This window comes from Pezoporus occidentalis, unplaced genomic scaffold (assembly GCF_034315485.1).
Source record: "Pezoporus occidentalis ecotype Australia unplaced genomic scaffold, CSIRO_AGI_Poc_V1 ctg164, whole genome shotgun sequence".
In the NCBI taxonomy this organism is placed as follows: domain Eukaryota; kingdom Metazoa; phylum Chordata; class Aves; order Psittaciformes; family Psittacidae; genus Pezoporus; species Pezoporus occidentalis.
In genome coordinates, this window is record NW_026913466.1 from 316,385 (window position 1) to 388,473 (window position 72,089).

Consider the following 72,089-nt stretch of genomic DNA (forward strand, 5'->3'; position numbering starts at 1 on the left):
CATGAACCAGCACTGTCGATGGACAGCTGTGACAGACACCATTAAGACACCTGTATGCTGATATCTCCACAGCCCATCAAAAGGAGATCTTACTAATTTCATATTAGCTGGGTTTGGGGGTGTCATATAAAAACCAGGTAAACCCAAACTCACAAAGACCCTGGTCTCAGTTGGCCTGAGAGCCTGTGTCCTGCTCTACCACTGCCACTTCAGGCTCAGGGGTGCATGGAAGTGGCAGCAACGGTCACCCTCTGCAACCCTGGGCCTGGGAGTTCAGGACTTCAGCGGTCCTGGCAGGAAGGTGTAAAAGGTAAAGAAAAACAGTCCCTTTTCCAAGCAGTCTGAGATCATCAAGATATTTCCAGAGTCCACCTGAGGTGGAGTTTTTTTGTGAAAGCCAGTAATAATAGGAATAAAGTAGCTGGATGAACCATAATTTACCACCATGCAGATTTCTGAAAGGAAGAACCATAGATGCTGAGATGGCTGCACTTCATACAAAACAAACACTGTAACAGCAATAACAGGATGCAGCTGTAACAAACCTGACAAAGTTCATCAATAAACACTCATCCACTAATTATTAATCCAATTCTGATCTTCAGTTTCTCAAAGTGAGCTGGTTTTCTTTTCTTTAAAAGAAGATTTTTTTTAGTCTAAAGCAGTGTTAAAACATTATCCAAAAGCAATACACTGGTTTACTGTGGAACGGCCCATCTGTTATTACAAGAAAATTAGGACAGGAAAAAGAAACCTTACCCCATGAAATCATCCCTATAAGAACCTTTTAGAATCCCCCCCAATCCCAACCTGAGTGCCAAAGGAAGTGGACAAGCGTTAATGAGCAGGAGTGCAGCCTTTGCCATATTCCTGCTGTAAAGCAGCAGAATTACACAATGGATGGGCATGAAAGAAATTACAGATTTGCCACAGAGATCTGCTGCTTAGTGCCTAAAAATTTAGTTGAAGGGGCCTCTGAGTCTGTGTATGGAAATGAGTTAATAGCAGAAGCACTTCTGACCTGCGCAAAGACTTTTAGCATCATCTCAGCTCTTGGGGAAATTAGAACCTTTCCAAGGTAATAATTTTAGATTCTTGCATTTTAGTTATATTTTTTTAATCAAAACTTTATGTATTTCTGCTTTGTCAAATGACTGGACAAAGCAGTGTTAAAAATTCAACTGCACTAATTACTAGCTGAACAGCATAAAAACCTCTGAATAAATGTCAGTTGAGGAGATAAGCTCTTATCTTAATCTAATGACTCCACAGACTTAATTTGTCAGGCCAGCCTAGTTGATGAAAAACAGGTTTCTATTCTCCAGCGTTAGCAGCCGCATCTTTCCAAATCTTTGAAGTTGGACAGCAATACCACCACTGTCATCCTGCAAAAATCTTGTGGCCAAGCCAATTTCATTCCTATTGTCCTCTTACACTAATTAAAGTTGTTTCACCCCCATTGGTCTGCAATAGGTAAAAATGAAGCCAATTTATTTTTAGATTTGTTACATTCTGGGATAATCACTTCTTTTTTCCTCCACTCTCTACAATGTGTTAATACTTGCAGTGCTCTCTGGGTATCAGAAGGCCAGGCTTTTTAGCAAGTCTCCACAGACACCACAGTGCTACACCAGGACAATTCCTGCAGTGCAAAGCACACAGTTGTGTGTATTTATTTGTGTAGAGAAGAATTATTTTGAGCTCAGGCAACGAATTTGATCTTAAAGAGATGATTTTAGGTTTTGGAAGTTCTTTCCTAAAGGTGTAGTTGACATATTTAGAGCTAAATGCATCAAATGTTCATATTGTTTGAAGAAAGTGGATTAGCACATAGAAATAAAGAAACTGGCTGCAGTGTTTCCAGTCCCCCAGTGTGCTCCTAGCCCTTCTGATGGGAACCTGGAAGGCCTATTATGCACAGTGCCTGCTTTCAAAGGATGCCATTTAGGCATGGTATTCTTTATCTCAATTCCACTACTTAAACAGGGCTATGCTTGGGTTTGAGGAGTTGCCTGGGAGGTAAACACTATTCTGATGATACAAGCTAAAAATTCTGAAGATTACAAGGTAAAAAAACTTGAGGAAAATAACAGGGTTAAGGTGTGAACTACTGAGGCAAATCAGAGAGGCCAGGGTCAATCCTGCACTCTGTTGACATTATTAACTTTATCGACATTAAATGTATCGAGCATCTTCTAGCATCCCGGCTATCACATCACTGCTTATGGCACTTTTGCTCTCAGTTGAGGGCTGTAATATGTTTTTTTTCCTTTTTATTCCACAGCTACCCAAAGAAGCAGAGTTTGCAGAGTAGTGCCGTGTAAAGTGCTTGTGGTTCCAAAAGCAATCCAGAAGGACAGGGCTGCTGGATAAATTAGAGACAGATTTACACAGATATTTGAGCACCTCCGGATGCAGTTCTGTGCCTTCTTCAGATTTTTAAAGCTTCCTTGCTGCCACTGGGAGTTGGGAACACATGGGCTTTTGAAAATCCCAGATCCTGAAACATACTTAAGCACTGCAAACTTGAGGCCTCATCCTACCAAAGCTTAAATTGTATCCATTGATCTCATCACGGAAGTGATGGTCTACTTCTGAACATGCCAAATTCATTTATGTTAGGGCTATGGCTTGAAATGGCTTTTTTTTTTTTCATAAGAATTAATGGATCCTCATTTCTCCTGCTCTGAGTCAGAGTTTAAATCTCCAGGCCATTCCCAACACAGCTGAAACAGAAAAGGAACACACTGGAGTGAAATTTTCAAAGTGACATTTGAATCCCCCCTCTCTGATGAAATCCCACCTATTGATCCAGTCAAATGACTACAGTCTCCACGGGTCCATTCCTGCAAAGCTTCCTTGACTGGCTTATTACTGCAATTCTTCAGGTGCGCTGTGACCGTCTTTCACTAGAGGATGGGTGCCAGGTAATCAAGTGGAAAAATGAAAACACCCAGAGATTAAATCCTAGTCCTGGTGAAAGCTATGGCAAAATTCCCATGGAAATCAGTGGCTACACATATTTTAGGACATTATCTCAAGTCTGAATTACCACTTGAATACTGACTTCCTTGGAGGAAGACAAAGAATTTGCCTGAGCAGCCAAGGATCAGGGCAGGAAAGCTAAAGCGTTGATAGAATTACATCATGGATGTCAAGGACAACAAGTAAAGCTTCTAGAGTTGTATCAGTGATAAAGGGAAGAGCAGAGAAAAGGTGGGCCCTCTCCAGAAGGAAACAGCAGATGTGGCTACCTGGAACATGGAGAAGACTGGGGTACTCAATGATTTTTTTTTGCCTCAGCCTTCACCAGCCTGTGCTCCAGCTACACTGCCCAAGTCACAGAAGGCAAAGAAGGGGCTGGGAGAATGAAGAACCACCTGCTGTAGGAGCAGATCAGGTTTGAGATCATCTAAGGAATTGAAGGTACACAAGTCCATGGGACCTGATGAGGTGCATCTGCAGGAACTGAGGGAACTGGTGGAGAACATGGATAGGTCGCTGTCCATCATATCTGAGAAGCTGTGGCATTCTGGTCAAGTTCCCACTGACTGGAAAAAGGGAAACATAGCCCCCATTTTTAAAAAGGGAATAAAGGAAGACGTTAGGAAGGGGTTCTTTACCTTTGGTATGGTGAAGTGCTGGCACAGGTTGCCCAGAGAAGTTGTGGCTGCCCTATTCCTGGAAGTGTTCAAGGACAGGGCTTGGAGCAACCTGGTCTGGTGGAAGATGCCCCTGCCCATGGCAGGGGATTGGAACTGGATGAGCTTTAGGGTCCCTTCCAATGCAAACCATTCTAGGATTCTATGGTTCTATGATTTATGCATTGGGATTGACTTGGAGTAAACTAATTTATTGCCCTTTCCTCAGTAGCTTCAATACTGAAGGGACTAGCTCACATGGGAGCCATTCCCGTAAGAGTGGTGTAATAGGATCAAGCTTTGTCTTTTGCTCCTTCCCTATCCTCCACCACTTACTCCTATCATCCCACTACAAAAAATTTACTTGCTCTGGTTTGAAAGGAGCCCTGCTATTTCTGATCTGCTGTCTACAACAACTTGGGGTGCTGAGGAAAACTGGATCCTTGTGGAAGAACAAAACTGTGTCCTTTATGGAAAAATGCTGTGACTCTTGATTGAAGGGCTGTGGATTCAGATGAATTTTCCTAGCAAAGGGGAATAACTCTAATCTAAATATAAAAAGGAGTCTGTCACGGTGTAGGGTTAGCTGTCAGGCTCGAGACTGGTCTTGATGAAGTATAGTGCCAACAAGCCAATAATGAGCTAAAGCCCATGGTGAGGTTGCAACAAGCTGGCTTGGCTAAGTCAAGTCCAAATGCTGGCACTGCTGCTGGAGGCAGGACAAGCATAGTTGAAAGGAGCAGGATGTCTGTCTTGATTTGCAAATAAGAGTATCACAGTTCATATGCCTTGTGTGTGGGTGTGTGGCAGTGTGTGCTAACGCACATGCCTTGCCTTAGCTTTAAATGGTCTCTGACTATAAAAGTTAATAGCTTTGATGCAGAATTCCTAAAAGGAAGTGTTTGTCAATTTTGCTATAAGTGTTTGAGCGCAACAGTCTTAATTCAGTGTGTCAGATAAGAGAAAATCATGTTGGCTTATATTTATGATTTATTGCTTCTATCTTAGCACTAGAGATATTTGGAGAGCAAACTAACTCTTCTGTTTGCATTTTGCTTTGCTTTGTTTTTTATCCATCTAAGCCTTGCCACGCAAATCTATAACACTTATATACCACTGTCAGATCTGCTGGGGAACAGGTGGGGAGATGCACCTGGAATGCACTGGGTATCTGTGGTAAAACTGGGTAGTTTTGATAAGTCACAGCTTATGTGACATACTGGGAGGGCAGAGATTTGAAGATTGGCAAGATGTGTACACAGGTTCATGATGGACAGCTGAGTTCCATGCTAATGCACAGGTCAAGGAGAGACACACTACCACACCCAGGGGAGCAATGATACCTGCTATTTCATGTGGTCCTTGGGCATATTTGGGATTCTTGACCTGATTTGGAAAAAGGATGTGCCTGAACCCTCAAGTGACTAACAGAACCACAGAAAAGCAAAGAAACTTGTGTTCAATAAGAAAAGACCAGGATGCAATCTGTTCCAAGGTAAAATGGACCAGATCATCTCAGGAATTTGGGTGCTTGGTGCCTTTGCTCAGGATCCTGCTCAAGATGCCTTTGGTGATGATACAAGTGAGGAGGTGTCTCTTAAACCTACACGTTGGCTACCAACTCTCCAGCGGTACCAAAACAAACAGAAGAATTGGATGTACTGTCTTGGTACTTGGCTGGTATACCATATGGTCATGACCACTTCTCAAGATTGTTACATGCATGGGGCCAAAGTGGGTAGAACACATGGTGATTTAGAAATGTTTCTGTTAGGCTCTTGCTTTTATAGTAGTGCTGTGCAATAGAGAGAAGGAACAGTGGAGATAACATTGGCTTCCTCCATGTGGGATGCTCTCTCCTCTTTCCTTTCAGTCTTGGTAAGTGCACAGCAAAGATTTTCCACTTCTGTTTCAAAGGGAACCTCCACCCACCCCCAAGTACCAGTAACTATTTCCTCTTGTCTTCGCAAACTGTTACGGGCTCAAACACCCTCCTTGGTCTCTTTGGGGGAAGAGGCACTTAATAGAGGGAGCAGTAAAGCTACACTGATTCTTGGGACTAACAGTAAAGGTACCCAGTTAAAGGACTTCGCAGGGGACCTCAGAATCCTGCGTGTCTTTTCTCGCGATCAAAGCGATTGTGAGAAACTGGTTTTCAATTCATTTCTTTTTTGCATATGGGAAAGAGGATGGCTTTGTACAATGGCTGTTTAAAAATACTTCAAAAGGACTTGAATCAGTCCATGGCTGCACTATATACAAATTAAAATAATTGATTTTTGGCAGCCTTTTAGGAGATCTATAAATTAAAGGGATAGCATTTCTGATACATTTTGGGGGACTTTATTTTATGTTGACTTTCAGAGTGCCCTCCCTCCCAGAGCTGGAAGTCAGCCACCACACCAGAGAGACCCTCTCGCTTTCATTTGGTCTGCCCTCCTGTCACAGGAGTCACTGAGGCTCCTTCAGGAGCGCCCGTGGTCACAGTGGGTCCTGCACCCATGCTAGCTCTGCACCCTTCCCTTTGCTTTCTGTTTTGAGGACTTTACATCGAAAAATAGAAACTACCCCAAACCCAACCAGAATCACCAATCTGGGGAGTTACTTTCTCTCCTTTTTCCTCCATCAGTAGAAACCGATACCCTCACCAGTCTGTGTTGCACCTGGGCTGTCCCCATTCTGTGCACTGATGGCAATAGGTTCAGCTCTGTCTGTGATGACCTAAAAATAGCACTCAATTAACATTGCATTTCAAGAATTGGAAAATTTCCCAGAAGTCCATTCTTTTTTCCTTCTCTGTTTCATTACATTTTACAGTAATAATACACAAGCCTGTAGAAAACATGATGGGTAATGAAAAAATGTAATTAATATAAGCAGTGTAAAGCATTTTTTTTTTCCTCTGTTGTCCTTGCAGAAAATTACTGCTTTAAACTGAGCAGGATGTGAAAATGCATAAAGCAAACAGTAATATGCTGTGGTTTGTAAATATCTTATGCAAAATAGTTAAGTCAACTGCTGTTTATTTTTCTTACTTTGTGTCACAGGCTCTTACTTTCTTTTGTTCATTACTTTTTTCCAATTGTTTTCTTTTGGGGGATTGCTCTCTTTCATCTTAAGAAAGCCATTGGCTTAACTATATTTTTTCTGCTACAGCTAATTCGATCAAACATACAGGACAGGCTGTTCTGCCTCTTCTTACCATGTCCTCCTGTTTGCTGGCTCTGAAATGCAACATACACTGCAAAAGCGTAGTAAGCCAGGACCTCACTATACTGTGGATCTCCTCTAACTGTTTTGGGCTTAAAAAAAAGCAAAGCACCCTTTTATCCTACAAACAAACAAGTAATTATCCCAAATCCTGCAATAGCTTTATGACAAACTGTATCATTCCTATTACTGTAGGATTCTGCACTGTTTATAAGTCTGCCTAGTTGTAGTTCTGGAATGGGCTGTGAGCAATACACAGTCAACATTAACTAGCATGGCATGGTATATGCCAGCTCTCCTTGGGATATTTCTCTCTGGCTATCTGTAGAATTTGTAACACCCAGCGATATCTGAAGGTCACAGCAGAGTTTCTGAGCTGAAATACAAAACAGCATTCCAAACACATCTTCTGTGGCCAGACAAGAAACTGCTTATGGTTTATTTTCCCTCCCCCCTCTCCACAGCTGACATCCAGCATTAGTTATTGTTTATTTTTGTCTTGTTCCTGGTTCTAAAGGTTTCCCTTGTGGCCCTGGTTTATGTGAACTTTCAGATACCACTCGGGGCTTCTCTGCCTCATCCCCTCTGATGTAGCTGGTTCCCCTGTGAAGGTAGGCTTCCCCAGCTGAAGATCTGTGCCTCTCTCCTGTGGCATTCTGTGCAGCCATTTGGAGTCCCAGATGTAGGAAATGAAATAATCCACGCTCATACAGTCATGAAAGTGCCCATCTGGCACACAGGAACATCACGCATTGGAAGCACACAAGCGTGAGCTCACTTTTGTTATGGCATTTCATAAACAGAGATGCAGCGAGCCAGCAAGTAAGGTCCTTCGGATAATAACAATCATTTCCACCGCACATTGTGTTTAAAAAATAGGGAAAGAGAAAATCAAGGCAAACTGTGAAGATCTGCTCTGAGGCTTCTGAGCAGAAATTTCTACTTACAAACGTTTTCTTCCCAGTGGCCTTCTGTACTTACACCTCTCTGGCTCTCCTCCCATCTCTATGTAGATGTAAGACAATGGTGACAGTTGAAATGTAGCCAGTTAACTCTTAGGTAGCTCTGAAAGCTCTTCTCCCTCACTGTTCAGTTAAAGAAAGGAAATATTAGATCATACTTACAAAAGTGAGTTCTATAAAAACAAATTGCATGTTACTGCTTTCTTATCACTACATAAAACTCACAGAAACAGTCTAATAAATGACCTCACCACTCAATTTCGAAGTATACAAATTAAAGACAGCAACAGATAAGCCAAGAGAGATTTATGTACAGTGTGTGCGCCTCTATGTGTGTGTTTGCATGCCTCTATGAGGATATACCCATATGCTGTTGACATTCAACCTCTGGAATTATAATTAGGGGGAAAGGCAGATGTGTAAATTCATCTTGCTGGGCAGCACATATATGTTGCACTAGTCCCTGATTAATTCAGGACTTGAGCACTCTTTACTCCAAGACACAAGGTTTCTGCTGGGATATGCTGGCTAATAAAGGGCTGGAATACGAGGAAACAATGAACAGCCCAAAATGATGGACTAAGCTCAATACTAGTAAGTAAAAAGCAAGGTTATTTATATTATTTTAGCTTTGCAAAGTAATTGAAAAAAGATACCCTAGGCTTTTTGCTGGATGTTACTGCATGCTCTAAAGACATCTTGAGATGTATTAAACTTCACAAAACCCTCACCATTAGAGCTTCTGACAGTGCTGAATCTTCAGCTGGACTACTCCTCAAAGCGGTGAGATTTTTAAGGTCAGGAAAGAGCAGAGAGAGGTGTCAGGTCTCCTGAACCAATGATGACAAACCATGCCAGTTCCAAAACTGGGGCCTGGGCTGCCCATGGGCTGGGGCATGCCACTCCATGGTTTATGAACATTATAAATTATGGACAATAGTAAAAGAGAACAGTCTCTGCATTTTACATGAGACAATTTTTTATTGTATTTGGCAAACAGTATATTTTAAATACTAAGTGCTAAGTTAGGAAAACAATGAGATGTTTGTAAATATGACAGACCATTACAATATACTGCTTCTCATTTGAAAAGTCATTTGTGCAAGGAATGATTATTGACCCATGATATGTAAATGACTGAAATGCAGAAATTAATATTTGGGTCAACTCATGTATTTTTCAACCATGAAATGAAAAGCTCAGTATTCCCATTCCAATTCATACATGAAAGCATTACAGCACTATTACTTGGCTACTGTATTAATTTATTATTGTCTTAGTTAATGACATACAGAATTATATCTCTACTTTCAAATGAGGAAAAGGTGTTACAGTAATGTTTCAGCCTAGGAACACCCCTTATTCTGGACTCTCCTTGTACCTGTGACAATAAGCCAAATTCACGGCTGACAGAAGCAAATAAACAGCACTGCTTGCATTAAGGAGGTTTTGGCCCTAACATACCTTAAATGTTTCACAGGGAGGACTGGTTCCTGCATTGCAGCTCCTCTGTTCCCTCTGGGCTTGATTCTCATCTCCTTCATGCAAGTTTCACACTTGGAGTGTGATGCTTCTTAGTTACTGCAATTAATCCAGAAATATAAATCAGCACAGGATCAGCACATTTACTGCAGTGATGTAGTTTCTTTTAGTCTTTTATTCTAAGGGGTTTTGGTTCTAGACCTACAATACGGTTGCCTCTTGGATTATTATCCATTACATTCCAATTCCACTGGCTACCAGGCTTAGCTGGATTGAGTCTGATTTAAGGTCAAACATCCAAATAATTCATTAGTATCCTATAAAATGTGTGCTCCATCTTCATGGCTTTTTATGCAAAAGTAAACAATGCCTCAGTCTTTGTGCCACGGGGTACTCTATCACTTGATGGGTCTATCTCCTTAAGAGATGCATAATTTAAATACAAATAAATGTATGAGTGAAACCCATGTAGAATGATACTCATGATAGACAGAATAAATGGAGATGGGCAAAACAATTTAGATAATACCCAAAAGCAAAGCATCACAGCTAAATCAGGATTAACCCATGAAGCATGATGTGTTTCATGAAATGACTTTGGCATAGTCTAAAAACTACAGTGACTCAAATGACTTAAGCAGGGCAGTATTGCATCAAGGTTGCTCCAGTGCTCATACCTGTTAGGTACAAATGGGGTCATGTCTATGAAAATGGATGAGATTTATTTTTCTTTTTTCAGTTGAAATAATATATAATTATATTTGCATATATCTTATAGATAAAACAATAAAAACATTTTGTATGAAACAATTTTATATTTTAGATACAATTTAAATGGCTTTGAATGACAATAGGCCCAGCTATACATGGCTTGCCAGATACGGAAGTCCCAGCATAAGCACGTTTGGGTGCTGAAGTAAAAATGTGGTACCCCAGCACTCCATAAAATCATGATGGAGATAAAGCAGAGGCAGTGGTGGTATTCAGTGATACAGCCACTGCCCTCATAGTGTGATTTAGAAACTACCCACTCTGGCCAGCTGCATGGGAGGGGTGACATCCCCTTGGTCCTGCCCAACTAATCATCCTCTGCTTTTCTTAGCTGCTGGTCCAAAAGGCAGACCCAGATGACTAATTCTGGCAATGGAGGCCCTATGTGTCAACAAGACCTCCCCTTGATAGAGGCATGATTTGGTTTTAATTTTCTTATGGCCCATTCATTTATTTGAGGGCTAATGGCTGCCATGAATCATAGTGTTAGGAGGGAGAAGCACAACTCATACTAGCAGCTTACAGAAGATGGCATGTCCACCAGGGATGGCAGGAGCAGGGGGTGCAGTTTCTTGATGCTTTGACCACATGGGAAGAGAGAAGGGTTGGCAGAACCTCCCCTCAAGGCCCAGTGCCTTCCCCTTGCTCATTTGGAGGGTACCATCAGCTCAGAGCACAGCCAAGGTGTAAGCAGTGCTTGCAATGGGGTCACCTGAGAGTCTCAAACAAGGTAATGATTACTGTGACCCCAACCAAGCACAGCCTTTGTTTAACTTGACTGGTATGAGTAAGCTAATTGGCGTCATTGGGCCTGTATGTATGCTTAAAAGTTATGGCTGTGTTAAAATGCTTTGGTGGGTCAGGGAATAATGGGTGTTTAGCACCTTGTTGGACACAACCCTGGGAGCAAGCCTTGCAGTGACCTTCTGCAAAGGGTGTGCTCTGAGGGCCTGATTTTGCTCAGCATGTGGTTGCACTGCCCCATGCACTCCACAGCCACATAATGCTGGGGACTGTATAAATCATGAAACAACATGTTGTACCAGGGCAGCCAAAAACACCACCAAAATTAGCAGGAGCCAGGCCAGCTGACTCTATGAGAAGCTGAAGAATTTCAAAATGGTTCTTAAATTTACCTCTAACCCTGAAACCAAAACTAATTGCAGAATGTAAAGCTCCCTCAGCATGTCAGGGAACTTGATGGGAATACCTCAGAAAAAAAACCCCACAAACACTTTAGATAAAGCCCCCATTTTAATTGTATCAATTCTGCCAATTAATGATAATGGAAGAGCAGTCCAATTAGCTAAATAGCTAATAGTTTTATCAAGCAGAAGCTGGCAATTTAAAGCAAACAAATTCTTTCTAATTTTATCCCCTTGCACACCAAGATGTTTAAAGGATAATGGGGGATCCAATAAAGGATATTGCTCAAATAAAGCTACATTTAAATCGCCTAATGGCTTTAAGAGTTTTACCCCAATTAGCAAAGAAGAAACTTGAACATTCAGTGACTTTCTGCATAATACCTAAAAATCTTCATTAAAAATATAACATATTCTCCAACTAAGGGCAGAATGAAAAACATCACTGACTTTTCTCTTAAAAACACTGATTTCTCCCAAAACAAAGGTCTCTCTGTAACAGCAAAAGTATCAAGATAAAAAGGACTCTCCTGTCTAAGCTCAGTATATAAATCATCTTCAAACTATGGTCATTAGTTTTAATATAACTGTGGATTTGAATAAAGGAGATTGACCTATCTAACATATTTAAGACCAAATCCTACTGTTACCTAAATCTGAAATAAGTTAAGACTATTGAAGAGAATCAAAAGCCTTTTCAAAATCAATAGCCAGAACAAATTTCTCATGATCACAATTTTGAGGATAAAAAATCCATTAAAGTGATGTCTTTGATTGCTATTAATGAAGCAGTCTGGAATAAATCCAGAGTGATCCATATGGATAATCGAATCTCTCATTTTCTCACATTTTACAGGGCTCAGATTTGGGGCCTCAATGGTATGACAGTGCTGGGCAAAAGGCTCCTTCTTCCCTTTGACACTGGGCTGCCCAGCCTGGGCAGCTGATGACACAGTCTCTAAAGGGAGTTAGAGGAGGAATGCACTCGATGTTCAGAGAAGGAAGAGCTCAAACAAATCAGCCTCCAGCCTCCACCACAAATCCCCAAATACTTTTCCTTCAGTGCAGGTCTTGTGGAGGTTACTGTGGGCTGCAAAACCCACCAAAGTGCGGCTACTTAACTGGCACAAACCTCCCTCTCTGGGGTGCCCCTGCATTGCCCTGAGGTGCTTGGCATGCTCACTGCCCTGCCAGGCTCAAGCAGAGGCAGAGCTGTCACCTATGGGGCAGAACTGGCCTCCAGGAGAACCCCAGGTAAAACCCCTGACAGGAACTGAACTGATTTTTCAGAGGAGGTAGCTGTTAAGCTCCTGTTTTCCCACTTAAACAGTAAGAGATTGAGGCTTCTCTCTTACTGTTTTGAGATAATGTCATGAACCAGGAGGCAATATGCTTCCTCAGTCCTGGAGCTGCGGCCAGGTCAACTCATTCTGGGGTGGGATGTGTGGTGGCCCTATTCCTCCCTGTGCCCCACCAATGCCCCACCAGGAGCTTTACTGTTTTCCTTCTCTGCCATATTCTTTTTAGACAGGAGATTACAGCATCTCACCCCTCAGCACCAATTTTATGGCCTCCAGATACATCCTAAGCAGTCTCTTCCTTCACCAGCAGTCCCACTGCTCCCTGCATGCCTTGCTGCAGCCAGGCCACCTCCATAGAATCATAGAATAGATAGGGTTGGAAAGGACCTTAAAATCATCTAGTTCCCCCTGTCATGAGCCTGCTTTCCTCCCTCCTTTTGCCCAGGCATCTCCTCTTCTCCCACCTCGCTGTCACCTTCCTTGGAGCGTCAGTTTCTCCTTGCAAAGCTGACCACATCTATTCTGGTTCCCTTGGAATGCCTGAAAAATATGCCTCTCATCCTAACAACAGAACTTGAAAACTGCATCAGAAAACCATCAGTGCTAGAAACGAATCCACAGTTTCCATTTGTGACTTTGCTTTTTCGCTGCCTGTAACATCTCTCTAGGGTAGGTGCCCACCTCCTTCACCCTCCCCTAAAGATAGAGTTGCCTGTGGTCTGGAAACTGTCACATCCTGCAAAACACTCCTGGCCCCATGTCACAAGGCCAGGACATGGCTCCCAGTTTCTGAGCAATGCTGTTTCAGTCAGAATTCAATAAAGTACTTGTATTATATGAACCTGGTAGGAATCAATTTTTATTTGAAACCAAATTTTAGGATTCAAGCAAGAACAAAAAGTCAGAGAGCAGAAGTCAGACAGGAGGTCAATGCGCTTTGCACGGGCACCACACCAGGTTAGAATGACTCTGAACTTTCACCTTTATGATCACCCTAAATTATCTTTGAGCCAAATTTGATTTCACAGGTGCAGCAGCTCCTTTTCCTCCTAATCTGACTGCACACTGAAGGCAAAAGCTGAGGGGTTTGGTCGGTTTACATACATTTTTATCCAAAGCAGATTCAGGAAGGTGTTTAAAAGGCTGATCTATATGTAAAGAATATGCTACTAACAGAACCATATGCCTCTCCAACAGCTGAAATTATATGTAAAAGCTTTCACTCCAACTTCACAACCAACTTAACAGTATCCCAGTGCTCCCGCCCTGCAACACTTTCACACATATAGTTGCCAGTAAAACCTATGCAACTCCGAGCTGGCTTCTGCTACAAGCGCTGCTTCTATCATATCAGCCAACTCAATGGATCCATGTCTCAGAGGTGCCTCTTTCCAGAAGGGTATCCTTGGTGACCAGGGTCAATATAAACTGCTACTTTTCCATATGACAGTGCAATTAGGACAGAAGCTGTCTCTACCCTTACCAAAACCTATGTAAATATAAAAAACGAAGACCAAGCACACTAGGATGAACAAAAAAACAACTGTCCCAACACTATTAATTACCAGTAGTGAATGTTAAGAAGTGGAAGTATAAGAACAGGTCAAAGGCTGCAGTTTCACTGCTGTAATGTACCCTCCCAGCAATCTGTGTGTCTTAAGCAATCTTGTCCAGACCTGTTGGTAGCTGGTGGGGTTTCTAAAATCTTCAAGCTAGACTGGAGGCCAGTTGTTAACAATTCCCGAGAATGCATAGAGATTGCTGCTGTCATTATAGAGTACAAAGAAACTTCTTCCTACTTTTCAGAGGTCTGAAATGATCCTTGCACTCACCTAAATGGATCACGTTTGTTCTTTGCCCACAGCACTGAACAGCTTTCGTCAAATCCTTTAATGGGCTTGAATCTGAGAGGTAAAAGCAACTGCTTTACCATGAGCTTTCTGGAACTTGTGCAAACACAGTAGATCTGAAAACACCTGTGAAATGGTAAGAGGATTGTCAGGTAAATTGGGAGAATTCAAGGAACCTGAACCAGATTTAGCAACATTAACATTCTCTGCTGGTGATGAGAGAGTGTAAGTATTCACTATCAACATCTTCCCCTGCAGATGTGTGTTTCTAAGAGCAAAAGTGCTCAGCCTTGGCATTTGTAGGATGGTTTGGAGAATGTAGAGCAGGTTCCAGGAAGCTTGCCAGTTCCAGCACAGCCCATCCAGGTGACAATCTACAATGACCACACAGCAGCTCCAACATAAACTAGACATCTCAGCTAATGTTAAGGAGTATCCTTAGATAATTATTTGGCTGATTCAGTAAAGAAACTTGTCCTGGAAAGTGAAGTGTTTTCACATGTAGGCCAGTGCCTAAGATGGAAGGAGCAGGGAATAGGGGACAGGTATAGAAGCATTCGAAGTGGAGGCGATTCAGCCTGCTGAGCTTGCCTGTCATGGCCCTGATGTAGAAGAACTCTTCCACCATGAAGTAAACTTATCAAGAGAATTTCTTTGCAGCCAACCAGGGTAAAAGAAGGGATAGATGAAGTTTTCTTCCCAATGTTATTAAGAGTCTCTACTGATAACACTAATGGGCAACACAGCAGATCACAGTCACAGCATTTCCTTTAAGCACCTCTGTCACTAGTAAGCTCAGGGACACAGACTGAAAAATACAAATGCAGTTATGAATTCCATTAGGATTTCTGAAACCAAAGGAAAATTACCACCAGAGGAAAATGAATTCTGCTCCTAGTTACCATGATGCAATTCTAGGAAAGCTGACAAGAGTGCTACTAACTCAAGCTCTTCGCTTGTGCTTCTGGTGCGGCGGTGGAGCTCACTCGAGAGCTTTGAGGGCTCTGTGGGCTGGGGGGAGGACAATTTATTTTTCAAGTTCTTCAAGTATTCTGGCACAATGAGGAGAAAGAAGAAACATTTCAGTGAATGAGGAGTTTTTTGCTTCTACAGTGTTTTCCTTGAGAAGTGGGTCTTTGAATGAGGATGACAATGGAAGAGATGAAGAATGAAGCAGAGACCACTTCTATGGTTTCCATGCCTCTCTATGCTGTTATGTACCCTGTCTTTAATGAGCTAGAAGGAGTAAATCTATCTGCAGTTCAGACACTGAGAGCAGCTTTTATTAAGGCTGAAAAAGAAAATCCAGGTCTTACACAAGACATCATTATGAAAATGTTGGAGAAAAAAAGTGTGGATGTGAACTTCACAGAGTCTCTTCTGCGTATAGCAGCTGATGATGTAGAAGAGTATATGATTGAAAGACCAGAAACAGAATTCCAAGATCTTAATGAAAAGGCACAAGCACTTAAACAGATTCTTAGTCAGATTCCTGATGAGATCAATTTTTTTTTTTTAGATTGGATATAAGGAGGAAATTCTTTCCTGTTAGGGTGGTGAGGCACTGGAATGGGTTGCCCAGGGAGGTTGTGAATGCTCGTCCCTGGCAGTGTTCAAGAACAGGTTGGACGAGGCCTTGGGTGATATGATTTAGCGTAAGGTGTCCCTGCCCATGGCAGGGGGGTTGGAACTAGAGGATCTTAAGGTCCTTTCCAACCCTAACTATTCTATGATTCTAAGTATGGGAAGAACCTGTTCTCAGCTCCTGGAATGCATGCTAGGCTGTGCTGAACAGATGTAACTATCTCACTACACTGAATAAGAGCGAGAGAGAGAGAGAGTGAGAGCGAGCTTTTATGATGTTCTACCCATTAAAAAGAAACCCATATATACAGCTTATTGTTATAAATAAACATGTTACCTGAAAACAGTTGCATACATTCATTTGCATAGGATTTGGTATACATCTGTGCTCTTCAGTAGTTTATTCCAAACCCTAAGTATTTTATATAATTAATGTCAATATGCTTGGCTTACGTGTTATAAAAGAAAAGCATTTCTAATTAGCCTTTTTGGTGTGTAAAACTTCAGTATTTCTCCCTAGTGTTTTCTAAATCAGGTTACCTTTTTTCTACACTCCTGCACAGAGAGAGTGTGTGAGGCTTATGCACCACTTAAGTCTTAGTCTGAAGATAGCTGAAATTGCATTTGCACGATAACTGGGCCTTGAGCTCGCCCTCAACATGGGGTGAGGTTCCCCTACTATGAGCAATGTCAGAAGTCCATGTTATAAACTTGCCTTGTGACAAGTGAAACATTCCAATTTCCTGTTAAATTCAACCAACACTTTTCATATTGCCATTTATTACAGTGACACAATACAATCTACTTTTCAATCAAAGCAAAACCTACTTGCCTTCACTGAACCTCTGGATAGTCTTTGGGAGGAACAAAACCATCAAAGCAGTGACATTCAGAGGCTTATCACAACACACCAGGGGCACAAGTAAATCTCAAGCAGTAAAACAGCTCCAACCGTGGTGAGCTGCCTGGATGTAGCAATAAAGAAGGTCAAGGTGAGCACTTCTTTGTACCAATCGGCCCTGCAGAAAGGCCAGATAAATTGGCAAGTTTTTGCCAAGCCAAAGGATAGGTCCTATCAGCAGTAACAGTGGAAAGCCGAGCATTCAGACTTCCATTTCTTACCACTTACCCCTCTTTTCCTTGGAAGAAACTCAGCACTCAATTTACACTTAAGTAAAACCATGGTACAAGACTGACCAGATGCCTGTTGAAAGCAACAGCAATATTTTCCTTTTACTTTGGGTCTTGGATTAAGCTCTAAATGAGATCAGAGCTAGATCTGATTTGTGCAGGCATACAGGAAGAAGAAATTGTGCTTCTCTATTAAACTGGACAAGCGAAGTGCTTTATTGAGTGCTGAAATAAGATGTGAGATTTCATGACAAGCTCAGGTTGTTTTTGTTTCCCATGCAGCTCTCATTTAACACAAAGAAGCTTATTTTCCATGTCATGGGGCCCTTGATCCTGCGCAATAAATACAGTATCTTCCCTGGAAGCATGAAGGCCCTGCTTTATAGGCTTGGCAATAGAGTATACATCAGCCTTGCTGGTTAATTCAAACAAGAATAGCAAATTCCTAAAACTTTGGCCAAATTACCATCTTTCTGGCTGCTTCAATGAGCTAATATTGTTGTGGAAACCTGGAAGCAGTCGTCAAGTCTTTGATGATTTATTTAGTAGGAGTCATCTAGTAGCTAACTGTCCGCAGTTTCTAACCTCATTTCTGAGCACTGCTGATTCTTCTTTCAGCATTTGCAGTTTTCTCCTTAAGCTTTCTTACATCTCTGTATGTAACATTTCCAGACAGGAGTTCAACTTTATCACAAATATGTTTATTAACTTGCCAAACCACATCCAAGATCTTCAGACTCAAAAGTCAAAGATAAAATCATCCTCAGAGGGCACCTCACCCTTCTCCACCCAGGCACATGAAAAAAACCCAGCTTTAGGCTCTAACATTTTACATTTATAATGAGTCACAGCCTAGGTTTATTGGTTTTCGGTTTTTGTTTGGTGTTGGAATTTTTACCTTTCCATTCTTCTCCTGGATTTTTCACCTTGGATCCATACCAAAAGAGAGAAAATACTGGTGAGCCATGTAAAAGAACGATCCACCTTTTTCGTCTGTACTGCAAATCTTACCATGGCTGTAGGGCTGGCCCCAGTGAAGGTCTTCGCAGAGATTTAGAGTTAACTAAAATGCTCAAGACATTTGATAGCTGTAACCTAGATGCTCCTGGGTAAGTTCAAAGAAGAATCGGATTCACTCTTGCGGCTCTGTTTCCACCAGGTTTAAGGATGGTCCTGATGCCTGTTAAGTGGTAAAAATGTAACAGTTCTGGTTAATCTCATGTGATTCTTCACGAGACAGAAAGTTCTTCCTGTTAATTTTCTGCATTCAGTTTTTCTGATGCATGACTCTGCAATTGTCACATGTCTGTTTTGGGGTGGCTTCTTGCCACGAATGGATGAAGGGCTCTTTATGCCTGGTTTCTGACTCCTAGTTGTATGTTCATGAAGAAGCCTGGGTCCCTTGGGAGACAGATGACTCTCTATTTGGGCAACATTATCCCCACCAACTACTATGATCTGAGCCTGTGGGAAGATACTTTTTAAAGAAAAAGTTTGATTTTGCTAATGTAGCCATTGTTTAAATGTCAAATACAATTAGAGTACCCACCCAGAGTGCATGTTGTGTAATTTCATAATACTCCGTCTAGATGAGTGTTGGCTTTCTACCTGCCTGCTTCACCACACCCAAGAATGCTGGTATTACACAATTACACACATCCTGTTGACTAATTACATAATAATTAGTGGTTTTAATATTCAAAGATGCACTCACATCGGTGATGCAAGATTTTATGTCACTGCAAACTGAATCCAAAACATAACAAATATACGAACAATGCTGTTCATACAGCTTACTAAGCACGGACTTAACTTCCAGCAGACAGCACAGAGTGCTTCGTACATTTTACACACATTTGGCAGAGCCTCTCTCCCCCACAGTTACTCTGGGTTCCACCTGCTTTATAAAGCTGTTCAAGTAATTCTGTATTCAAGTTAGAATTTCTATAGTCTGCCTACTTCTGAGTTATGATCGCTTATCATGACTAGAGTTAATATTTGGCGGAAAAAGCACTGTGACATGCCTGAGGAAGGAAGATTGCTCCTCACAATGGCAATTCTGGAAGGAATCTGGAATATGCAATTTAAAGTGAGCAATTACCTAAAAAAGTATCCCAAATACTGGTGTTTCAAAGTGTACTGATGAGCCTAAGCCCCTTGGATTTGGAACAGATTTTCCACAAGTTCAGTTGGAGTGTCTTGATCATGATCTGGGCTCTTGGTTCTCACAATAGACATGAGAGGCCAGATGCAAAGTCTTGCTCACCATTTGGATGTGGAGTCTTTAAGATCACACGCTTCTTGTTGCAACCATGTCTTACTTCTAAACTTGTTCATTTGAATTTAGTCACAATCCACAGAAGGTGGCACAGAGGCCAAGCCCTGAATCTTGCCCAGGGCATAGTTTTATGCTGCTGTGTACCAAGTGGATCATACATGATGCTTCAATAGCGTTTCTGACCTGCTACTGTTAGTTCCTCTGGAATCCCCAGCTGTACATATAGCCCTTTACGATGGAAAAGATGGACTGTGTCCTCACCTCCAGCCATCTGTTTGCTGGGCAACAGTAAAGAGCAACAAACATTTTGCACATAACTTCATTGTTTTGTTTTCTTCTTCATGAATTTGATTTTTAACTTTTCAGGCACTGTGGCAGCAAATGATTTTTCAAGGCCATAAAGGAAGAACAGATCACTGCCCAGGAGTTTCTTACTGCACTGTTTCTCTTTTCATGGCACAAGAGGTTATAGTGCAAGACCACCTTTTTCACTGAAGGGTAACTTTCTGCTGCCCTGGTAAATTAAAAATTGGCATTTCAATCTAAATATTTGCCCCTGACAGGTTCTTAGTAAACCAATACCTCTATGAAAGCAAATCCAGGCTGTTTGGAAGGAGCAGGATGCAAGACTGCTGAAGTAAACATTACTGTTCAGGTTCAGGGACACATGCAAGGTAGCTTCACAACTCCCCAAAACCTCAGCAATCCCCTTTTCCTACCCCAAACACCAGCAGTAAAGTCAGCACAGTAGTGCACTTCTCTGCATCAGGAAGACACTTAAAGAGAGGCCAGGGTTTTGAATTTGCAATGGGGGTTTCTGTTACTTCTAAGGGCTCTTATTTTCACTGCTTTCTTACCTGGTGTGCTTCTCCCATGACTGGCAGAGAAGCAGTTTCTGAGGGACAGGGGATCCATCCTTGTGGGTATACCTTGTGTGCACACAGCAACCTGATTTCACACTGAGGATCAGTGTTTCTTCTGAAAGCAGGTGCTTGAGAAGCTGTTCTTCAAACATGAAGCCCCAGTTGACATGATAAATCCCTCTTTTCCCTTCTTTCCTAAAGGAAAACAAAGCCACAATGAACTTGGGCACTTTGCTATGTCCCCCCAGCAGAAATGTTATGGCTCATTTGCATATATGATGAACAGTATTTCATTACTGAAAATAATCTGTACCAAAAAACTGCACCTGGCCAACAGCACAGGAGCAGCTTGCATCCTGATGTGATTTTAAATGGCTGAGATATTAAACCACTGAAAAACGGGGTTTATAATGGAAATACTGACAGACTATTAACTATAGCGGTGCTGCTCTAATAAATGAAATAGCCTGTCATAATCTCTAATTCATAAATATGCAAATACAAGGCAGAGGATTTGCTCCAAAGGATGTCTCTATAATTTTAACTGACCTTTACTGATACTAAATAAGCCTGTTGCTTCTGGTTTTGAGCATTAAACAGAAAGTACAAGGAATTCTGCCTCTGCATTCAAGGCCCACTCCAGCTCCCATAAGCACTCACAGCAAAACCCTCGCTCTCTTCCACAGAAAAACTCTGGCCCCAGAACCCCCCAAATGTGAGATGCCTGGCATTAAACTGAACTCTAGACTGTACTTGATTTCATTCTGTTCTCATCTGTGTTAATTATTATTACATTAATTCTTCTGTTTGGGAGAAATTAAGCACACATTTGCCCCATGTGTCAAAGAGCCTGACCTGCCAAAAAGCACTCACTTGTTCAGTGATAAACAGACCATCAACACACTGATATAAAAGTTGAATTTCAGCCAGTTTCCTGTTCTGGACCAAATGGAGGTAAATCCACCGACTTAATATTTAATAACCTAAATGTAATTTCTTTTTTGTGCCTCATATTGCACAGTAAAGAACTGGATGGCTAGCAGTTTTGCAGATTCCCAACCCCTAATTATTTTAAGCTATTCATCCTGGTATCTGTCCATTGATGCTCAGCCAAATTGCCAGCAGGGGAGAGATCTGTCCAATCCAGGAGCTAAATGAGTCACTGAGAGTCAATCTGTTTTTTTCCCTTGCTGCTGGGATTTCCTTGGGTCCTGGCCTCTCTCTGCTCCAATCACACACACACAGCTCCAGGCGTGGGTCCTCTTTGGCTTCAGCTGCCTCCTGTCTCCCCATGTCTGCTCTGCTCATCACAGCTGTTGATGGGTTTTCTCTGGCTGGCCACAGAAGACCAATACTTCCATCACACTGCTCCTACAGCTCTTGCTCTGAAGGAAAATGAAGACATCTTGGCCTTGTTGAATTTGCTGCTGAAGTAATACGTCAGGTATCTAGATGGGAAGCAAACCACATGAATAAAATGTGTCATCTGGGTTAGATACTAATTTATTTGCCTTAAGTTCTCTGGGAACAATATTTGCACTTTTTCCAGAGAACTCGTCTAAGTTCCATAGAAACCAAATACTAGTTTGACTTCTGCAGCATGGAAAACAAATATGAAACAGAGAAAAAATAGACTCATCAGAAATATTAGCTTCTCAGTATTAAAATGTCTGACAATGCCACAAATACAATCTATAAACAGGAACATTTAGAGCCTAACTATTCACTAAGAAGCAAATTCCTTGCTTCTTCCCTTTTAGGGTCAGGATTCAATTACACAAAAATATGCAGACTTAAGGACTGCATGTAAGATTAAGATAACTGGTATTTCATGGTAAATGATTAAATTAGCTGACACAGTTTTATCCTGAACTTTGCCATTAAAAGTGACATTTTTGTGCCACGCACACTGTAGGCTGCTGGTAATCTAAACTGCCTTTCTTCTTTCAAAGACTTTAAATAGCTGAAGAACTCTTGTTCTTTACTCTATTTGCAAATGTGTGGAGAATATATCCACATCGTAACAAGAGGAACTAAGCACAGGGCTTTTTTTCCCCCCTCTTTTTCCCTATTATACAAATACCTTAAGAAAACAGCAAGGAAATTCCAAGTGCCCAGATTCAGCTCTGCAACATGCCCTGTAATCAAGTCATTTATGTGACCCCATAGAGATGAGACATGCTGTCCTCCTCATGGTGAGTAAAAACAGAGAAATGACAGAGGCCTTTCACTAAAAGTTTAATTATTCCTAGTATACAATTGTAAACCACTCTATGTTTTATTCCTCTTTGCTTTCAGGCTTGCTTTGTTATGATGGAAGGGAGTTATGGGAATAATTTTGACAGAGAACAGAATGAGGACTGGAGGGCTGAAATGTCAGAGCTGGTGGTTGTAGTCACTACCTTTCAGTTAAGCTAGCTGGGAAGGATCAACTCAGCTCCTCTGTGAAGCTCCTCGTCCTTCAAAGCAAAGTGCTGCACATGTCACTGCACAGAGCAAGGCAAGGCCTGTTTGATGAGACACCCAAACTATGAGAGAAGCTTATCTTCTAAGTATTGCACTAAAAGACCACCAGAGCTGGGTGGGAAGAAAAGCCATAGAAGCACTGCAGGAATGAAGAAAGGTGGCATGACACGCAGGCAGTGCATCCCTGGGAGAGGCCACGGAAGACTCTGGCTGGAAAAGGGCACACAGGCAATGGGAGATAAAATTCTTCAATTCTTCTTGTGGTTTGACTTGTACTGTGGTCAGAAAAATGGATCTTTGTCCATAAAGTTCAAAAGAAGTAGCTCTAACAATACAAAAACACACGGACCACAATACTGGTCCAGAACAGTGGTCCAGCATGTCCAGTCTTTCCTTATGCAAGATTTCTCATTTGAAAATGATGCAATAGAAATTACAATTATTATAATAGAATAATTTATGTGAATCACAGAATGGTTGGGACACTTAATTCTCCACTCTCAGGCTCTGAAAGTTGGAGCTTCATGAAGAAGTCATGCATGCATTATATCATACTTCTTTCTGGGCAACGGCTCAAAGGTAAAAAAAGTCTCCAAACACTGACTACACAATTTGGAGGGGTAAAGATAAGTCTCTATACTTCAGCTTTTAGTAACCAAGGGCTCTGCTGAAACAGGAAGCTCTACAGACACCAAAGAAATTGGGCGTTTATTCCAGCAGAGAATTTGACCCTTTATTCTTAGTGCAGACTTATCAGAGGTGTGCGCATAACAGGAATGCTATGGCAAAGTTTCTGGATTCCTTGTTAACCATAAAGAGTTGAGCAAGACTTTGGACTCTTTCTCACATCTTGGATCTTCTATCAGTTCTAATAAAGAAGAAGAAACACAGCTTTTCTCACAGCACCTTCCCCATGAGTTAAAGACTGCAGTTATACCATATTCACACAGTCACACCACTATCATAAAAGGATGCCTTTCAGTGGAAAGAGTTTCATTGTTCAAGAACTCGTGCAAATGCTGAACAATGAAACTCAATCTGATTATCAGAAAATCAAACCTGACCACCTCACAAACTGTGTTATTCAATTAAAACTTCTCAGCTCTCCTACATCATTTCTTGGCTTTTACACATTGTGCAAAAGACAGAGCTACTTTTATATCTCTTTGTACATTTTAAACTTTGAAAACCTTTCAGAGCAGAGGTTATATGAATCATCTAGCTTTTCCAATTCCAAAATGTTTCACTGATCATTCATTATTAACTGAGTAAAATGAAGATAGCTGTGATAAATTTTGATCTCTCTCAAAGTAGCAGAAAGGATATGAAAACATCTTGCTCATAGTACTAACTTTTAGATGACATATGAGGGTACAACCCCGTTTTTTTTTCCACTGTCACATACAACAAGGCTCTTAATAACCCAATCACTTGTTATTACATTATTCCCCTTCCTAGGAACTATTTCAGCCCGGTCTGCCATTTAGCAGAAATGGATTCAAACAACATAACCATGATAGGACTGGTTGCTGGTGACAGGAAGCCTGTCCATGTCAGAGATTAGGAGCCTAACTAATGTCTAGGGTTTTTCCTAGTTCATGTATGTTCTCTAAACATACATACATACATGTCTTGATTTGAATGCTCTGGGAAGAGAATAAGAAGTCTGTGACTGCTCTTAGATCTGGGAGTGATGTTTTCCAACACATCTCAGTAACTGGTGCTCTTTTACTAAATATACTGCAGTATTTAGTGTACTAACTGTACACAAAACCTGAAAATACCAGGAGAAAACAGTCCTTTTCAGGCAGCTCAACACAGGAACGAAACACAACCTAGAGAGGAACCATACTAACCCAGGAATAAAGATGGAACTGGCTCATCTCAGTGAGTCAAGATCCTGGATACATCTTGCTCCTCGTCCTTCGGCTGTCCAGAGAGATGGACTACACTGAAGTTAGAGGGGCTGTTTGAGATGCACTCCACAACTATTTGTTGTGAAAAGCCATTATACTATTTTACTCATTTAAACTGCTTTCAGTCTCACCATAGTCCCTCCCAGCTTGGCTTCTCCAGGGTCAGGCCTATGTGTAAGGGAAGCAGATGGGGACAAGAGCTGTGCAAAGCTGGTCATGGGCTTAAGAAAGGCTTGATTCTGTACCAATAAAATCAAGGGGAGTATGGCTCCTGTTTGCAATGGGAGGTGGATCAAAGCTTTACGCCAGCTGTTCCCTGCTGGGTAGGGATAATCCCTTTGAAACAAAATATTTAACTTGTTCTCACTCTGTTGTAAGAAGGCTTCCCATGATAATGCTTTCATGAGAATCAATAGGTGTGTCCCATTTTTGCTTCCAAATACCCCTGTTCCTGTAGGATGTATTTGCTCATCCTAAATTTAACACAAAAACTCCCAACAAACCCAAACAAAAAGGGTTTCCCAAAGAGAGGATTCTGCTATTAACCATGTGGGTTTACAGAAAACACCACAGCAATGAGTTACAGGGTGGATCATCTGCTCATTCTGCTGGCCATGACAGGACCTCTTGCTGTTTCCTCAGCAAGAAGATGCAATAAAGGGGCAGGTTTATTCAAACAGCTATAACTGAGGTGGGATCCCATGGTCAGAAATAAAAAGCTGAGGTCTCAGCAGGCAAATAAGATGATAGAAAACATAACTTGTCAACAGTCATGAAGGGAGTAATGAAGAACAGAGCGTGGGAACAGCATTAGAAAGACAGGAGCTATGGGAGGACAGGATTAACAGTAAGATATGTGTCCTGCAGTCTGGATCCAAGCATAGCATTTAGTCTCACTTGCTGTTCCTGTGTTTTGGTTTTATGTTTTGTAGGGTAAATGAGGTTCTGAAAGATAGCTGAAGCTGCCCAGGATGCTCTACAGGTCAGCAGCACACTGTGGCTACTTCTAGTCCCTGCAAGTTAGGTTCAAAACCAGTCAAGTTCAAAACCAGTGTGAAAGTTGGGCCCGTTTACAGCAGCTTTCAGTCCAGTTCACTCCCTCTTGCCCCTCTGGCTGAGCTCCATTTGGCTAACAGACCTGGAACATAAAGTCTGCTCAGTTTTATAAAGCTATTATTTAATTTAAAAAGTCTCCTCCATTGCATTCTAATGAGATTTCCATAAAATACTGAGTCCTTCACATCCTCTTGGGAAATTCTGTTTACTCCATAAACAAGGATACTTTTGAAAAGCTCTAGAAGACTTCAAGGGAGGAAACTTCCAGAGACGTTGCTGCTTGGTCTAGCAGCCGGGAAGTGAGCTTTCTATAGAGTTACATCCCCCAGAAGCAGGAATGTATGGAATCATTTGAGCTTAAGAGGCTGTGTCATCTTTATAGAAGGGAAGGAGAGACTGAGAGATGCAGTGACAGAGCCGGGAGCTGCATCTGGCTGGCTGTTCCACGGAGCATTCTCCTTATAGATTTTTATGGTTCTTTTAGCCCTAATATTAAACATTTGACCTTTTTGTCAAACACTATTTTGGATTTTTAGGTTGGATGATTAGTTACTAAACATACCATCTGTAGTAAACAGGAAACTGTAGTCTGATGCTTCAGTTTCAGACCTTTCAGGTATTGCTCCCTTGGCATTTCACATTAGAATGCTGAGCTCTCCTATAAGTCACTTGGTAAGCAAGAAGTGCATAGCATTTTCACACAAGGCACAGGGATTCCTGAGGTAGCACTACTGAGAACAGGGATTTCTCCTTTCCCTTGCCCTGCTAAACTGGTAGCTTTAAGGAGAATGCTGTAAGCATTATGAAGCCAAGTGTAAGCAGGAGCCAGCTCCTGCCAAACAATACAACTTAGTTTACTGCCTACAAATAAGTGCATTTACCTTTTAAAGTTCTGTAAAGCAGCATTTTGCAAATGACTGCCCTGTGCCTCTCTCCCCAGTGAACTCTTCCATTCATACTTTCCCCTCGTTTCCCCTGTAAGCAGAGTACAGTGTTGGAAGCAGAATTAATCATTTGCTTTTCCACTCCTCCCTCCCAGCACCTTTGTACCCCCGTTTAGGAAACAAATGCTGTAAACCTAACCCCTCCCTCCCATAAATCCCACCTCAAATATTTGGATTTAAAGGTATGTCGTTACAGACAGCATGACCCTGAACTTGTGAATATTTCTAATAGTTCTGGAAGACAAAAAAAGATCCAAATTCTTCCTGGAACTTGAAATGGTTTTAAGGAACAGAGCAAAAAGCTAGTACAGAAACATCTATCACCCTTAAGAGGACAAACTGCAGAAGAAAAAAAAAGAGCCTTATTAGTAAACCACAGTGTTTAGCATATTTAGAAGAGGACCCCATGAAGTCCATGGAACATACTTATAGTATACTAATTCAGCTTGAACATAGAGAGGTTTGAGATTTGGGTAACTGACTCCTGACTCCTGGTAAGTGACAGAACTGCTTTATTTTTCAGCGGACTGGATCTGGTTCTGATCTCAGTCCTGAAATATAAGACTGGTACAGCTTCAGTCACTTCAGGAGAATCATTCCTGTCTGATACTAAGGTTACAGCTGCCCTATTAGATTTAATAAAACCAGCTGCTCTAAATCCTAGCATAAATTTCCTCTTTGTTATTACAGGATGGTACTTGTTATCCAAGCAAAACCCGAGGACTCGGCTGTTCACATGAGCAGTGGATGACCAGACCAGACTTCAGGATGGGCCTCAAATTCGCAGAGCTGTAATTCTATTTTCTTTGATTATACACTAGTGTGCTGGAGGCAGCCTACGCTCAAAGCAGATAACCCTACTCTTTGCCATCTTAGCAATTAAAACAGGTGTGTTTGAGAATGACAAGAACTAGGAAAAAACATTTAAAAGCCCAGCCCTTCTAAAAATCACAGTGTCCAAACGGTTAATGAACAGTGAATTTCAGCTAGGAGCACCACCATGCTCCTCCAACTGCTGTACGCTTTTGACTTTAATAATAATAAGAAAAAGATATTACTTACGCTGGAGACACTCCGCTGCAGTTAAAGCATGGTTATTTAGCAAACAATTACTTCCAAAATAAACTGTTGAAAACCTGCTGTGCTCCAGCACCTGCCAAATTGAGTTCCTCCCATCTCCCCTCTTTCCAGATGCCCTCGGTGTTGCTTACTTTACCTCTTGGCACACACCGTTGCAGTGACATGTGATGAGGTGAGACTTAGGGCAGTTCCTAGTCATTGCTTCCAGAACTGGAAAGAGCTGGGACTCCTCCACAGTCCTGAACAACAGCAACCTGCAGTGGAGGAGCTGCAGCAGCTGAGAATTTGCTCCCCAGGCATCACACAGATACTTGCTGATTTCAGAAAGTCGCAGAACAAGCCTGGTTGCAGGCATGGCAATCCTACCTGTTAGGTGCTTCATTACAGAAATGTGTGTTGGAAGACTTGGACGTTCATTCCTTGATTACAAGATGTGTCTCTACAGCACAGGGCAACACTGAGAAAGCTTTTCTGGCCTGATCACATGAACCAGCACATTCCTGTTTAACCTAGTGCTGTGCTCCCCACCTGCTTCAGCTACCTTTATACCTCAAATAAGTTTACATGTGCCCTATCTGGAGGTCTAACCTTCAGAAATCTATAGGCAAAGTGGTAATTGATTCAAGTGCTCTTTATACACATATCTTGACTTAAGTATAGGCAGTCTTTGGCCATTTTCAGCTCCCATATAAGCCCAAGAAGTAAGATCACTATCAATGGATATCTGGGTCCATTGTTTTTTATTACATTACCAAACCTTCTTGCTAAAGAAAAAGAATTCTAATTCTGTGTCACTGCAGTATTGCCTTGACCCTTGAAGTCCATGGAGCTCTTCCAGGACTACATGAGTGCAGAGCAGAGCAAGAATGTTAAAACAGTTAGGATGCTGGTGCTTAAAAGAGAGAGGTGTATTTAGTATAATGCTCTGGACTGAAGATAAAAGAGCAGTATATACATAAGGCAGTTTCAAACCATGATAAAATTTGCCATCTTACCCACTTATGTCCTTATGTTTCTAGTCTGTATGGCTTATCAGAGGACTTCTGGAGTAGCATTTCATGTGCATTAATTCCACTAGCTATATCCATGAAAAGCCACTTCTAAATCACTGCTACATCAGTGAGATTTTCCCAAATAGGTAGAAATGAAATAATGGAAGTTAAACACAAAGTCCATAGCAGGAAGTCAGTAGCAGAGCTACAAAGAGTATGCCAAGGGTCCTGGCACCTAAATGCAGCAGGCCATACCTTGACAACTCCTCCAGCTGAAAACTACTCCAGTTATTTAGCTGTCAATTACAAAGCAGGACATAAAGGTTTTCTCAGCAGTTAGTGGACATTAGACAGTTATCTGTAGAAAATCATGTAATTCATTCTCAGAATTGAATTAGGAAACAACTGGATTTCCCAAGTACTCCAAAGCATACCATGACCACTCTCCCCCTTCTTTTAGTTGAAGGACTGTGTTTCTCAGCACACCCAACAACACCAACTGACTCCCACATGTACCTCAATACCAAAATCTCTCTCCTGACAGCAAGGGAACTATTCCACATTTACAACTGCCTCCAAGGAGAAATCAAAATCCAGATTCCATCTCTAGAAGACCATTTCCCAGTTACACCATTTCAACTTTTGTTCTCATACTGCATGGTTTTCAAGCACAATTTATCAATTGTGATGTATTTTACAACCTCCCATAGTCAATCAGGCTTGTAGATGTTTGCCCTCCTCAGTATTTCCCACACAGTTTAAATGGTTTTAGTTGGTATGGAATAAACACACAGAGATACCTGATATAAATCATAATGGCCTTTGGCCAAGACACAGGTTTAGCTGTGGGCCTGTTCTCCTATGGCTAACCACCTTTTTTCCATTACATCTAGCAGAAAGGATAACACAGGCTACATTTGGAGCAGCAGTTTCCTTATAAATCAGGCTAAAACACAGGGGCTTCGTTTCCTCAACTAGGATCTTCAGGTCTGCACTGCAACCAGGCATGTCCCAGGCACCATCTGCCTGTCTGTGCAAATGTCAGCACAGTCACTCCACTATAGCCAGGATGCCTTGAGAAAACAGTCATGCTCAGAAGGTCTAATCTCCTTGGTCACAAATTCTTAATGATAATTATAATGGGTCCGTAGCTCCAAGAAATGAGAACATACATATATAAGGACAGAAAATCAACACATGGGAAGTGTAAGGTGTTATAAATATAGTTGCTGGCATTAACACAGTGTGCTGTATTCTGAAAAGCAAAGCATAGCAAATATGTCTCTTTAAAACACAAAAGCAAAAACTTTGCCTTTACACATTGATGTTTCTAAGCTATTTATGCTCAGGCCAGCTCCTGTCAGCTTGTCACAAGCTGTGCATTTTCATTGCAATCTACTGCCCAGCATCACTGCAGCTCAGCTGGCATTTATGTTATGAGAAAACAAGATGGATTTCACTAATTTGCTTCACTCCTACCCCCCATCAATTCCTGTACAAAGAACCCCCTTTAACTTTGGAACGTTGGTGGGATGGTAGTGGTGGGCCAAGAACGTGCCACTCATCCAGCTCCTCCTCTTGCTTAGGCACCTGTCAGCCCCTGTATTTTTGGTGTAAGATGCATCATTTCTCAGGCTGGAACATCTTACGGGAATGGTTTCTGTCTTGTCCACCAAATACCACAGCAAGGAAGGGAGAAATGTCAGACAGATGTACTAACAGAGCTCTGCTTTGAAACATCTTCCAGTGGTGCATGTGGGGCCTCCAGGACACCTTCCCTGTGGTAACGTTGAAATGGCTGAGGAAGGTGAGCTAACCAGATTCTAGAGTGCTTATTTTACTTCTATTATTACAGCTGAGGCATGCGACAAGCATATATAGTCATTTCAGTGTGGTTCTCTCATCACTGATGACAGAGAAGAAAGAATGCAAAACCTGAACAAACCAATGATATGTTTTTTAAATAAGAAGCAAAGACTTTTCAAGACTAGATACCATATAATTCACTATTAGCAGATCTGTATACCAACCAAAGATGTATACCAACAATGCATTCTCAATGAATGCCTGGGCATTTAAGCTAAAGCTTGTTTGGCACAGTGCAGGTTAGAGCTCCAGATGGATGTAAGCCTGGGGGGGAAAGACATGTCTGCCTACAGAATAATTGTTAATACTGAAGTGAGATTTTGTATCTTCTCCCCCATCCTGCATCTCTATCAATGGGTTCTACCCTCCTTTTTTCACACTGGGGTCACATTGCTTCACCTGTTACTTCCACTGGATGACTAAACCAACTAAGCAATTACCTATTTGTCCCCCTACATATACATTTGTTCTTCCAGTTAATAGGCAGATTATAGGTAATGAATAGTGAGGTTAGCAATTTTACAGGAAAGGTGGGAAATTCCTGTCATGACATGGTTACATGACTCCATACAGACCTATATACATACACAGACATTCTTTAATACAGTATTTTAACTTAATATTGATAATTCTCCCTGTGCTTTGACACTTCACCTGAGTCAGACCAGAGTCCAGACATGATGTCTGCTTCCTGTTTGCTGTTACACATTGCTGCTGTGGCAAAATGGCTGACAAGGGAGAAGAAAGCCTTTGAAGTATTCTGATAATCTCTGTCAAGAAGATCCCAGAAGCACGGATAAATGATTCTTCTTTAACAGCCTTGCAATTTAGAGTACCAAAGGGTTCATTGCTGTTACCCTTCTTATGCAAAACCCATATGAAACCACTAGAGCATATTGCGAAATGGCATAGGCTACAATGTCATCAATATCCTGACGACACCAAGCTCTATGTCTCCTTTTCATTGAAGCCATATGTTACAGCTTCCTTGTGGCTGGCAGAGATAAGACATGGATGAAAGCCAGTTGGCTGAGCTTTTTCTAGATAAGATGAAGGTAGTGTATAGGTTTGGCAAGGGAAAAGTGTTTTGAGTTGACAAAAATCTGCTTTCAAAGTTGAGGGAGATTCCCATTGTCAAAATGCACGTGGGATTTACTGCCTCCTACCTCATCCTAGAGCCCCGGCTACAAAAGTGACCCAGATCCATTTGTCTCTTGCTAGACGATACGAGGTGCTCGCTGAGTTTCAGTGACCAGTCTGTTGTTGGCCAGGCTCACAAGGTTAATGCAGACCCTACTATGCCTTTGTCATTACTTTCAGATGTCATTTAGCCTATTCATAAAGATGTCCAGTGACAAAGACTCTACCCCTTCCCTATCTACTGCTGTATGCCACCAGACTCCTAGCAGAACACCAAATATTTCTCAATGATTAACTGACATCTTTCTTACTGCGACTGAAGCCTATTGGTACTTACCTTCTCTCAGAAATGTGAGAAAGGATTATTCTCCTTTTCTTTGGAGCTGTGTTTCTCATGCAGTTGAAAACCTACATTATCTTCTTTAAGACTCCTCTTGTTTAGGTTAGAAACCTCCAGATCATTCAATCTTTCCTTGCAGATCAATTCTTTTTTTTAGAGATCTGATTATTATTTTTGATCTCTTCTCCAGCTGGACTGTATTTCTTGAAATGCAAGCCCCAAAGGAGGTCACAGTAAATCAAGTGACTTTTTAAGGTTCTATTAGATATAGATAGGCAGCAGCACTGTTTCTGCTCCAGGCCCTTCTGGCATATTTACTGGGTGGAGGATCTTTGGTTGTTATCTCTTCTGTAATATGATAGTATGCAGCTTACCAGCACTCAGCCCCCACCAACAAAATTACTCTTACATAGGTCAATGCAAACCAGATAAATTCTACTCTCATTTTGTAAATTCACAGAAACATTTTGGGTAACATCAGGTTCCTCTAAGATGTCCACCTGTTCTGCCTACAGTTCAGAGCTCTTCTCTTAATTGTTAAGCCTCCCCCCATCACATCAGCTTTCTTTGACCTTAGTTAGTCCCACCATTAAGTGGAATCTTTCTGCTATAAAGCATTCTGTCCTGATGCTCTCTCAGGTCCAAAGCTGCTGATTCTTCCAAAAGCTTGAATCCTTATTTCTCCTTTCAAGGCCTTTCTTTAGTACTTGCAGAATTTTCCCCTCTCCACTCCCCCTTACCCCCCAAATGGAGAAGCAGGGGGAATTAATGTTCTCAGCCCATTTGACTAGATGATCGCTGGGGTTAATAACCCACCACTATCCCTTGGCTGGCTGGCATGGGACACAGTCCTGTCAGGTCTGCAATGCAGCCTTTCCATGCGCCCAGCCAGAGGCCAAAAACTGGATATAGCCACATGTATCCACCAGCTATGACAAGACTGCCCTTAGTCATGTTGCACTGGTGAGAGAAATGGGTTCATCCCTTTCAGATGCACACTTCATCATTTGCATATGCCTTTTGTATTTTATTTCCACAGTACTACACTGCCACTGCAGGACTATTCTGGAAGCACAGAGCATGATTTCTGAGGAGCTTTGACTAATACAGGATAAGGCTGCTTACTCTATTCCAGCACAGAGAAGAATAAATTAAAAAGGAGAAATTCCATGTGTTCTCCATACTTTGCATGAGCTGCCAAAAACATGCTGGCCCGAGTACGCCTGGCTTTCTTCAAGGAAAGAGAGTCAGGGACATATTCTCTAATTTGGGCAAGGTAGGTCTGTAGGCAGAGCACTGCACCTATTGGCAAGACTCACCACCATGCCCAAGGGGGAGAGACAGAAACTCTTTGGCAAGTAAGTAAAAGGAAGAGTGTACTAGATGCAATTTATACAAGCACAAGGAGGATGACCAAACAAGAGCAACGCTGGTCACTTCTTAATTACTTTATCTGCTGGAGAGACAAGCAATACTTATGCAAATTACCGAGTCTTCATGTAGCACAAAGAAGTTACTGCTCTTCCTCCCTCTCCCTCAATGAAATTTATGATTCTGCAATGTATTAAATCATTTGTTCACATGTGGAAATAAAGAAAAAATAATAATCTCCACAACACCCACAGAGGAGCACAAGAGGCAGGCAGCTGATGCAAAACAGCATGCCAGGCCTTTATGCAGGAACTAGCAGTCTGAAGAAGGGGAAGCAGATACTTGGGACATAGTGCTGGTGCTCAGGTTAGGCTGCCCAGGGAGAGAACTCGTGTTCTCAACTCATTACTGGGGATTCCTGGTGACTGCAGTGCCGTTCACAAAACACCCAGAGCAAACAGTAAGTATGAACAGCCTAGATCTCATGGCTTTCTGATTAGATTTACGGGGAATGCTGTGGAGCCCTCGTGTTTCATGCCTTGGAATTACAAACTGTGCAGTGACCATCTCAGTATATAACATATAAATGCATTCAGTATAAACAACAGCCATGAAGAACTGCAAGCTTTCTTATCTGCACATTGGGCTCTTTCAGCGTTTTAGGGGGAAAAAGGATGTAAATAGATTTCTGTAAAAACAGAAACCTCTGGTTAAAAAAGAAATGACAACAGCCTCACCCTCAAGGGGAAAGGGCAGTATGGCTAAGTGCAAAGAACAGCTGGGGTATATGTAATGTTACAGTTATTTTTCTGTGCTTCCTCTAGGATGAACCAAAGACCTTGTTTTGCTGGCTGCTGAATGCCCTAAAGTCCCATTACACATCTCAGGAAAGGACCTTAATGGTTTTATTGGGACCCATATCTGCACATATAACACGGCCTTTGAAGATGAAAGGATTTTTTTTTAACTCAGCTTCCATTTGTTGCCTCTTGGTTGACATGTTCCTATATGGACACTCAATCCCCAGATATCTGTTGCCTAATCAGGGACATCAATAACATCCACAATGGGAAAACTCTGGAACATCTATGAAAGTCAGAAGTGTGAGGAACAGATCTCAGATGATGCAGATGCGGTCATTGCTGTATGATCAGATAAGCAACGTTGAGAGTTCATTTTTGTATGCTAAATAAAATAAAAATGTCAATATTTACACATAACCTTCAAGGCTCTTACATTTGCAGCTCTTTAGTATTCAGTGCAGACCACATTTTCTTTAGTCCGTTACCAACAGCTTGGAAATTTAGTTAGAGGATGCAACCCAAATGTTCCTCCAAATGTTGTTTCCAAATGGTCATCTTGAAAAATGCTGTTTAAAAGGATGAAACCTTTATGTGAAGATATAAGAGCCCATGCACAGAGCAATATAAACTGCAGGGAAATCATCTGAAGATTAAAACCACTAATGATAAAGATATTACTGTTAGGCATAGTTTAATTTGCTGGTAACTAAATCAACAGAGGCTTTTTACAGGCTGCTTGGAGCCTGACTATTGTGTACCACACATTCAACCTCTAAGTGTACAGTGACACAAACAAATAAAAGCCATCATAACAGTTGAAATGTAGTTAGAGACACAACTGAGAACATCTGTATTGTAAGCAGAAATAAATTAGAAATACTGAAGTGTTTTGTAGCTGTGAAACTGAGGGATAAAAAAATAACCTACAGCACCTGGATTAAGCAGTTATAAATAATGTATAAAGGAAAAATCTCATTACCCCCTGTGTAAACTCCCCCCCCAATGAAATATATTTTATGAATGTTGCATCACAGTAATAAATGCAGCATTTGTTTTCCCCATAAACTTTCCATTTCATGACTATAAGATAGTTTGGATTTGGAAATAATGGCCAGCGAATGTACTGTTTGCAGGATTAGTTTCCCTCAACAAGCAGCTTTGAACTGACCTTCAGTTTTTTGGGCTAAAGAGCAGAGACTTACACAGGCTTAGCAGAACTCATCTTTGTGCCTACGAAGCCGTGGCAGTGTTGTACTCTACTTGCAACACAACCATACTATACCAAAAAATCCAGCAGCACCACTAGAGAGTATTAGACTCTGAGCCTTGAACGTTCTAATTGCCTGTTATCGTGGAAGAGTTGATGAGATTATACTAGGTAAAGACTATGTATGAATGTGGAGAGTTTTCCCTTTGTAAAAAAGCCAAGTCTTACAGCAGAATGCTTCAGGATACAGTTTCTATTTACATTAAAAAGAACAAGTGCTGTATTAAAAACTAGAATGCTTTAAGTTTCCAGGTTTTCTTTGCAAACATTCTCAGTTTTATGTAAAGATGCCAGGCCTGATTCCTCTCCTGTGTTAGCTTTACACTGCCAGTGCTGCTAAAGTACTCAGCAGAGTCATTCCAGATTTAGGCAGCGTTATTGTCAAATTGCACCACTGGTTTTCTGTTGAAAATACCTTAACTTCTCACATACCTAAAGGGGTCGGCTTCCTGACGATCCAGGGCAGCAATCACTGGTCCCCTTGGGAGACTTTCTGAATGATCTGTACACCCGATACGTGATCACCAAGCCACAGGGCAGTGAAACAGGGGTGAGAATGGGGATGGGAGGCTACAAAGGAAGTCAGCATCCAGAGTCAAACTGAAACCTAAGAGATTTCAAATTAAAAGGATAAGAACTTCCCACTGGCTGAGAGAGATAAAATGTCACAAACATAATGATATTATAAAGTTAGGTTTGAGTCTGGGGTGCTTTTCCCTTTATGATTAATGATTGGGCTCAACCAGGATGGGAAAAGCAAAGCAAAGTTCCTCTTGAACTAGTTTAAAAATGCCACAGCTAAATGAAAAAATGTAGGAACATCAATTTAAAAAAAAAATAACCAAACAAAACCCCCTCTACTATAATGTAAAGGTCAGGAAAGATTTGGGTGTTTTTAAATGCTGTCTTGAAGAAATTTCATAAAGGTTAAGATGTCATGTAGTTTCAGAGTTATGGGCACTGGAGGGGGGTCCTTGAGTGCCAGCTATTCCTCGGGCCACTCAGTGACTGTGAGCTGCAATGACAGTGGACAGCGGGAGGCTGGCGGATCACAAGCTATCACTGTGCCACTGGGGCAAACCCATGTCTTGCTCCCCAAAGAATGAAGAGCTGTGCGAATATTTCAGCATCTGGGATTCAGACAGTGGAGAGAATACAAAAACATGCCTTAAATAACATACAAGGGTCTAAATTAAATGGCCCAGAACAAAGTCATTCAGTGTTCCAGCTCTTCTACTCATTCCACTGTGCTGGGGAGGAGCAGGAGGCATGGTAGGGATGGTATTCAGAGCCCTAGGAGTTCTCCCTTGTGGTTTGAGATCCTTGAGGGCACACAGGCAGTGCAGAACAGGAGCTGTTACACAGCTCTTACAGACGAGAGCAGGAAAGCCATAATGACCATGGAAGGGTTTGGAGGGTGAGTTTTCTAGTGCTCTGCTATGCTCACTTGGCAGTTGGGCTTCCTCCCCCTGCGGCTCCCAAGCCCTGTTCCCCCATTCAGCACTGACCTGGCCCCCCTCTCTCTGGTATTTAGGCCCCTCATAGAGCATTGCTGTTTCCCATGTATCAAAGACACTGACAATACCAGAGTTTGTGGCTTGATTTCTTTGCCCCACTCTCATCTTCATGACTTTCAGACTTGAGCCTGTATCCCTGGAATAAGTGCTACCTTTCTCTGCTTCAAGTATTCCCCCCAGCCTCCTCTTCGGATCCTCCTGAAGGTCCAGTTTACCTTACTTTCCACTTCTGGCATGTTGGCTAGACAAGCGATCCCACTTATTCTTTCAGAGCAACTTGAGGAGGGAAAGGCCAATGATGTCTGCCCAGGGACTGCTACCCAAAGCTCTCACACAGGGACTGTGGACGAAGGGAAAGCAGAGCACCCACTACTGCCTCTTGGCAAATGAAATCTATTTCAGCATGACCTGAATTTCACTTGTAGACAAAAGGTGGACTAGGAAAAGGTGAACTGCTTGCTTTTGATGACCAAACAAATGCTACATAGAGACCATGAAGTAACACAGAAGGAAAGCTTAGAAAACCTGTACTGGTTCTAGACAAATGTTACAAGAAGGGTAAAGTTCCACAAATGTCAATTATTTCACAAACAGAAATAAAAGTCGGGTGTTACCATATATGATCAACCCCCTTTTTCATTATAAATAGGTGGTACTTTTCTAATGGGACATATATGAATAACATGACCTTAAGTTATGTTAGCCTTTGCTTCTCCTTTTGATCATTTATCTCCTATACTATACCCATCTGTTGCACCCTGCAAGCTCCTGTGACAGCTACTGTGAGGCCTGATCCTCAGCCCTTCTCTCTGGCAGCTTTGCACTGCTCAAGAGAAGAGCAGAAGGAAAAACAGATCTGTTGCCCTGAGGACTCCTTGAGTTATGAGATCTTGCTCAAAAACCTCTTGCCCTGCAAAGGCAACACAGCAAGCACAGGACAAGACACAGCTTCAGAAACCTGAATGCCAACCCTAGGATGGCAAGAGGAGAAAAGCAGCCTAACTTAGTTTTCCCAGCCCTTCCTCAGTCGGATACTATGTGTAGTAGGGTATGGCTATGGTTATGTGTAGCAGAGGATACCACAGGTCTGAACGCTTGCTTTTTTTTAAGCTCTGACCAGTGTCATACAGAATTACAGCGCTGTATTAAATAATGCTTTATTAAATATTAAATATAAATTATAAATATAATTATTATTAAATAATAATAAGTTACTGAAATAATAATAATGACACCAAAACTTCCCATGGTGTTGCATTTCTGTTTCCTTGGTTTACATAACTGCCTGTCTAGTTCTTCTAAAACATCCTCTAAAAGTTGCTACTTTTTTCTGCCCATTTAACACATACAGCTCTGAAAAGCTGAGATGCTCTGCTTTAGGTAGTATAAAGAGATGTTAGGCCACTAAGTTCCAGAAACAGCAGCAATGGAATTAACAAAAACTAATCTTCATAGAAAATAAATGTATCTTTATTATTCTCGGAGAGACTGACAAATTGCAGACTTGAGAGGATTTCTCACTCAGTGAACAAATCCATTTTCTTTTGTGAGATGTCTCTTGTGTACATCTGGGTGGTAAAGGACAGAAAACCCTAGCTCACGCTCACAGGCAAAGCAGCTCACACATTATGGCCCCTTGTCCTCAGCCTCTAAGTATACACTGTGCATCCTCAGAGCCTCCTGGCCCCTGGCTCACATAAGTCTACTTTTACTTATAATTTCAGTAAAGAAAAGGTATTTGAACACATTTATCTCTCTCTTAACTCTCACAGACACAGATGTATATCCATGCATATGAATGCCCGCACATATAAAACATTCACCCCTACGTTATTCTTGGGTTTAGTGTCAAAATGATACTGAAATACATTATTAGGGCATATTTTTCTATCTGAAACTGGCTGAACTTTTCCCTAACAACTGCACTCAAGATTTTAATTAAATAATACCAGTTATGCCTTGTTTAACTAAGCCAGCACATCTTCCTTATGATTGGGTATACTCATCTAATTTCTTTTTCTTCTTTAATGAATACATTTGTATTTTGATCTGTAGCTCTCTGCAGCCACGAAAACCTTCAAGCCAATGTAACATTACACAGGCATTTTTTTCCGTGCCAGAGCAAATCTTGGCCACATTTTTTAGCAGGCTTAATTTAAGCCAACAAACTTGTCCCGGGAAAACAAATCCAGGTGTAGTCATAGAATCATAGAATAGGGTTGGAAAGGACCTTAAGATCATCTAGTTCCAACCCTCCTGCCATGGGCAGGGACACCTCACACTAAACCATCTCACCCAAGGCTTCATCCAACCTGGTCTTGAACACTGCCAGGGATGGAGCATTCACAACCTCCCTGGGCAACCTATTCCAGTGCCTCACCACCCTAACAGGAAAGAATTTCCTCCTTATATCCAATCTAAACTTCCCCTGTTTAAGTTTTAACCTGTTACCCCTTGTCCTGTCCCTACAGTCCCTGATGAAGAGTACCTCCCCAGCATCCCTATAGGCCCCCTTCAGATACTGGAAGGCTGCTATGAGGTCTCCACGCAGCCTTCTCTTCTCCAGGCTGAACAGCCCCAACTTTCCCAGCCTATCTTCATACAGGAGGTGCTCCAGTCCCCTCATCATCCTTGTGGCCCTTCTCCGGACTTGTTCCAACAGTTCCATGTCCTTTTTATGTTGAGGACACCAGAACTGCACACAATACCCCAGGTGAGGTCTCACAAGAGCAGAGTAGAGGGGCAGGATCACCTCCTTTGACCTGCTGGTCACGCTCCTTTTGATGCAGCCCAGGATACAGTTGGCTTTTGGGCTGTGAGCACATAATGCCAGCTCAGGTTCATTTTCTCATCGACCAACACCCCCAAGTCCTTCTCCGCAGGGCTGCTCTGAATCTCTTCCCTGCCCAACCTGTAGCTGTGCCTGGGATTGCTCGGACCCAGGTGTAGGACCTTGCACTTGGCATGGTTAAACTTCATGAGGTTGGCATCAGCCCACCTCACAAGCGTGTCGAGGTCCCTCTGGATGGCATTCCTTCCCTCCAGGGTATCAACCGAACCACACAGCTTGGTGTCATCGGCAAACTTGCTGAGGGTGCACTCAATCCCACTGTCCATGTCAGCAACAAAGATGTTGAACAAGACCGGTCCCAACACAGATCCCTGAGGGATGCCACTTGTTACTGGTCTCCAGCCGGACATTGAGCCATTGACCACAACTCTTTGTGTCTGGCCATCCAGCCAGTTCTTTATCCACCGAGTGGTCCATCCATCAAATTGATGCCTCTCCAATTTAGAGACAAGGATGTGGTGTGGGACAGTGTCAAATGCTTTGCACAGGTCCAGGTAGATGACATCAACTGCTCTACCCCTGTCCATCAGTTCCGTAGACCCATCACAGAAGGCCACCAAATTGGTCAGGCAGGATTTCCCCTTAGTGAAGCCATGCTGGCTGTCACCAAGCACCTTGTTGTTTTTCATGTGCCTTAGCATGCCTTCCAGGAGAATCTGCTCCAAGATTTCGCCAGGCACAGAGGTGAGACGGACTGGTCTGTAATTCCCCGGGTCATCCATTTTCCCCTTCTTGAAAATGGGGGTTACATTTCCCTTTTTCCAGTCATTGGGAACTTCACCTGACTGCCATGATTTTTCAATGATGGACAGTGGCTTAGCAACTTCATTCACCAGCTCCTTTAGGACCTGTGGATGGATTTCATCAGGTCCCATAGACTTGTGTATCTTCAGGTTGCTGCTGCAAATCTACAGGCAACAAGCTGAAGGCCACCTTCCTGTGCCCATTCCCCTTAGCTTATAAAGAGCAATTAGCCTTTGGAGTTGCCACCTCAGTTGCTGGTACTATTTAATCAAAGAGGGGTTTTAAGAAAATTGAGTATCTACAGTGTTTGGGTATAGTGATAAGTTAGTAATGGATCCCCCACCCACTCAGAAGCTTGACATCTGCAAAACACTCTATAAAGGAGCAAAACCAAATGTGTATTATCATCTTTGATACCCTTCAATGACACCTGTAAAGGTCACTTGAAAGATAATGGGAGGCTGAGAAACTCCTTCCTTCTGGTAGATATTCTAATATCTGGTAGTTTGGTTTACTTCATGCCTTTTACCTGAAGCTGTTATGTACCAACAGATACCTGCAAGAGCAGCCATACCTCAATCTGTACCTTTAAGACAAATAAATACATGTATTTGCATCCACAGGGAAGAATTCTGCCATTTCTGAAAGAGCTATGAATATTTTCTCAGCCATTGCACAATTTGTCTCTATGATACTATGCTTCCAGTGTCATGTGCAGTACAACCTATCTGTCATCAAAGTCAATCTCAACAGCTGCTTGACATGGCCCTAATCAAGACAGATACAAACCCCGGTAACAAAGGTATTGCTGACACAATTGGCTAGCATGTTTATTTAAATGGCTCATATCTATCCTGTTAGTACATTCCAAATCAAAGTTCACACTGTTTATTTTAAAGTGAGTTTTGGTTCCCTGCTCTCCATTGTTTATGAATGTCTGTGTTTCTGATGTTGACAAAGGGCATGATGAAGATTTACAGTATCCACAGCTGGTTGTGTGGTGCGGTGGGGCTTTCCCCACATAATTCTGCTCAGTGTGTCTCAGTCAGAGAGAAAACTCCCTTGAGAGCTGAGTCCTGCAGTGAGGACTGCTTGCCTTGCCCTGGTATTGTTTTTCCTTTCACTGTGGGGAACTTGCTGTATGCCAAAGCCTAGCAAAAGTGACCCTGGGAGAACCTTAAGTCCTTCCTCACATGGAGAAACATGGGATCAGAGGCGGCACTGGCCTCACTGTGCTTCATGCCCAGCCCAACAGCATAGTTTCTATGCCCACTGACTGACAGCAGGCAAAACGGGTGCATGGCTTCAAGTGGGAGTAAAATCTGCTGTACCATATAGGCTATGTTTATGTATACCAGAGTAATTTCACTGTTTTGTTACTGCTGCGACTCCAAAGAGAATCAGCCTAGAGACTCCTGCTTTTGCAAGTCCAAATCCTATCTCCTTCACAGGATGCTCTCTTGCACACCAACTGGAATGGAGCAAGGACAGATGGAACAGAGTCCCTGGACTGAAATACCCAGAATCTTTGGGTCCAGACCAAAAATTTACCATTTTTGGCCATTTTCGGTCAATATGCTTCACAACTTCCCAGTAGTGGCATGACATGGTGATCTATGCTCTTCAACAACTTCACATTTTCCCTGTATCATTAGAAAACTTGGTGTTTGAAACCCTGGTGAGATGGCTAAGGCAGCAACACACTCTCTTTCAACTGCACACATGCCAAGAGGGAAAGCTATACATTTGCAATGGTTATCCATCATACCACATAACCTTTTAGTTCACAGAAATCCTCACTAAGACTATCAGCACCAAGGTGGAGAAATACATAAATGAGTTCCTCGCAGGTGAGAACAGCAGAGGAAGAGTCCTGGTGTAATTCTTGACTATTCCCAAGCATCCATGGTTAAAATATGCACAGGCACATGTCAGGTGCTTTAGTAACTTACAGCTCTCAGTAAATACGCTTCATGTTCTTTGCCTTTACTCTGCAAAATGTTCACTTATAGCTCTAATAAACAGTAGCATGCCACAAAGAGACACTTGTTAGTCATACGACCTGACATAAGGTAAGGAAAAAGTAGACAGACCCCCGCAAAACAGCCCCACAGAGAACAAAAGAAATCTGCCAAGAGAAAATATGACACACATACTTTATACATGTTTCATTTCTGTTGTTTTGGTTGGAAAACAGCTGCAGGTGTCCTCTAATTATATCACCATTTTCACAAATATCAACTGTCATATTTAATTTGTTACATTTACCACCCAGCCTTGTCAAACAGCACCCTTCTTTCATTACGCATTTAGTGCCAGAGTTTCTAACATTCAAGCTAACTTTCAAGCTAGTCAATTAATGCATTATTTACAAGTGAAATGTTATTAAAAACAGATTCTTAATTTACTAATGATTTAGTAGACCCCAGGCAGTATTCCAATTTGTTTTTATTGAAATTGGAAGAACACTTAGAACAAAGGGGAAAGTAATGTCAAGGATATTTTGGCCTATTTATCTGTGCTGTACTTTCTGTGGTATTATGTCTACTCCTACATCGTCCCTCCCTGTTTTATATTGTATTTTTAATACAGAACCTAACCAGTTGCAGCATGATTGAGGGGAAAGGTCTACGAAAAATGAAAAACAGCACAAACACTATTGTGAGTTTTGTTTTTAAAAAGCACCAGGCAGTCTGGAATGACTCAATACACATGTTCACCATACAATACAGCGCATTTTGATTTACAGAGCTGTTCTAGCAGCACAGCGGGTTAAGAAGGTTAGAAGTCAAGGGAAATTAAATGTTATTAGCATTCCACCATTGTTGTGCTGTACAAAAGTGAGTATGTAACTTTTCAAATCCTTTTTTGAACTCAAATTTGTTTCCGAGGCTTTTAGCTTGTCAGAAACTTTTACAAGCACATGTGTGCTTCACTGTCCTTCCCATTTTTTCTCCTTTTCCTTTCCTATCTGTGCCTGTCAGAATGTTCATTAAAGACTAATCCCACTCCTACCTTCCCACCTGCCACTACCTACAATAACGCTGTTACCATTAAAATGTTTACATTCACTCTTTAGGTCCACTTAATGCAGGAAATATCTGTGATTCAGTAGCAGGCCTAATCAGTCACAAACACTTAAGCATCAACATTGGAATGATAGCTTTAAGATACTTCTTCGTGTTTGTTTTCATGTGGGAATAAATGAAACCAAAGCAGGAATTCATGATCAGGTGTGTGTTTTACTCCCGCGGGGTGGTTTACCAACCACAGATATGCCCTAACCACGCAGCTTCAGTTTGGCTTTAACGGCAATGTGGGGGTGCCTGGTTCAGGGCTCTGGCACTCCCAACTGTGTGAACACCTATCTCAGACCTAGGTGTGGACATCTGCACAGGGAGGTCTACAAGTGGGTAAGGAGGCAGGGAATATGTAATTCCCTGGCATGGTAGCTCCAGCAATCTTGGTGAGGCTAACAAAGAAGCTAATGAGCGTTTTCAGAGAGTGAACAGGGCCTCAGGTCTGGTTGTTTCTACCCACATAAAGCCTGCATCAGAAGAAACTTTGAATCTGTGGGCAAAATACTACCACACCTAGCTAAATGAGAGCCAACACAGATAGGTCTACATCGTCTACTACCTGCCTTAAAGTGATGGAAGAGTCAAAGCTGAAGCCTCTCTGTGCCTCAAACTGTCACTTGTAAAACAGGGATAACACTGCTGCTCTACCTCACAAAGCTGGTACAAAGACAAGTTCAGTAAATACCTGGGATAATCTCCTTGATGATGGGAACAGGACTCACAGAAATCATCAAGATGGATCAGTACCTCTCCCTATTAACCCCTGGTGTATTTGGACGAAGACCTCCTGTATCATCACCTCTTACGTTTGTGTGTGAAGTCAGATACATCAGGCTGACCACGAAATGACCCTGTACTAACAGTGCCACAAGAGGTGCAATCCCTGCCCTGTCACCAAGCACCCCATGTCCACACAGGCTACTGGGTGCCCAACACAGACCAGTTTCAATGTACAGGCAGCCAGGCTGGTTGCGCACAGCCCTCCTGATTGCCCTGTAGCCAAGTGTCCTGCCACTTTGGTCCCTGATCACCTGAGGTTCATTCATTGTGAAGGGTCCTGCAAAGCTACAGCCATTACCAGAGCTCTGACCCTTGCTTACCCCCACAAAAGCTGCTGACACCCAGCGCTGACCTGACCCACTTCCAGTGGCTGCTTCAGAAAAAGAAGAGCCTGCTGCCAGCACCAACCCAGCTAGCTTACCTTAGGTGGAGGAGATAGGGGCTCTGGATTTACAAGTCCCTACTCTCATTTCTGCTGATGAGCTGCTGTGCTAGATCATTGCAAAAGAAGTCATCATAAAGTTTCAGACTTCGCAAACTAATGCTGTGTTTATTCAACTTTCCAATCACTCCTTTCTACTATCTGTGTTTCACATACTGCGGAACTGCACTACACTGTGCAATTGAATTAGTTGTACAGTGACTCAAAGGCATTAAACAATGACTTTGATATTTTAAGTACTGTCTAGAAGGGATTTTTAATTCCTCCCTCATAATGAAACAAGCAACACAAGAAAAAACCCCACAGTTACAGAACCCTGAAACATTGATTTTCTTTTCCATCCTGGGTAAATCCCTTCGATACAGCAGAACAAAAAATATCCTTAAAGCCTTCAGCTTGTTTAGTAGCAGAGTAAAAACAAACCAAGCACTGATACACAATTTTAATGCCATCCAGTACCGTAAGAAATAAGTACCTGTTATTATTCCACCTTTTAAGTCCACAGTATGTACTAGGAAGATGAATCCTATGGGATCTGTCCTATGGGATACTGTTGAGTCTATGGGTAGCGGCGTCCATCCTCCTCCAGCTGCAGCTACATCTGCTGAAATGACCACTGCCCCACATAAGGGGCTGGCTGGCAAAGCCCTGGTATTTGAACTGTTCAGGGTAAACCTATGCACTGTGACTGAGACAGGTGAGGGAGTGCCTACACCAACATCTTAGCTGGCAGATTGGAAGGGGATGCTAGCTTTTGGCAGAGAAGTGGTGACAAACTGCTGGAAGGCAGATAGCCCCTCTGCTGGCACATCTATGGTTGGAAGAGGATATGCACCCAGGCTGAACCTCCTGGAAAGGCAGGGAGAAAGGAAAGTGCTTGTGCTCACTCAGTCAGCAGCACCCCAGGGTGGTGCAAAAGCAAATGGCTGCTGTGTGGGGCTGAGCTGGGCCCCAAAATGCCACCTTCACCTCATAGACAGCAAGGGATCAGCTGCCGCTACGGCCCAAACCACACTGGAAGAGAACCAGTTCTGCCATTTGCAAAAGATTCTCCAGATGAGTTCTTGCTGGAGACTGCTGGAAGTGAGAGTGGGAATAGGGAAAAATGAGCTAAGAAATGCTGTGAAACTATTGGCATTAGCTGCGAACAGCACAGGGCCAGGCACTTAAGTGATGACTCGATTCTGACAACAAATACAGGAATAGTTGTTGAAAGCTTGTTTGACTTTCACAAAGGGGTTTAAGCAAACGTTTGTTTGTTAATTAGTCTTGAGCAACACTTTTATGGCAGGAGATTCATTAAACCTTAACATATATCTGCAAGCAAGATATTTAGTTGTTTTACAGATTAAGAAACAAAGCAATGCACACTGTTTACACAGAATGGCCTTGAAATACCTATAATGGAGTGAGATACAGTTATTAGACACAGGCACTGTGAATCTTCATTCTCTTGAAGGTTAGTTGGGACACCATGCCTCTGAAGATAAAGCCTTAAAGGGCCTGTTTCTGCTGCTGCTTGTATGCCTGCATCAGCTCCTAGATTTCCTGGCTAGTTTTATTAAGCAGATGAATGAAATCTGCTTCACAAATTAAATTATACTGGTATATGAGAAAGTCATTCCCTGTTACAGCTGGTGCTGTAGAGTGTGTACCACTGCCCACAAGCTCCTCAGGACATAGCACAGATTGCTCTGTCCTGCATTTAGAAAATGGCATTTGAGTAGGAAACCCCTTCCCCAAATATCCTGAGGCGACAGCACCACAGCCACAGCAATGTTGTGTGTTAAAAGACCGCCATGGTATCAGATGGTGTGGCCATGAAGCACATGACAGGCTCTGGAAGGTGTCTGTGTGTGGGCAACACCACTCTCACAGTCCTTATGTGCTCAGCTGTCTGCTGGTGGGCTCCGCCTGGTCACTCCATTAGCTCAGGAGCTGTTATGGTAGCTGGAAACCAGGAAGACCCCTTGTGCCTCGCTTGGTGGCTGCAGGAAGAGGGTAAATCTGAAGTCATTAAGAAGGGGTCCCTCCTTTAGGGCTGCTTTGTATGAATTACGCTATATAAGGCGTTCCAGCAAAAAGCGAACTCGATCTCCATATATTTTCAATCTACAAAGCATATAGGGAAGATGCTGTAACCAAATCCTCAGTGATGTAACACTGACTTCAGCGTAACTATCCTGATTTATACCTATCAAAACATAACTATTCTCAAGTGAACAAGTTACACTTCGCCTCCTCTCTCTGGGTAGCATTTTTCCTGTGAGCAGTGCAGTGTAGTGTAATGTTAGCTGTGATGAGGGTCAGCAACAACATAATCACAGATCTGAGGTCTCCAATTTATGCGCCTCTGTGTTTTCACCTCATCTCACCAAATGATAACATAAAAGGTTATGACGTGCAAAGCAAAAAGCCCAACTTGTTAACTTCCTGAACTTGAAAATATTGCATTCCTAAAATCACTGCAGCACAAACACACTTGACATCCTCTACAGCTGATATGAATGGAAGATGGCATGCAAATATTTCATGATAATAGCAGTGTATTATCATAATAACTTTATACATGTGTTTTGTATGACAATGAAACCTGTATGTCACTTGACTTCATATAATTCATGTACACTAGTGACACTGGAGAAAACTTTTATCTGGGGAGAGATGATCATCAGCATCCTTCAATATCCGTACATACCCATGGCACTGAAGAAATAGGTTTTGCCACTGAAGCCACTGAACATTATCAGACAGTATCTTCTACTTTTCTCTGCTTTTCTAGATAGAAAACCTGTTCAAAATTAGCCCATAATGACTTTATTCACCTGCAGCCTCGGAATGGGCTTGTGTGGAAGAGAGATCACAGAATCCTTAGGGTTGGAAGGGACCTCTGGAGATCATCTAGTCCAACCGCCCTGCAAAGGCAGGCAGACCTGACCACACTGTATATCCTGCTGACTTCACTACCATTTAGACTTAGGGTGGCCATAAACCTTGTAGTGAGAAATTGCAAGAAATTTCAAAGAATAAAAGGGATTGTTGGCATGACAGGATTTCTACGTGGCCTCAGTCAGATGCTCAATCTAGTGGTACATGCTGCGGAAGCACAGAAGAAACTTTCCCTGAAAGCCAACAACATCAGCCCTGTTTCTTCCCTTCGGGGCTCTGTCACAAGGACTATCCATAATAGGCCATACTGACTTCAGAAGGCTTGGGACTGCACATTCTTTTCTAGTTCTCTTATATTATAGCTGCTACTGCTAATTGTACAGCTTAGAAAACACAGAGTATGATACGCTGTGCTCAGAAAAGAGGAGGGAGAGGAGCTCTCCCTTTTCTACACTTAAATACAACTGCAAAAAGCTCAGAAAAGTAAACCATCCTGTAAAGAACTTCCTCTCTTTAAAGAAATAACAACAACCTCTTGCATCCCCTCTTCTACCTCCTCTTGCTTCTTACTATATACAATTGCATTATCTCAACATCCTCCTTTGAACCTCTGATTCCTTCTTCTTAATGGTATTCTCCCTGCCTCAAACTTTCTCTAGAGGTAAGCCAAGGCAGGATATAGTGCTGAATAACCCTGAGCTTGATAAATGTGGATTTGCACTGAAATGTATGGCACTGGCCATTTCCACTTTGCTATGGCAAATGTGACAGCCAACTCCATTACTCAGCAAGCAAAATCCTTACTTCTGCATTTCCTGCCTGGACAAGCCTTGAATGATACTGCTGTATGTACTCAATACCTGTGGCTGTCTTTCTTCAGGCCTCTTTCTGCCCAGCAGTTAAACCTTATATATGCTCTGACATGAGCTCTACACAGAAATACAAAGTTTTGAGATATTAAAATGTGCAATTCAGTCCTAGCCAGCACTTGGTAGGAGAGATGATAACCACCTCAATGCTCCGGCACCAGGGAGAAGTGGGGTTTGCTGGTTGGGAGGAGTAAAAGTGATATAGGTAAAGCCTGCAAGGACAGGCTCCCGTTTCAGCAGGAGGACAACACTCAATTTATTGTGCAGAAGAAAAGAGGAGCAGAGTGGCTTTTAGGTAGAGCCTAAAACTTGGAAAGAGTGACAGAACAGAAAAATGCAGATGCTTTCCTGAAGGAAGGGGAGCCCAAACCATAGAGTTTAGATGAAGATTTGAAATTCTCCAAGTGTGAGAGTGTTTGGATGTTAATCTCCATTGCTTTTCTGACAAAAAATACACTGATGCTTCCTAAAAGGTAGTCCAGCTGGGTCCTGCTAGAAGCAGAAACTCAAATGCATAGTTTAAAAGATGAAATGGCAATACTGAGAAACAGTCTGAGGAGGCTGCAGGCATGTCTCAACACAGAACAGAGCAGGGTCTTAGCAAGCCTGAATCCTGTGAAGGATTGTAGGAGGGCAAGCTATGAGATGGTCAGGCACTGTACCAAGTTAACTCTGCTACACCCACTTCCTTGTCATTTACTTTGAAACTCAAGAAAACAGGACTAACAGCTGAATAGGGAATCAGTCATCCGAGCAGGGGAGCGGCCTCCTCCGCTGGACTGTCATTCTTCTTTACTTTTTGGGTTTGATGCCATTTAGCATTTAAACAGGTGGCATTTGAACAGAATCAGTTTGGAGAAACGCTATACCTTATATATTGAGTACCAAAAAGTTATTTCAGGGGCTGTGTTGCTATGTGATTGCAGAAACAGCAGCGCAGGGAGAAATGTCACCAGTAAGAGCCTTTGGAAAATAGAAAATAGAAAGCGGTTTGAGATTACTTTTCTCTGTTTTCATTGTTTCAAAACATACAAAATGCCTGTAGTTTATATCTGCACTTTTGATAGGTTGTGTGACTCACACTGTGATTACAGACAAAAATATCGAAGAGGGAAAATATACATAACCCATGGTTAGGATAAATGTGGGTCGCAAATAATCAGTGTTTACAGCACATTAACCTGGGTGCAGTACAGTTTGTTCAGGTTTTATTTAAGGCTGAATGCTGTGTCTGGAGTAGTAACTCCACCAACTGACATCAGCAAGGACAGAACTTGCCTGCTGAATGCCAAATGGAGTTTTGCTGAGCTCAACAGTCTGGAAGTTCACAAAACAAGAAGCGTTTCTTGCCATAATTAAACTGCAAAAAGCATTTGCTTAAAAAAAAAAAAAAAAAAAAAAACAGTTTTAATTACAATTGGCGTTTCCAATCCCAGTGCTGGAGGCGGTTGTCTTACTGAAAATTGATGTCCTTCACGGCACTGGCAATAGAGAAACCCAGTGGAAAAGCCTGTAAACAAGTTTCTAGGCAAATTTAATATTGGTTTAACCACTGGAGAAAGCATTTTGGTTGTTACCCTATTATTAAAACAGGTTGGAAATGGATTCACACACTCTCCTTTGCTGAGTTAATTGTCATATGGTTGGCATCACAGACAGCATCATTTTTCAGCAACATGGCCACATCCAGCACTAAGCACATAAACAGCAATTGTATCCGAAAACTGCTTTTTGGTTCTGCTACCCATAAGAACATTTTGTCTTTTATTTGTGATGAAAGACAATTCTTTCCTAAGAACAACAGAACTATTGGTCTGAACAAGGGAAATGAAGCTGGGAACCCCCTTTACAACTCCATATGAGTTGTCACATAGACTGCCGAGTGCTTACTGTTAGGCAAACTTAGGCCCTAGTTGAAGGCATGAATTTTAGAAACTCACTCCGTCTTACACATCACAGAACATGTGTCTGGGTAGGGCTGATGAGCACTTCATTAGACTTGCCACCTCCAAAAGTACACAGATGAATGCTGTGGCTACACTGAGCGCTGCTCTGCTGCCCTGGGCTCCTGGCAGTCCTTGCTGGGCCTCCAACACCTGGATGCCAACTCTGAGTAAAACCATTTCCATAGCCCAAAGGCCTGAAAAAGGGTCTGGAAAAGAGGCCTTCAGCCTATGAGTACACTCAGTTTGTAGTCAATATTACAGACAAGATTTTTAAGTCTTCTGCAGTTTCCAGCTGTGGGATTCTAGGTGCTGACCAGAATGGTGACAGATTGGTCAAACTGGACAGAAAGATGTGTGACAATTTTCATCCTTACATTTATAGCTTTCATTCCTGCTCTAGAAGAGTGAAATGAGTAAGATGGGAGGCAATACATTAGATAAATATACATCTCATGCAGCCTGACTGATGAATTAGATGGGGTGAAGAGGTTTGGGGATAGGAAACACTCTCCTCTCCATGGGCTGCACTGGGTGACTCTATCAGAAAGCACTGCAGCCCAGAGCTAAGGCTGCTTTCAGCATAGGATGGAGCCCAGTGTGCACTGCAGGGGGGAAGGAAAAGCACAGAGGACCGGCAGATCCTTAGAGGCATCTTCACACATTCCGCATCTCAACTTTTCTACCTGGGAGCTGTTATTTGATCATTGGCTGTCAACAGAGAATTTGAGTAAAATCCTTATCTTTCACATGGACTACTGCGCCATAGGCAGGTAACTGGCCACACCCATAGGATGTAACGTAAAACATACCGTGTAAATATGTGGACTTTTTTATGCTCTGAACACATTTGCTGTCATGGTACTTCCAAAAATTCAGAAGCAACATCTGTACTAATCATAATTCCTACAGAGCACATTTCCAAATGAGACAATGAGACATACGAGTAGGGGTTTATCCAATCTGGCAATGGAACTGATCGCACCTGAGTTACCTGGCCAGTAACAGCCCAGCAATCAGATAATATGATGGATTAACATTTCTCAGAAGAGATTTGGGTAAACAAATGGGAATGGCAATGAGACGCAGGACAATGTGAGCAACCCACAGACATGTTCTCTGAGACAAACCACCAAATCAATTACCCATGGCTCACTTGTAATCTCACTACTGACCTTGGCTGGATTTGTACTGTAGCTTAAAACTGACCTACTTCAGGAGAGAATCAGAGAGGTAAGGCCTCTATGCCCTCTTCCCAACCCCTTGGGATAACGGTCTCCCTTTTTCATGTTTGATATAAGTTTTAAAGACGTGCAGTGCCTGAAGCCTGGTATACAGAAACAGTTCTACAGTAACATGCCAGGGAGTGTTTGATAGAGAAAAAAATAACTAAGGAAGCAGGTTTCACTTGTGGGCTTCCAAGGTTCTCTGTAAACTGCAATATGGAAAAACACCTGAAAACCAGCTCAGGTTAATACCCCCAGCTGATGTAAACCACTGCAGCATCACTGTACTCTTAACTCATCATTCAGAGGACCACCTCTTCTGCATCTCAGAGGTCTGACATTAGCCCAGTGTTATTTTAAACCCCTTCATTTACGGACTTCTCCACATATTTTGTGTTTTCTACAAACACTCTAATTTCTGCCCAGGATTTCTACAGAGTGCCTAATGTGGACCTGGGATAGCTTACAGCCACACACATTTGAACTTCATTGTTCAAATGAATGAAACCAGATTAAGCACATCCAGCAAACTACTGGTCGGGATGGTTTTGCTGCCAGGGGACTGTTGTAGTGCACTGCCAGAGTCCTGGCCCCTCTGCCCTGACACTTGGGGACAATTTACACTTTCACCCTTGAAAAGACTCACAGATGGTCTGTATGATACCCTGAAAGTCAGGTGGAGATATTAAGTGAGGTGGAGCTAGCGATCAACTATGTGAGACTATTTTGCTCCCAAAATAATAGTGAACAAACACCTAAAGGCCTGCCGTGGTTGTTCACTATGACTCTGGGAGCAAAACAGTCTCATATTGTTGATCGCTAGCTCCACCTCACTTAGTATCTCCACCTGACTTTGAGGCTCTGCTTTGTATCTTGTTTAGTGGCATTTCTATGTCCATAAAGAAGGGAACATTTCTTTGGGAGAGCTGTCAGCTTTTCACTTACGGACAAGTGACAACTCAAAGGGAAAGCAACGGAAAATCATGCATTAATCCCATGGGAAGAGCCTGTTCACCAGGCTCTGAACCAGAAAGTATGGCTCATTAAGAAAGAATAAACGAAGGAATTAACCTGACAATAAGTTTAAACTTCTTTGTCTTTACTGAGGAAAGTGGCAGGGGTAATAATGACTGTTCTATCAAGTAGAACACACAGCTCATTACATTAAGGAACATAAATCCATTATCAAAATCAACCAATTGGTATGTTTTTCCATTCCAAAGGATGTAGATGCCCAACAAAACTAGGTAAAGCCTGAAATGGACACAACAGAGCCTCGTCACTCCTCCCATTAGTGGTCTGTGCAGCAGCAGGGTAGGGCAGCTCTTTGCCAGAAGAAAACCCAACCCCATTTCTCCTCCTGGTCCATGCCAACTCTGTGCCAACTCTGGGAGCCCCCTGCATCACCTGCACTGCACACAGGAACTGTCTTTCATGGAACAACCTATGCCATGGTGTCTGAGCACACATTCTACTCAGAGAGGGGATTTGCTGTGGTCTGCAGCCCTTGACACTGCCATGCTGCCTATGGTACAGCCCATAGAAGGTGCTGAGTTAGTCATTTCTGTCTAGCATCAGAAGTGCCCACAAAGTCTGCCAAAAGCAAATGAGGAGTTGGCAGAGCTTGGGAAGAGTGGAAGTTTATATGAATCACATCTTTATTTGTGAGAAGTTTGAGGAAGAACATGATGTCAGGTTAAAACATGTTCAGAAAGGAATGTAGCTTGCAGGACTAAACTGAAATTAATGTGTGCCTCTACAAACCCTGCTGCAGTTCTTGGCTCCCATGACTGGAAAAGGGGAGTAAGGACAGTTCTAGAAATACAAAACTCTAGTTCGAATGCTGACAACTAATGCTGTGGCGCATGTACGGGAGAAGTAAGAGGGATGAATACTCAGAACTCAAAGAAACCCGAAGTAACATTTTTACTGTGATTTTACAACATTCTTTCAAGCTATATTCAGACTACGAGATGCTCATACTGTTACTAATAAGCAGTAAACATCCAAAATAGAGCCATACTACTGAAGAACTTCCACTGCATTTTCTTGGCTGTCACCTTATCTACTGGTAACTAAGAATACTCGTTGCCGATGTATAGACTCCTCTTTTCAAAATAGCTGCAGAAAAAAAGAAAGGATGCTAGGGAAAGATCCACAGATAATTCTATAAGGAAGTGACAAAAAGAGAGGGAGAAAGAGCTTTCTCTTCATGAGATAAAATATAGTTTTCTCATTCAAATAAAGTTTTTGGTTCAAAGATAAAAGCAAGCAACTCTCAGATACTGTAACAGCATCACCTTACACATGTACAGCACAGCATGCGTTTAGTCTTCTACAGTGAAAAGAAGCTGGGAAAGGTGCATGAGGCAGTTACTTTTCCCACATTCTGTCAACAAATCACAAAGGAAAATCCAGGAGGCAAAATCCCAGCCTTGTTACCTTTTCTACAGGATACTCTTTTATTAGGTAGAAGTCTGTCCTTGCCTTTTATTTCCTTTTTGCATTTTAGATCTGCAAATGGCTAGTTTTGAACAACTTGCATGCAGCTATGGGAGTGCCCCTCTCCTAAGTTTGTCCACATCAAACTTGGAAAAGGCTGATGTGGGAACAATCCATAGAAAGGAGAGCCCGTGTTCTATTTTGCCCATAAATGGAACTGGCTGCATGGCACTGGATTAAGTGGAATGTGCATGGATCCTGCTTACACAGCCTGTGCACAAACACCAAGTGTTTGCAGGCGCAGCTGAAAGTGAGCTCTGCTCAGCGCGGATGTTTCTCTTCTGTATGTAATGCTACAGGAATGCCAATCATATTAGTAATTTTACATCACAGCAGACTGGCATTGCATGAAGACTTTTCTGATGTGGGATAACATGATGCGCAGGATGCCTTTCAGAAAAGCACCGTTTATTCTCTACTGCCCTGTCTGTCCATCCGTCCCCCCTTTTTGTGTTTTACAGACGATACTGCTGAATTGACCACGCTGCAGCAGCTGGATGGCACATTAACAAGAACATTCATAATGCAGAAACCTTCATGTTGCTGAATACTGAAGTTTCTGCTCTGAAAGAATCTGCTCCCAGAAAATCACAGTTCTCTTTCCATTTAGAGAGAACAGTCTGCCTAATTTTTCAGGGACCTTCGATTCAATTCTGACTTTGCTTAAATCAGCTTTGCCTGTTTGACCTCAATCCCAGTTTGCACCAATATTTCTGAAAGGATCATTATCTCTCACTTGCATTATATAGTTCAGCACAGTAGGTGATTTAAGCTTCTTCTGATTTGATATAGATATGACTTAGCAGATGTGGCAACATGCTCTGTCTTAGAGCTGCGTTGCTGTTTCTCCTAAAGCACAGCATGTACAATATGACCATCAAAATAATTAGCACTACTATTGTTCTAGAATACCATTTGATTGGTGCATACATGCTAAGTTGCAGACTTCATTTGTCACCTTGACCAAGGGGCTGGGACATGAGAAGCAAGACCATTTCCACAGCAGTACGCTCACATGAACTACGGAGGAACTAGTTGTTTACCAAACAAGATCCTACCATTGAACCCTCCTGGGTACTGTTCCAGGGCTCTTTGGAAGGCACCAGGGTGGATATTGCAAAGGAGGGTAATATAAAAAACTGAGGGTTTGAGAACAGCTCTGAGCAATCAAGCCCCCTTTTCCTGCTGCTGTTAAGGGCAAGTAGAGGATGGTTCTAATCCTCCTTAAATTGCTGCACAGGTGTTACAATGCCTGGTTTACAGCTACTCCTTCTTGCCCTCCTCCAGTGAACTGCACCCTTTCTTGAAGTGCACCTGGGTTCACAGCACACAAAGCCTCATGTGAAAACTCCCAGCAAACAAACACTGTATACAGTAATCCAAAAGGAATAAATCTAAGTGTTACTGCTTGATATTTGAACATCTTTTAATGAGTGCCCAGAATTCATCTGTAAATGCACATTGTTAATTTAGGGCCTGCTATTCATTAATTAGAGGCTTAGTGGCAAGTGCCATTGAGCTATCTGCAATGTTTAAGGTTACATCAAGCCCTAGTAAATGGCTTGCTGATAACAAGATGCATCCATCTTCATTACTTGGCCACTCCTGTCTGAGTTTGCTCTGCTTCCTGTAAGGGCTATGTCACTTGGAACTGAAGAATTAAACTTTTATCCAAACCAGATTCTGCACTTTCACCTCTTTTTATTCCTTGAGTAGTTCCAATTTATTTTACTTAAATGACATTGGATTACCTAACATGGAGAGGAGCAGTAACTTAACCTAAAACAGTCTGCAGATCTTTAATTCTGGGATAGAGTATTGCAGTGGGCTACCATTTATAGAAACCATTACATTTATATTCCATCTGATACTAGTCTCAGTGTAAAGAAATAGTTTTTCATTTTTCTTCTCATAAAGTTACAACTTAGATAGGCTAAAACCCCAGAAAAATACAGGAAATTAATTTTAAATCTCAAGAATAAATATCCCTTTCTGTTCAAGTTTGCTTTTGCAATGTTACACTCTCAAAATACAGATCACTCCAGGCACTCGGAATTCACGTGAAATAACTCACAAACAGCACAAACTCACATAAACCACGTAAATCCTCACCTATACACGTGTCTGTGTGTGTTCATCCAGGGCAAGATCACTGCAGCTAGTCTTTGCCTGCCTTCTATTAAGCATGCCCTATTCTGAGCAATAATGCTACTGCCTGAGTCTAGGGAGATACAGTTGAACCTAATCATCAACTTCTTAAGCTGTTTTCCCTTAAAACTACAGTATAAGAACTTAAAATAGGAAACCAACCTCTTCTGGCAGATGGTCTTTTTAAGTAGCTGCTGCTAGATCCATGTAATGCTACCTGGCATGGTTGTTTAACACATTAGGGTGCTCACAGGTATAGCCTTTTGCTCTCATGAACCATAGTTCAATTTTAAGCATCACTGGTTGGGATAGGTAATTGTAATCACAGTGGAAAGCAAGTTTCTGGATATTGATGCTCAAACTAGCAAGGGAAAAGAACAAGATGATGCTTCTTGTAATGACAGATCAAGGGAGAGAACCAGAAAGCCATCACGCCATTGAGCTGGCACACTTACACAGACTGGCAGGTTTCACTAGGGAAAAGCCTTCCCGGGTGTTACTGCTTGGTGTGCACATTGCCAGCAGGTTCAGAATACGTACAGACCTTTCTCACACATGAGCAGTATAGGAAATGCCAGCTGAGGTGGGGCCGGTCCATGTAGGGACCATGGCTATGGTCGTTGAAGCACTGAACTTGCCTGGCCAGGTTGGAGATGTGAACAGTCCACCATTGACTCTGGAGTGTTGTACTCCAAGTGAGGTATCTATCCCCTGCCATCTAAGACACACACAACTGCCAAATGGCAGCAAACAGCAACTTTTACATTTACAATCAAATTCCAGAAGGGTTACTTGTACTCATGTATCATTCTTCCATTAGCCTGCATCTTCGTTAGCTACTAAATGAGAACGCTGAAAGGGTGGGGAGAAAAGACAAAGCAGACATAAAGCTTGCTTTGTAACATTTAGACACAAAGTTATCTACATTACCCATGATTGAAACAGACAATCTTAAGCTGAGTATTTCTTAAATTTACCAGAAGGATGAGCTGGACTCTTGAGGTAAGTGCTCTTTGAAGCTAATGTGCTACTGTACAAAGAAAGCTATTTCTTTTATTCCTTTGAAAAGATACAGCCAATATTGTGGTAGCACAGGCTACAACACTGCCACTGAAACAGAGGTCAAAGCTGAAGGTTCTTTACTAGCAGAAAGCTAGATAGAGGGATTTTATTTATCTTTATTATTATTATTACTATTCAAACAAAATTCTGTTCTAGCCTCCTAAGCTGCACATGCAGGTCTCTGTGCGGGAAATCACTCATCTGTCCAATTCCTATTATTCATTATTGCATTAAAAAGAATCAGAGGAGGAAGAAGAAACAACTTTGGGCATCCTCAGGTCAAGGTGATTTTTAGAAAGGTTAAAAGCTGCTCAGAAGGGTTACAGTACCCATAAAGGCAAATGAGATTAGATTTAAAGACTGATGGAGAAAAAGCAATAATTGAGGTAAAACACAACTGTCTCAAAAAGGAAATGCTGATATTAAAGCAAAGAAATGGCAAGAGCTACAGATCAGCCATTGCATCAAAGACAGTAGAGGATTTAATTACATTTGCAACAATTATGTTTACTTTTACCAGGTTTTTTATTTTATTCCCTCGTTGTTCAGTTAAATATTTCTGTAATAACTTGGGAATATTGTGATTGTGTATCTCCAACCACCAGCTGTCAACTGCTGACCTCTCTGTTCCCTGCATCCGTAATGCTACGAGCCTTTGTCCTGGAAAGAGTTATGATGTTTCAATCAAATCCATTGTGAAGTTACAAAACCCACAACATGATCTGGGTAATGACTGCCTGGGTGTATTTATAAAATATACTTTAGAACCCCCCAGGGAACAGGGATTGGAAAGAAAACCAATCGCAAACATTACTCTCTGCTGTTTGCCACTAATTGAAGGAGTAATCATTACATGAGTGTTGCATGCGAAGCCTGCTCTTAAGGTGTATGGCAAATAAAATGCACAGAAGTCCAAAAGCACAAACTAGCTGGGTCAAACATCACTGAGCCCCTGATACGCAAAGCCATAAGGTATCCCAAGCTGGGCACAGGATCACTGTTCAGCCCACATAATTCTGGTATTGCAACCTATTGAGAAATTACTATCTGGATTTAAAACTCTGCCCTTTTCTCTGCTATGAGTTTTACCCATGATTTACTAAGTCTCAGAGGCTGCAGTAATTACTGCCAAAGGGAGTTGTGATAGAGAATTGTTTCATACCCAGCCAAAACCCCACAACAATACCTACTGAAGAGCTGTATCTGTCTTTTCTGTCTGCGATGCAGGAGGCTGTTCACATGCTGGGACACCTAGAGTCTCTTGGCATATCCAAGCAGTTTCTTAAGAACTGAGTAATATGACAAACAGGTTGTCCAGAATATAAATGCCAGTTGAAAGTGGTACAAGGCTTGATGCAGAGCTAAAGGCTGTTTGTCTCTCTCCGTCCTCCCAGTGCTATGGTTGGCCATTGCCAGCAGCACAATCATTGCTACGTAAGAAGCAAACCAGCAAAACCAGCCTGGGAACACACAGGCTAGAAAACACCTTAAACTACAGTCTCATCAAACTTAGCCATTCTCTCTATGCAAAGGATTTATACATGGGGTGTGGCTTCTCTAATAGTAAATCCCCCCTCCCTTTTTCATACAGATGCAAACTAGTTTTCACACAGATACTACTCTGCATGTGGTGGATTGCGCAAGGTCTCTTCCATTTGGATGTCTTGTGATGGTCTCCAGGGTGACTGACTGGCATCCTCACCCACTCGGGATCTATTCTGCTCACTTACTGAAAAGTCAAACCCTTTGGGACTGTCATTATCAGGAGAATGACAAATGGCGAGTAACAAATGGTCCCCTTTCTATAGCAAATTTTTAGAGAAGTCATTCATGTCACAATGCCCAGTGGCCTGCAATGTGCCCATGAGAGACTAGCATGAAGAGGTTCCTGGCTGAGTAACATGATAAAAGGCCATGAATTCACCACCTGTGTTGGAAAAAACTGTTTGCACATTCCCTTTGATATGATTTGGATGTGTCTGTGATAAGCTTTTCTCTTTGTGAAGGTGTCCAAGAGCTTGGCTGAAGGAAATTTCTTTTATATTAGAAAAAAGAAGGAAAGTCGTTAAAGTGACTTCCCGAACTTGCATGCTTTGTTTTATTTCAGCCTCTGGGGTTTTCAAACAGGTGAGTTACCACCTCCCGAAATCATAAAGAAATAAAAATGATATAGAAAAAGAGCTATGAAACATGTTTCAAAGGAAGGGACAAACCAGGAAAGAATTGCCCAGGTCTGTAAATTATCATTTTAATTTGGGACCTATGACAACCTCGACAATGCCCCTTTATGTTTCTCTCTATTGTCTCTATTTATATCATGCCATTTTTACTTACTGTTCATCTAGCAAATAAAGCCTGTTCCCAGCACTCACACTGCCAGGTTACAGAACTGCTGTAAGTCTTCTAGGAGTGGTGTTCAGCTGCGGGTAAACTTGCCCTGCAATGAGATGCTCCCTATTCTCCCTCGGAGATCCAGAAAGAAGGGACTCATTGCTTATGCTGCAATTTTGATAACCTAACTGGCAGAACAGTTATTCAAATTTTAAGCTTCTAAATGCAGCAAGATCAACCTGGCCATCCACATAAATAATTTTGACATGATAAGTATGTGAATGTGATGATAACTGATAAGTGAAGCAATTACCTTGCTTTTTTTGGATTATATTAAATGAAGATTCTGATAGAGTAATGAAAAGAGACAAAGCAGACAAAAAGGCGGCTGTAGAGCTTTTGGGCACTGTGTTATCTCTATTATACCATATTGCAATAGAGAAGCTATCACCAATCATGCTTCCTATGTAACTTCTAGCTTCTAACGGTGAACAATAAATAAATTGTCACAAGACAGTAACTGATAAATTGGGATTGGCAGTGCTTTTTAAAAGTGTAAATAAACTTATCGGCCCCCTCGCCCTCCCTGAAAAGCAGTACAGTTTGCAGAGGATTTCTTATTTTGCTATGTTGTAGCTTGCAAGGTCTCCTTTCATTTACCCACTTCAATTGCCCTTTGTTTGGCCATCCGTTTTAAGCAGCCACTTCAGCATAGGAGTTTACTCTAGCAGTAGTATTCTTTTTGTGGTGTACTGCAGAGCACTGTGCTTTTGTCCCTATGTGCTTTTTTACTTCAGCTGTTATCCTCCTCTCCTAATTCCTGCCATTCCAATTAGGAGCTGCTCTAATTATATGTTTTTATGCTGCCTTTTATTGCATGCAGAGGCATACAAAGATATAAATAGCACCTCTCTGCAAAGGTGCTCAGATCTTAGTTTCCAAGAACAACTTTGCAGACACTGAGTACCTCATAGATTAATTAGAGTTCTCCACAACTGTACTATTTCTTTCCAAAGACCAATCCCAGTTCTTTTCAAAGAGATTTTGGCACTGGTTTTGGCAGGATCTGGCCCAGCATTCTTTTTGGCGGGTGATCATATGCTGAAACTGATATTTGTACATTGCATCCGTTCAAGACAAGGCACAAATGGGAGGGGGAATGTCATTCCCTTGTTAAAATTAATTAAGTAACCTAACACCGTACATCTGGGGAGAGGACAGAAGGGGAAAGGAAGTTCTCCTTGTTCTCTGTTTACCATTTAAGCCCCACTGCATGCTGGAATAGCATCACAGTGCTGTTACTGTGGCCTTCTATGCTCTGCAGCCAGCTGGGCCTAAAGGCAGTGGCAGAGTTCCTGTGTTGTAGGGTTCATTGCTTTGGGATGACCACATTGTATCCCTGGTTAGAAACTTGTCATGCTTCTTTTTATTACTTTAAGGTATCATACCTACACTGGACATGCCAGTTTGGAGATCTTGCTGGCAACATGCCGGGTTTTAGAAACCAAGTGCAGTATGGGAAGCAGTTGAGAACTTTGGCAAGGAGAATGGACACAACTTCCTTCCCTGATGTCAGGAACAACAGAGGGGATCCATAAACCTGCAACCTGACCGCAAGCATCTGTGTCACTTCAGCTTCCCACCCCAATATCTGCAGCTGAAAAGCTCTGATAATGAAGGCTAAGCATACTGACAAGCTATAGTCCCCACTGAGTCGCTCTGCACTGCCATCATTAGACTTCAGGATTAATGCTCCACAAGGGTATATTGTTCTTGCATGTTGTTTACTGATTCAGAAAGAGGTTCTGGTTTGGAAGTCTATCTGTGGAAATCAGGAAGATCACAAAACAAATGTTACCTCATGGAAACAAAAGCCTGGTTTTCCTGCTATTTTCTAGGAGGTGCTGGATGATGTAAATTCTACGGTTGCAGAACTGCATTGAAACTCCCCCAACTTCGACTACTACCTAGTGTTCCACAGGATCAATTGCTCAGATACATCTCCTGCTGCAGTCAGTGTCAAGCCTCACACTGAATTCAATGCTTCTGCTACTTATTCCAAAAGAAAGCATTTATACTGACTGAACTATCCATGTGCACATACATCTTGCCTATGTAAACACATTTTTGTCCCTGTTACCCCCACTGTTTCCAACTATAATGCTTCTTTACCTATATGCCCAGTTGGCATTTAATTAGCAAAAACTTTGGTTGTAGTAACAGTGGGTTTTCTCAAAAGTTCATGTTTCAATTTTGGGAAAGAATGAAAAGTGTATTAGCAGCCCTTTTGGTGCTAAAAGAGAATGCAGCTTGGCTGGGGAGAAACTACCAACCAGTGTAAACCGAGGCAGTAATGTCCTCCCCCAAAGACCCTGTCTGTACATCATCTCCTCCCTGCCTGGGTGATGCTGGCACAAGTGCTCACCTTGCTATGCCTGGCCTTGATGAAGACACTGACCTGGCTGGAGAGAAACCTTTCCTGTGGGCTGGGTTGGTTTCCAGCAGGATCAGAGGCTCTCTCTGTCTCAGCTGTGCAGCCACCCAGGGGAGATGGCAGGGGGGACAGGCTGCCAGTGGGAGGGAACACCCCTTGTGACAGCTGCCTGCTGGCTTGATGGCCTGGTTTAAGCTTCAGATCAGATCACACTTAGGATCATGGTCTATGAGAGAACTGTGCTTTGAGGAAGTGGAATGCATGAGGGGTAGAATATATCTAAAGGGGACAAGAAGAGTAACAAAAGGGAAATCATGCATCTTTTTTCATCAAAACTACAGTGAACCTCTCAGCTACTGTACCGTATCACATACCTGAGCTGGAATGCTCTGCAGAGACTATATGAATACTCTTTCTGCCTTCCTGAGGCTCACCAAGCCATCCCTTGGCTGCTAACTGTACTACGCTCACACACCCTGCACTGCACAGGACCTGGATCAGCCACTCTGAGTTGGATGGAGCACGCAACAGTGAGGGTCAATGCTTTTCCCCAGCCGTCCAAAACAATTTACAGGCTATCTCCTAGCAGTTGCCTGGAATGCCAATGACACACCACCATTAGTTGACCCAGGAATGTCAGCAAATATAAAAATGACACATTTCAAATTCAATTTACTGGAACCAATTTGTAATCAGGCAAAGAGGCTGTATAGGTTGTAGCAGGAGAATTGGGCTTATGGCAGTATCCATTTCAAAAGCACTCATATGACTTAGAAATTTAAAGTCCAAAATGTAAGAGTATTAGGAGCATAAATATCTTTGGTTTTCAATGGAATCCAGACCCGGAGTCACTAAGGTGCTTTCAGAAGACTGTATTTTGCCCTTGAGAAATTGTACTTCCCCAATCTATATTCTTCTGAGACATGGGACAGAATTACTAGGCTATGAGAGCTGATTCTCATACAAAAGATTACATGATTTGCTAGATCCTGCTCTTTATGATCACTGATAAAATCAAGGAGAAAGACTAACTGCCTCTTCTTGTTGGGAACTGTGGAATGCAGAGGACAGGCTGATAGAAGACACTAGACTTCGTTCGCAACACAATAGATTAGATCAACTTCTTGTCACCTAACACAGTCACAACATTTTCCTTTCATCTTTACTTTTAACCTTTTTGTCCTGCAAAAGATAAGTAAGTAGACCAGTTCACTGCATTTAGGGCTGTATTTCTGAGTGAAATTTCTTTGTGTATGCCGATTTTTCCTGGGATGCTTTCCCAGTGTTGGAAACCTCCTTTCAGGCTAAGCATATATTGCACAGGGCTGAGGAGAAAAACCCTTATAAATGTTCCTCTGGGATACTCTCAATGACCACTTAATAACCACGCTTATCTGAGTCTCCTTTTTAGTCACCCATTCATAGAAGGACCTTCTTCCTTCTATACTGCACTGTTGTAACTGGCCAGGTTCGCTACATTTCCCCATACAGCCTCTCTGAGGGTGCTACTTTCCAGTGAGCATGTTCATGCTCTTTAGCATCTCTCATCCAAAGTATCCCAGATGCAACAGGATGCCAAGTCCTGGAAAACAGCCCAAGATGTAAGCTACGTGGGTGAAGATGCATATTCAAGGATGGGAACTGCAAAACATCTGGCTGTTGAGATCATACTGTCACATTGTTTTGCATGATTAGGAAAACTGGTACATGACTTTTGGTCTAGCCCTGTAGGAACAATCAGATATGCACAGTGAAATATTTGGTATTGATCTACTCCTAATCAGAAATCAAATTAAACCTTATCTTATGACAAAGTGCAGTTAACTATTTTGTTAATTACTATAATTATCTTCCCCACATCTATTTTGACAGCAGTGTCAGGAGCAGAAAACTATTTCCTTAAATTGCCATTGCCTATTATGAATTACAAATTCATACAATTCTGAAAAATGATGTTATTCTCCTTCCAGCAGCATGCTTTGCTTTGCAGGAAAAAAATGGCCATCTACTTGACAACCAGGCTGCAAAGGTCACACACAGGAGATCAGCTACACTGGAGCACCACATTTGACCAAATACAGGTTTCTTTCTCCTTTCTCTCCTGTGTAAGTTTCTTTAATGACATTGTAAGATGTGGGGGAAAAACCCAACCAACCAACCAACCAACCAACCAACCAAAAACAAACAACCAGGACAAGGAAGAGGAGGAAGAAGACAAAACCAGAATGGTTTATAGTAGTCACTAAACCAGAGGTGGCCAACAGGGGACAAATGGATTAAATGTGGCCCATGAAACTCCACAATGTATCTTGCCCATTGAAAATGATCCCCTTTCTCTCTATATTGTGTGATGAGGAGAAGCAGAACACACAGTGGCAGCCTGACACATTGGTGCTCCAGGACTCTGTGTTGGTTTTAATTTTACCGTATCCCAAATAGGTGACTTAGAAATGAGACGTGGTTGTGGCTAGAAAATGCAGGAATTCAAGTGGGAGCTCTTCATATGCTTTTAAAGCTGGAATCAGACCATCTGCTCTGTGCTTCATTTAGCAACTTCTATTCTTAACTAGAATAGTTTTTGAGCCAGCTGCTTCAGCAGTGCAATTCCTGCTTTCTGCCCAGCAGAGTTCAACCTCTGGGGAGGCCTGATAGAGCTTTTAGAACAGTGCACTGCCCAAGCAAAACTGACATTCTCTTGCTGGGACAAGGTCTATGAAACAGCAAACAAGACATGTGGCACTAACAGGAAAAGTACTTGCATTAAGATGGGTCTGTATTTTCCATGGGTTGCATCTCCCCCCAGGACAAGGAGGGAACTGGGAACGGAGGAGCTGAACCACATGTGACCCGAGGACACTCACTGGCTGCCTCTGGGATTTGCACTGGCAGAGCCTGATTGCTCCTGAGTAGAATTCTTTGGTTTTTGTCTGTACATAAACTTCTCGGCTGCTGCTGACTCTTCAGAAGGGTCAGGATTGTATTTTAACAAGACAGAATAGGCAAGCAAAGCTGGACCACTGAACACATCCCTTTGTGGAATGGCAGTGATGGAGTTAACTGAGTTGGCACCTCTGCTGTGATAGCATAACACACGTGTTTCCCAAGTGGTAATGACTAACATGGTCAGCAGTTGGTGCCAATACTGAGCATTTGGTTAACCTCCTAGTTTGCTTGTAGCAAAAGGAATTTACTCAGTACACAGACATCTACCCCAGTCTAATCTCCTTGACAAGAGATTACAAAGGGGTGGCAGGCTGAAGTGGCATAAAATTCCAAATACCATTATCTATTTTTACTCATTGACAACAGAGTAGTATCTGTGGGACAAGGATTAGTAAACAAAAAAAGATATTCTTTGTTAAAAGCCAGTTTTTCTCCCTGCTTTAAAATTACAGTGGAGCAGATCTTCAAAGATGAAATACAAAGTTCATCCCTGTGCTATCCCAGGGGCTGATTTCTGTAGTGTGGGTCTGTAGGAGGTGGATTTCAAAATTACACAGAGCCACATGGAAATGAATGTGGTGTTCATATAGAGGGCTATTTATACTGGCTATTTATACTATACACTTGATTTGAGAACAAGAAACAAAAAGACCAGAGCACGAGACATAGGACTAACCACAGACTGCTCAGGGAGCTGGGTTTTACTGAAACACTGATGTGGTTTATGATACTTGGTGAGCTTCTGGAGTCATGTGGCAAGATAAGCTCAGCTGCCATTAAAAGAAGTTGTATTTCTAACCCTTGTTACAGAGGAAAGTTTGAAAAAATGACTGAAAACATGCACACTCTATATGGACACTAAAGAGATAAAAAGAGCCAAAAAGCACTTAATATAAACCTCATGATATAGGCTAGTTTCCTAATTTTTGGGTGTCTGAATTACAGGTTTTGAATGCATCGGTTTGGCAAAATACCATCATCATAACTAAGCAACAGCTTAATAAATGAATCTAGATGCATTAACAGGATGTGGAATGTAATGTCAATAAATACTAGATGGGAAATGAAGTTCAAATAATGAATATGTTTGAAGAAAATGAAAATTTCAGAGATGTATTATGAATAGAGACAGAAGGAAGGGCCTATTGCTTATTTACTCTTCTTCATACACACAGCACAAGGGATCAGGACCAAGCCAGCAATTAGCAACTTAAAATCCCATGTCTTTGAGATAGAGATATAGAGATATATATGTAATAATGGTTATTGTTAACTTACTTGGGTTAAAGTCATCACCGGCACTTGGGATATACTTTTGCAAGGAAAAATACACATGAAGCAGAGTTTAAAAAAAATCCACTAAATACCTGGGCTCATCAGTGGGGTGACAGGAATCCTCATGCCCGTTATCTCCCCAACATCTGAAAAGCATTTCTGTTCATTTTTACTATTTTTACTCAGAAATCTGTATTGCCACTGATAGACGAGCTGCAAAATACCCATATATACACAAGAGATATGGAATCCAGCCTGGACCACACTTTCACCTCTCTAATTCTATCCCTTCTGCAACTTCTGTACTCTTCCCTTTCTTCTTGGACACCAAACAGAATATTCTAAGCCTTGGTGACCCTTCTGAAACCTAACTACCACCAGTATCAAGGCAAAGACTCCCTGACAGCCTGATCTGCATGTTCTGCCATCCCAGGGGGTAGTGGAGGTGGACGCCTGATTCATCATCCAGCAGCACCCAAGAGTGTTTAGGGCTGCTCATGATTCACTCTCTGGTGCAGTTCTTGTCTGTCTGAATTCCCACGAGGATGGCTAATTATCCTGTTCAGTCCCAGTGCTTGGTGAGAGGCTTGTAACCCATCGCATCACCTCCCCAGGCAGGTACTCAAGGTGTCATCACTGGCCCTGGGCTGTTGGATGCGCCACCAGGCAGGTGAGCTGCACTAATGCAGTCAGCCTCTGCAGCGCACAGAGCTCCTCATTTCCACCAGTGAAACTTCCCTACTTTTGCTGTCTGTCGGTCTTTCTCCATATTTTCATCAACAGACTATTGCCTTTACCTCCTTCATTTGCCCTTTCCACTTCTTAAAAAACATTTTCTCCTTATTGGTTGTATGATTCAATAAAGTTATTCTCTTGATAAGTGTGAAAGGTCTCTCTCTTCTTGCATCCTGTGTACTTCTGCAGCTCCCCATTACCAGAGCTTCTGCTTCAAACTATCATCTTTAAAGGTCACTTGTTTCCTTACACATGCAGTCAAGCCTGACAATGATTTAATGACACCTGAACAAGCTTGTATTAAAATCACCCATGGTACGATCATATATAATTATTGAGCAAAAGAAGACGAAAGCAAACACGTTTCTTTCCGAGGAACCACCGCCAAGGATATTAGTTAAAACGTTAAAGGATATTAACCAATTACATAAACCCCTTTCATATTGCCTTGCTTCATTTCAAACATGGCACAGGCTATTTTGTGTGTGAACTCGAGTGGAACAAAAAGCTGCAGAATGCAATTTGTGTCAGGAGCCGGACTGCGGAGGGACAACCAATTCTAATTAGTGCACATTCCCCAGGGGCCAGCGAGAAGCTGGGGGAGCTGCTGCCGCTGCTCAGCCCCTCTGTCTGCAACAGGTGGGGCTCGGGCGAGAGCCGAGGGTACCCCATGCTTGACACCCCTAATTAATGGTGTGCGTGCGTCCAGCCTTTGGATGGGAGAGCTTTTCATGCTCTCCGAGCTGCGGCTGCTTCACTAATTGCTTACCAAAGGAGCGGCAGTGGCAGAGTTTGCCAAGAAGCACCAGGCTGCAGTGCCGGTCTCATTGCAAACTCACAGTCTACAGCTCAGAGCAAAAAGGGTACGGCAGGGAAAAGGAATTATTGGGGGGAAAAGTCTTGGCTGCCTGATAACGCTGGTATTCTAGTGAGCACGTCCCTCATGTAAAATATTCCTGCAAACATTAATGTTTAGTGTATTAGAAATATGCTTTTTAAATTGGGATCGATTATAAGAAATGATGGTAGCAAGGAAGGCACAGGTCACTGACCTCACTAGCAGGCTTCCCAGCTAAGCCTCAGTTTGAAGGGTTCAGTCTAAAGCAAACTCAGGGTAAGTCTGGCTGCCTGATTTCCAGCCTGCCTCTGCCAGACCTGCTCCATTCATGAAAAGTGCTTCTGTGAGAGCACAGCAGCCCTAATGAGAGAGGCAGCCCCCCCATCTGCCTGCAGGAGAGAAGGGAAGGAAGAAGATGCAACAAGGTATTATACAACATGCCAGTTGGAATTGTTTCCTAAATAACTGAGCAATGAAGCATACTTCACACAGATTAGGATTATCTCATTTGCAAAGTTTTGTAACAGGTAAACACGAGTGAAAAAGCCTGATTTAATCCTGACAAATTCTATACCTTCAGTTATATGAGGAAAATGCTTAGCTGTAAGAGATTACAGTGAGAGGGGTCTAACACATGAACTGTAACAAGTGTTTTACTTGACTTGCTTTTCTCCACGTACCAGCCATCAGGAAGCTATGGCAGAAGGAGAATTGGTGAAGCCTCTGAGGAGCTCTGCTCTCTTCTCTTCCCAGCAGGCTGATTCTTTGGAGGAGTACTGGAGCTGTCCTTCTGTGCTGTGCTGCAGCAACCCACCACTCGCTTCAGTGTGTGCTGCTGCCCAGGCTGACATATTTTATCCAAATGATCCTACCAGCTATACTAACCAGTTACTCTGTATGCCTCCATTCCTCTGGACTAAGGGCTTTATTTCAGGACTTTAAATAATCATCATCATTCCACATCAGTCTTAAACTAAGAGGGCTCCTTTCTCTGCCTTTATTACATTTCCTTTTACTACACATTTTAGCTACAACCACTCCAGACGGGTGTGCCAACTACGACTATGTCACAAGAATGATTTTATTAAGAAAATGCCTCCAATACTACCTCTCAGCATTTTCCACTACTATTGTTTGGGTTGCACTAGGGGCTAAAATGCAGCTTCTTTTAATAACACATTTGCATAAGTTGATCTGAAAGATCCTCATGTGATGACATTACTCCAGGGTTGGCCTGTCATCTCAAAAAAGCCCGAGGTGCTGGTCCCAAAGAGATCAAACTCAAGAATTAACTAGTCTTCATAAAGCAGGAACATCTCTACAAGCAGTAAAACAAATGATTATCAGTTCTTTTTGGCGATGGCCTATGCCAAGCTAGGGAAAAACAGAGCTTTCAAACACTGACAATCTGGTATATTGAAGTATGACCATTATTTTTTATTTTCCACATTTTTGGTCCAAAGACAGTTCTGAGTAATTGATTCCCATAATGAGCTATGGTTCGTTAGTCAATTTAATTTATAATTGAATTGGATGGATGTAACTCTGTGTAAAATTGTCTCTGAAGAATCTGTTTTGTTCGTCTGTTCAACTTGTGATGGGGATGGAAGAAAATCTAAATTATCCCCTTCTGCAAGAGGGGAAAACTCTAAAAGTCTCAGCATCCCTTGTGAAATTAAGAAGGAAAATATTATTAATAGTTGCCATGCAAAAATAATACGGCTTCACTAAAATTTATACAACCCTGGCAGTTAACACATGAACGTCTGGAATGGTGGCTTAAACTGACAATCAAAACATGGGAAAATCCATTAATTGGGAGTCCTGCCTGAACAGCGGCAAAGATCCCTCTTAACCTGAATGAAAACCACAACAGGTGTTTACTGGTCAGTCATGTCTTACTTCTTTGCAAATACTGCAAATGCGAAGCATTTCCTTCTCCAGGCATTTATCGCAGTATTCTGATGATACAACTTCACTGGGAAGTGTCTGGTGTGAAGAATCAGACCCATTGGGTTAAATTCCCCTTCCAGTTCCAACTTTCAAACCTGGAGCTGCTCCCACTACCATGAAATAAAGAAGTGCTCTGAATTCAGTTGGCTTTTGCAAAGAGATTTGGGAATCGCCACTCTATCCTCTGTGGGCCTCCTCTTGGCCATTGCTAAGTTCATTAAGTAACAGAGCAGTATATGAGAATGACTTCTGCTTAGGAGCAGAGGCAGGGAAGAAATACCTTGGTTTAGGATTATGAAGATGAGCACGAGGTTCCATTTTCAGGTTAATTTTGCCCTGGGGTTCCTTAGGCCTCAGGACTCTCAATCAAACCCACTTCACACCAGAGAAAATATTCAGGTTCTCATTGTGTCCTGAATACACTTCCCTTCTCATTTCTCATGTCTGAAGAGAATCACCGTCTCTGTCTCCATTACTGGTCTTAGCAAAATGTCCCAGTATTGAAAGACAGATTTAACTTACAAGGAAAAGCAATTGAATTAACTCATTCACTGCTTATATTTTTCTATGTAGACATATATCTATTTGTAATGATCACGTGTTAGCAGACATACATGCTAGCAGCAAAAGAGCTGCAACACTATTATGTAAGCATCGTAGTTCTTGTAATCCAGCCTCATGCAAAAGCAAAATATACATTCCCTGTTTGCTGAAGAAATAAAGTGCACTAAGCAGCACTGCAGTGGGATAGGTGATGATGATCTGCTATTATCAGTCCCAGCAGGCACATATTTTTTCTTAACAGCCGCAAGACTGCTGCTCTGAAAGCCAGGCACAAGGATTTCTTAGTTCAGAGCATTTCACATTGCCTTTTACAGGCAGGCATGACACACGGCTGCACAAACTCTTATGGTCTCCAGTTAAGGGGTCGCTTAACAACCTCATTTGTCTACTTTTGCATCAAGTCCCCAATAAATTCTGATGGCAACAGGCTCCCAGGCTCCTTACGTTATCCAGATAATGGGGCTTTTCCCCCCCTTTCCTGTAACAGTAATAGTAGAAACGTTGCATCTAATCTTCATCATATTTCAGAGTTTGTTTATAATGTCTCTGACCTTTTTTTCCCACTAGCAAGTATTTGCTCTGGTAGAAGAGGCAGGAGACAAGTTCAGTGCCTGGTCACATCTGCCTACCTTTCCTGAAGCAAATGAGGTCGTAAAGGTGGAACTGAGGAGAAAACTTGGCCTATTACGTCTACTTAAGAGTTACCACAGGCTGTTTATTTCTGGGCTACGCTAAACAGATGCAATAGCAGATTTAGGCTGGAGCTATTGAAGACTACTCTTAATGACTACATTCTGGCTGAGAAATTCTTTAATATAAGTAATTTTCAGCATTGCAAATGCACTGGAGACAATTAAAGTTGTTCCTAAAAAATGTTAAAGCTGACATCATTTATACATAATGCACAAAGCAATGAGGGCAAACTCTTCAGTGCAGATAAGAGATGTCACGGTAAACTTATGTTCCAAGGCAGTGGTATCAGTTACGATCGATCACTTGGTAGCTAGTGGAAGTTACATCTTTACTTTAGTCTTTAAACTCTTTTGACTGTGCTACCAAAGTATTGTTTTAATCTGAAGTGCCAGATCAATATTTCTGATCAATAAGCATTCATTTTCAACTAACAAGGACAATGCTTAGTGGATTCCTTTAAACATTTTCATTTTGAGAAAATTTCGGCTGTTCTAGAAATCAGATCTCTAACAAAGAGTACAAGAAAAAGGAAAATGAGCACAAAACATAGCAGAGAACTTCCAGATAAATGCAGCTCTTCCCCAGCACAATTTCTCTTTCTCCTGTGATGCTAAATTAGTAAATACTCTGTATGACCTTTATAGTTTAAGTAATTACAAAGCTCAATATCATTACCAGTAATTCTTCCCACAAAAGCATACAAAGCTAAACCAAACAAAATCCAAACCACAAATGACCAAAACCAAAAGGACAAACTTCACCTATTGAAAGATTAATCCCTACTGATACAAACAGACAGACAGCGATGGAA

General features: G+C 42.0%; 1 long non-coding RNA gene across 1 annotated transcript; it reads left to right on the forward strand.

The window, feature by feature from the left end:
* The first annotated feature begins 22,300 nt into the window (after positions 1 to 22,300).
* On the forward strand, positions 22,301 to 28,334 carry LOC134160797 (uncharacterized). Its single transcript, XR_009963691.1, has 3 exons — positions 22,301 to 22,413; positions 22,517 to 25,582; positions 27,291 to 28,334. It is a non-coding gene; the product is annotated as an uncharacterized LOC134160797 (long non-coding RNA).
* Positions 28,335 to 72,089: the final 43,755 nt, after the last annotated feature.